Here is a 60,948-nt window from a genome sequence, read left to right on the forward strand (position 1 = left end):
TGCCTATTTATCTTTAACTTCTTTCAGTCAAAACTGCAGCCATGGTAGGGGCACCACCTTGAATTACCCCAGTAGTTTTTTTTTTCTTTTTTTTTTTCACCCTCTTAATCCTGGTACTTATTCGGTTGGTCTCTTGTCAAGCTGCTAATTTATGGAGACTTAAACACACCAACACCAGTTTCAAGCAGTGGTCGGAGATAGATACAAAGATACACACAGATATACATATATGTGATAGGCTTCTTTCAGTTTTCATCTCCCAAATCCACTTGCAAGGCTGCAGTAGAAGACATTTGCCCAATGTTTCAAGCAGTAGGACTGAACCTAGAACATGTAGTTGGGAAGCAAACTTACCAACCAACTGTGCTTAGTAATATTCTGAGATCAAATCTTGCAAACATCCACTTAGTCTTTTCATCGTTTTTGAAATCGTTGAGGAAAGAAATGATGGAACAGTACATAAAATGCCTTCTGCCATAGTGTTAGATCCTTTTCTATTCTGAGTTCAAATTCTTCTAGGATGAAAAGGATAACTACCAAAAATCAATCTAATCAACTGTAACTCTTCTGCCTCTCCTAATTGTGTTTGTGTGTTACAAATTTTTAAAAGGCTAGGGGATTGGCAGAATTGTAAGACTTAAATTGGTCATTGTTGATCACACATCTGTGCTAGCCGGACAGTTTTTCTTTTCTTTCTTGTGCATGCCAGTCTCTCCTTTCCACTGTATCAATGTTTGAACAAGGGAAAGACTACTGACTTGGACCAATTTAGGTTGGCATCAGTGCTATCGCAAGAATTTTCAGAGCACAAAGAGTTTGAACTTATACTGCAAAGCATCTTGCTTGATTCTAATAGTTCTGTTTTATTTACCACATTGCATCGGTACTTTACTGTTCCAAGCCTAAATGGATGAATGGCAAGATTTGAATTCAAATAGTTGGAACAAGTAACATGGGGCATTCTATCCAGTCTTCTATCAACTCTACTAATTCATTACCTTACCAGAATTGTTGCAGCATCAAACAAAATATATTTGTGGTATTTAGTTTAAGCTTTTAATGTTCGTAGTTTAAATTCAGTCAGTCAACTTGGCCTTTCATCTTTCTGTAATAGATAAAAATAAACTAGCAGTCAAGTACTGTGATTTAATTGGTTAATCCTTCCCTGCAAATCCATGGCTTTGTGCCTTTACCCTAACTATAATAATCATTTTCAAAGAACAAAGGATCTCATCTGGGGAAGTGGGGTAGGGAGAACCTAGAAAGGCTTGTAAGAGTTGCCCTTGTCAATTAAGGCCCAACTACTGCCTAGATGCATTGGGCCATGTCTTTACCAAGAACACAGTGACTATCCCCTTCTCTACACACTGGTTATACATATCCTATTATAAATAGTTACATCCTTGTTTCAAGACGGTATGATTTTTATCTCTCTCTTACAAGAAACAGTTGCCATTAATGTTTTAGGGTTCGAATCAGTTGACTGCATTCTCTTTATTCTAATAGTGTGGTGGGTATTTATTGATACCACTGACCCCTGAAAGATGAAATGCTAAGTTCACTTCAGTGAGATTTGAAGTCAGAATGTAAAAAGTTGGAAGCAAATACCACAATGTGTTTTGTCTAACAATTCTGCCAGTCTACTGTCCTGTGTGACAATATTGGTTTCAGATTTTGGCACAAGGCCAACAAGTTCTGGGAAGGGGCCCAATGCTTAACTGGTACTTTATTTTTTCAACCCTGAAAGGCAGTCAACCTCAGAATTTGAATACAGAATAGATTAAATGCCACTAAGCATTTTGCCGGGCATGCTAATGGTTCTGCCAGCTTGCCCTCTTCTATGTGACCCAATAGAATTCATTATTGTTGCAAGCTGGTAGTGCAGTGGATAAAATACCCTATTTAGTTAATTTCTGTTTACGTTCTGGGTTTAAATCCTGTCAGTTGACTTAGTTTTTATGTCAGGCTCTTACTTGAATACCAGTCATTAACTCTAACCCCTTAATTAAAGAGTTCTACTTATTTACACCTCTCTATATTCATTGAGGTCAATATAATTGTATCGTTAAGGTGGTGAGCTGGTGGAAACGTTGGCATGTCAGGTGAAATGCTTAGCAGTATTTCGTCTGTCTTTACGTTCTGGGTTCAAATTCTGCCGAGTTTGACTTTGCCTTTCATCCTTTCAGGGTCAATAAATTAAGTACCAGTTACATACTGAGGTCAATGTAATCGACTGGCCCCCTACCCCAAAATTTCAGGCCTTGTGTCAAGAGTAGAAAAAATATATAATTGTATCATCTAAAATCTTGTGCCTAAATTAGAAATTATTACTGGTGGAAGGTAGCTGACATGTTAGAACATTAGACAAAATACTTTTCATTCTTTAATTTCTCTGGGATTAATATATAATGGCAAGTTATACATTTAATGCTCAAGATACAAAGTTAGCTCATTAGTGCTGGTGCCACAAAGAAAGCACCAAGTACATTGTAAAGTGGTTGGTGTTAGGAAAAGTATCCAGCTATTGAAACCAAACACATGAAGTAAGACATCTTCCAAACCGTTGGATCTTGTTGAACCCATTCCAGTACAAAATGGAGATATATGACCTGAATACTAATCTTGGAAAGAAAACTCCTTCTGAACATATTGTATATTAATATTTTAGATATTAAATTACACTGCATCTACAGACACAGAATGGGAGGATTGAGAAAGACTCTTTTATGTTAAGATTTTAAAAATGAATTGTATATTTGTAATTTACATACTTTGGATTAATTACTGTTGTGAGCATCGAATTAAAATATGATGCTTTGTCTGTTAGGTTATCCCACTACATGTACTGGAATAAAATGACTGCAAAATTATCCGATATATGAGATAGTACTATTGTTTCTACCACTAACCCTTTTATATGGACATATGATTTAAGTGGTGGTAGCCTATCATAGTCTGAGAAAAATGGTTTTACAATTTTTTGCTGAACAACCTACAAAAATGATTTTATAGTAATCAAAATGTTTGTGCTATTTATGAGCTCACTCCCTCCATCAAATCAACATTACCTGAACAGATGCATGGTGTACCACATATCAGTGGTGAAGTGATCACGGAGCAACATGAAATGAAGTGTTCAAGAACAATGCAACACTCTAACCACTAAGCCATATGCCATCACATATAATAAGTACCATTTTATATAATCGACTGTATATCATCGTTTAACGTCCACTTTCCATGCTAGCATGGGTTGGACGATTTGACTGAGGACTGGTGAAACCAGATGGCTACACCAGGCTCCAATCTAATTTGGCAGAGTTTCTACAGCTGGATGCCCTTCCTAATGCCAACCACTCCGAGAGTGTAGTGGGTGCTTTTACGTGCCACCGGCATGAAGGCCAGTCAGACAATACTGGCAACAGCCACGCTCAAAATGGTGTATTTTTACGTGCCACCTGCACAGGAGCCAGTCCAGTGGCACTGGCAACAATCTTGCTCGAACGGTGGTGCCATCACGATTTTGCTTTCACTTGCCCAAATGTGTATTATTGCAATCATCTAACATGGTGTGCCGCAGAATCAGTTATAGTGCCTGATAAAAATACTTCTCAATATTCAATTACATCAAGGTGGTGAACTGGCAGAATTGTTAGCAGGGAGCATTTTGTCCATTTTTACATTCCAAGTTCAAATTCTGGTGAGGCTGACTTTGCCTTTCATCCCTTTCGGGGTCAATAAAATAAGTACCAGTTGAACTCAGTGGTTGATGTAATCAACTTAATCGTTACCCTGAAATTTCTGGCCTTGTACCATTATTTAATTGCATCCCTGTATATTGTAAGTTCAAATGAGGACAATGAAGCCAGTCAAGTAGAGAGATCAAATGACAATCACTCCCTTAAAATGTGGTCTTGTGCCAAAGTTAGTTGTTAAAAATAGCCCATTTTGTGTGATAAACGGTTATCCAAAAAAAGAAAAAACAATTTCCAGGAAATATGGGAGACAACTTTGGACGTGTTTTAAATCAACTTCCATCTTTCTGGAGCAGTGTTTCTCAGTATTTTTGACTTCTGGTATACTGAAGATCAAATAAAAAATATGAAAGCATTCTTCACATAGGAAAGTTTAAAAACTAAAATTGTACAAAAGAATTAACTATAGCAGATGAGACATTTTTCCAGATTTCAGCATTTGAGAATCTGTTCTAGAATTTCATGCAACTAATTAGTCAGAATAGAGCATGTTTGATTTGGACTAGAAATAGTAACAAAACCTCATTCAAATTTCCCTTTAGGTAGGTCTGCTCATGAAAGGAAGTTGATCTGGGTTTACACAATACCTAAAATATACAATTGCTTAGAAAGAAATTTGCAAAACATCATGAAAATATATTTATTGAACGGAAGTAGAATGTGAAATAAAAAGTTGTCATACATTTTATTGATGAATTACTGGAAATATCTCGACCAATTATGTTTATTTCACTAATCGTGCATACAGGAATCAGCAATTATAAACAGTTTCTCCTTGGTTTACTGAGCACTATAATATGGAATATTACAGAATTATGTTGATTCATCTGAGGAAAAATAAGTTGAAGGACCAGAAAAACAACAGACAGTTGACCACATATGAAGCAAAGAATTAAAATCTCCCTCATTTGCTCCCTTTTAGTTCTAGGTCTAAACAGGCAACCATTGTTTAGTTCCAAGGCAATTCTGATCTAAGGTATCACAGATATGACTGGTAGTTTTAGGGCTACGTAGGTCTATGTTATCCAGTGTATTTAAGATAGCAGGGTGTGAGTGAGAACTATCTGCTATTTCTAATAGGTTCAGGGTCACATAGTAACTCCCTTATTGGACCACAGAAACTAGTAGAAACTAGTCACATTTTGACACCATTTGGAAATGAGGGCAGGTAGAAAATCAGGTTCTTGTAAAATACAGCAGCTTGTAACTGCTAGCATCCAAAAAGTGATATTAGATCAGGTAACATTTACCAAAAAATTTGCTTTTATATGCCTTTGACCTAGATATCAACAATATGTATCAGATCATTTAGGAATATTATCTGCAAGCCAACAAGGGAGTTTATGTATGTTCACTCAATCTGCTAGAAATAGTAGCCAAATCATGCTATACTACTCAAGGAGAGAAAGGACACACTGAATAATGTAATCATTGATGCATTAATACCTGAATAAAAGATGGTTTTGGTGAGAACACCCTTTATCATTAGCAACTGGATCAGGGCTGACCTTGGAATTGAACAACAAGGAAATACACATTGAATAATTTAGCCCTAGATATACTATGTCTAAATAAAAGATGTACTGGTCGTGACCGGAACACCTTTGATCATAAATCAAATGGATTGGGGACCTGAGACTAAATAACAACCTACAACAGACTAGCACCCTATATAGGAAAGATTTTATTTTATATTTAATGAAAGGGTTAACATCATGAAATAAAAAGAAAAAGTGCTAAGTCCTGGCCCTTTATGGATCTTCAAAGAACTAATTAAAGCATTTTTATCTACACATAATGTAAACATTATGATACCCTGAAATGCTCTACTACCATGAATCAAAAAGGAACTTCACTCCATTTTGTCATTAAACTTTATTTCAAGTCATAGCAGAATACCTGACAGATAGAAATGAAGGAACCTCTATGTCCTTATTCTACCTGCTAAAAATAGCAACAAAAATACTTCAAATGAGATCCTACTCATGTCAATTAAGGATTCATTTCATGACGAAATCCCTGATAGACAGAAAGGCGAGATGCTCACAACAGATTTCACTGAGCAGAGCTGATATATGACTAAACAAGAAACAACACTGTAAACTATATATATTATATTATATACATCACTGAAGAGATATGACCTGAAACTTTGAGTGACAACTGTATGAAATCTAAGGTCTGAACTTCAAATTTTAGTTAATTTAAGAGCTGAGAATCTGTATCAAATTTTGCCAAAAGCTTGGTGAAATCTGCTCCGAGGCCTATACAAAGTTTTCAATAAGTTTTCATCGTTCTTGACACAATCAAGATCTTGTGCAATTGAAACCCGAGTATCTTTTTGGTAACTGAAAGCGGTTTTGGCACAAATTTGGCAGACACGTGTCTCATATCCAAATCTTCAATGATAATGGACTGAACTGAACCGTAACTAATCTGCACATCCTCTGATAACTTACGGACAGTGATTCGACGATTTCCCCTCACAGCTACACGCACATCTGCGATATTTTTCTCAGTTCTGCTGGTTGCAGGTCTCCCAGAACGTTTGTCAATATCGACATTTTTTCGTCCATCTTGTAAACGTCTGAATCACTCGTACACTTGTGTGCAACTCATACACTCATCTCCATATACTCTCTGCAATTCTGCGTAGGCTTCTGAGAAGGTGTAGCCATGACAACTTTCTCTGTTATGGTCAATACGACGATTGCACGCTACACATCTTCCTTCCTGTAAACAGCAGAAGTGAGCAAGAACGTTAACATTTAATGTGCATGCACATCAATGTTTAAGGTCAATCTGTGTCAAGTGGCTTCACTCTGCGTGCTTTAGCTTCGTTACTATAGCAACAGTCTGGCTACTTAGTGGTGTGTATATACACATGCATGCCTCTGACAAGTTGCAGGAACTGCTAGGTAAAACTTGAAGTCCCACACAACACTTGATTTTCTCAATAAATTTTACTCAAGGCATAGAGTTATCAGATCAGTAAATGTTTCGTTGTTATTTCAACACACACACATATTGGTAAAGGTTAACAATGACTTCAAAAATTCTCTCATGACGACTAGTAAACTGAAACTTCAGTGTCACTGTGAACCTTTTCTTCGGAAAATTAATGTCTTCTACTGAAAAGTACTGAGTGTGTCCTTTAATTCAATGTTGATTTTTTCGTCACACACACACCTAATTACCTGAAAGTACAACGACGGTAAACAACAAATCTCCTGCCCCTACTACGCCCTTAAACTATTCTGAATATTTGATGTACACTATTTGTGGCAAGAATATAAGAGATATATAGCTATTTGGTCCTTTTTCCTCCCAGGAAATCCAAACACAATCATCACCAACATATTTACTCTATTTTACGCGGTGCTTTATAATTTAATTTATCGATGAATCAATCAATCTCATTTTAGTGTTCGTCTGCTTAGTCATCTGAGTGATTAATTGTTTGTTATCATCACGACTGTTATTTTTAATATCATGGTCGTAGAGATAACAATTAATCATGTAACAGTAATGAACAAATAATTATAGTTTAAGGTTTAAAATGTTAAGGTGAAGAGTATAGCCTAATTGATTACAGTATTTGACTTATCGTTTTATTTTATGAAGCCCGGAAGGAGGAAAACAAACCCTACTTTGTAAACATTTTCGACAAAGCAGAGTTTCATAAAGGTTAAGTTGTTCATTATTTACATAAACCTAGAAACGACATGCTACATTCATCTAATTTACAAATAAATCTTCATTTTTACATAAATGACGACTTAAGATTCATTAAACTGAGTTATTTATCAGACTAAAAACAACACACCCTTGAACTTATGTGGATATTTGATGATTCCACATGTGTAGAGTAAATACTTCATGAGCAATGGAGGTGGTTGTGATCACTAAGACTAATTAAACTGACTCAATTACTGTTATATAGTATATTTTATAAACAATGAAACATCATGCTTAAGAATTTTTTGAGACTCAGGGATTCTAGTACGTAGTTTCTATGTGGGAATTCCTATTTTTGTACTGGGGGTCGTTGTTTACATATCATATTCGACAACTCCCCTAACGAAAATACCAGTCAAGTACTGCGATCAATTATGCTATACTCATTGTGACCGGGAAAGAAGTTACAGTAATAAAGTCACAATTTTGGCTAGGAAAAAAAAAAGTCACAATTAATTTATGGTGGCCGGCAATGAAGTCACAGGAAAAAAAGTCACACTTAATTTATGGGATCCGGACAACCACCCTAGGACAAAACCCTTTCGAACAATCCCCCGCCCCCAACAAAACCCCTGTGACTTTTTTTTTAATACCTGGATTCATACTCCTTACCCAAACATTTTTTCAAAGCCTTAAATTACTATTATTTCTACTGAATGCGGTATATTGCAGAATCGGACATACACTCGTGGTATTCAGTTATGTCCCACCTTTATATTCTGAGTTGAAATTCCGCCGACGTCACGTTTCCACCTTCCTTGAGTCAATTAAATAGTACTCGTCGATTTAATTTCCTTATAAAATCATCCGAGATTTTCTTTTTTTATATATTTATATTGCAATTGGCAAACCGCGACGCTGGTTACACGTTTCCAATAGGACAATCACTGGGTTACTGTATTTCTGATGACGTGAGAAGTAAACGTAACTTAGTGCAGAAAAACTAGCCCCAGGACTTCGTTAGTAAAACACAGTTTTCGGTTTTCACGTTGATATTCATATCCTTCGCCGACACAAACACACACACGTGACAGGCTTCTGCACAGTTGCCACTTATAAGGTGCAGTGTTTTGCTATCAAAATATGGCGAAAGTAAAGAATACGTACCCCCGGTGTTTAGGGTTAGGGTTAGGATTAGTGTTTTTGTTACGCCAAAAATGGGTGGTGTACGTATTTTTTACCTCTGCTCAAAATCTTAACCATGTGGTCGCGAAACGAACTTCAAACTACACAGCCATCATGTGAATGGAATTATCATAAAAGTCTAGACAATGTTTCTATGAGGCAGTGTCTCTTGGCACTGAAATACGTTTCATTTTTGCCACTGTACTGCCGAAGATCACTCAGCAGTTTCAGATTAGATGTCCCTTCCTCATGGGGAAAGAAAAGAGTTAAACTGAGGTCGTAGAAATATAGAAAAAAAATTTGAAATTTTTGAAAAAGAATTCCATGAAATAAAGAAATTCCATCCCACTGCATTTCATTAATTGATTTTAAATTCGATGAGTTCTTCTTCCTCTCACCTTTCTTTATTGGATATAGTCAATAGAATGGTAGAGATGGACTATATGTAATCTGAACCATTCCCCCACTTACTTATTAATTTTTTTACGGAATCCCACGTTTTAGGCTATGGAGATTCCGATTCTGAAAAAAAAATTTTTGAAAAATTTCAATTACCCCCCCCCCCCCACCAAGCAGGCTATTTACATGCTAGAAATAACAGCCAAATTTCACAAAACTAGTGTTAGGGTTAGGTTTAGGGTTAGGGTCAGGGTTAGGGTTTGAGTTAGGGTTAGGTTTACCCTGTGGATCTATATAAAAACCGGGGGGGGGGATCGAAATTTTGAAATTGAGATTTTTGAAAAAAATTTTCCAGAATCGGATTCTCCATGGTTTGAAACATAGGATTCCGTAAAAAAAAAAAACAAAATTTAAAAGTGGGGGTATACCCAGATTACATATACTCCATCTGCACCAGAATAGAATTATCATTATCTCTTACTCTGGGTATAATTTTAAATTAGTTGATTCTTACTCCCCACTTAGCGCCCACTTTACAGCAGACTTTTTTTTTTCCTTTTTATTAAAGATACTTTCTCTTTCATCTTTCCAGATCCCTAAAATCGAGTACTCGACCTAGTATTTATGTCAGAAAAAAATTAATACAAATTAATGTCAATAGATAGGGGCAGCGAGCTGTCAGAAACGTCAGATCGAGTAAAAAAAAATTGCCTTGCAGCATGTTACGACACATTTACGGTCCACGACCACAGCCTGTCCCCACCAAAATTATAACATATCCAGGAATACACTTCCTATTTGTTCTTTGTTTCTTAAAACAGTAGAATGTGATTTCGTTACTATTTCTTTTAAGTTGAGCCACCACGTGGAGGCTCCACTGGTTGTAGTGCAGTTTTTCAATGCTGCCTTATATTGATAGACGTACCAACCAGCGATGGAGGTTCTACCATTCTTCCACAAACTTAATCCTGTTTAACTTTCTGCCAGACGAAAGGACAGTGAGTGCTTTGTACTTTGGTACTTATTAGTCAGGTAGATAAGCGAATAAATACGGAAATCAACACCTAAGTTATACACGAGTTCGAACCGGAAAGATATAGGCGCTCAACGACCATACAAATAGAATCAATGATTAATCACTCCACACCGACAAAAATAAATTCTTGACAGGAAACGAATAAATAATAAATATATCGTTTACTGGAGTGACATAATACGTATAAGAGGAGAGCGATGTCGCTGTAGATTAAACTACACCCAGACTTCGTTGCCATTAGCCACATGGTCATCTGTCTTAACTGCGGAGCTCTGATATTCTGGTTCCTTTTTTTTTTTTTAATATTATAATCGGTAATTTTTTTGATAAATAAACATATTATATTTAAATATATATATATATATATAAATATACCACCTACAAAAAAAGTTATCTTGAGTTAATATATCTGAATTCCGAAGTCTGAACATCCTGGTTCCATGTGTTTTATCTGACCAGATGGCATTATCTGCTGTAAAGTTGCTGAATCCACGGGTCGTTGCCCAAACAGGTCCTGCTTGTACGGCATCAATTATCTTCCTCCACGGTTCAGGTAAGCGGATGTTACTTTTTTTTGGCGAAGTTCATAAATTTGAAATTAATTTAATTACTTATCCTCCACAAATGCCTAAATATAACGTGCAGAGTCGTCCTTAAATTTTGAACACAAGTCCTCAAGGATAGCTTCAACTCATCTGAATGATTGTAAAATGTTATTTATTGCCGCTGTTTTAATACCATTGTTTGACAAAATAATTTTGAACGTTAAGCCAAAGTCTGTAGCTCTTAGTATTGAACTTTGAAACTTACAAATTTTTACAAACTATAGTTGTGTAATGTTGGACTGCTTTATCCCATCTGTACTTTTCATTCATTACTGGAATATGTTTGTTTTTAAATTACGGAGATGTACTTGCATACCAAGTGACCTGATCTGAGATCGTGTGCTGGAAAGAAAACCTTTCACTCAGCATGATGCAGAATCTCTCCATCATCATTGGAAAAGAAGTGACAAATATCGTAAGCTAGCAACGTGCAGGTATGCAATTATATACTTCCAGCTGGTCGAGTCCGTATGTTCTACCACTCCTCCTTGTTGCATGACTTTATCTATCCATAGCGTGTTTTCCAAATTCCTCTGCATGAAATTAATTGGTGAGTGAAGCGTGCACAGATCTGCACTCATTTTTAGATAATACTGTTTTTCTCTCCGTGACCTAACACTGGCTTGGATGACCAGAAGCTGAAAGACTTTCAATTTATGTGTGTGTGCAAGCGTGCAGTTAACTGACCAACTTCTATACAATTTCCCTCATATTGTTTCAGTATTCCCAAGGCTGTAGTAAGTGGATGAGTATTCTACAAAGACATGCACTTTTAACGTAGCATTCAGACAGAATCAGCATGGCATGGTGTGTGGAACTTTGAATTGCAAGTACAGCCCATCTGACGGTTTTCCAGTTTCTGTCAAGCCAATTCCAGTCATAAAGCTACGTGTCAACCAAGGGCTAGAGCAAAAAGATACTTGCCTAAGACGAGTGCAGATCTGTGCACGCTTCACTCACCAATTAATTTCATGCACAGGAATTTGGAAAACACACTATGGATAGATAAAGTCATGCAACAAGGAGGGGTAGTAAAACATACGGACTCGATCAGCTGGAAGTATATAATTGCATACCTGCACGTTGCTAGCTTACGATATTTGTCACTTCTTTTCCAATGATGATGGAGAGATTCTGCATCATGCTGAGTGAAAGCGTAGTCCTTTGTAGTGTTAACATTGCATACCTGTTAATCAGGAAGAACCTGGCCTAAGCAAAACTTGCTTTATGGAACTGGCCAGCAAACCTGTATCTGGCTGTTGTCCTCTTTTTGTAAGCTTCCATGGTAACATCAGATTATTGGTCATACTTGAATACAAATTGACGCTCACCATGTTTATTGATGCCTTCTTTGAAGTGAGACATCTACAGGAGTTCTTTGCCAAGAACAAAACACTGTACATTATGAATTAACTTGGGAATGGCTTTTTACTAGGTATCTTGTTCCATAGTCTGATGGTAGCTAAGAAACATTGAGATGAGGAAAGGTTTATGAGGGCCATGTAGATTTGCTATTAACAAAGTGAGAATGAACAACCAGTTCTGTATAAACTTTATACTATATATCTGATTCAATGGTGCCATGAGATTTCAGATGGGCTGACAGAAGATGCATAGGAATAGCTGGCAGCAGACACAACCAAGAAAGAAAGAATCAATTGATCAGAAGGCTTCTTAGTAGTAATTGAAAGCTTCTGTTAACAATATGAAAAATCATGATGAGAAAAGTTCTGTTGACAACAAAGGGCTTATTTCCTAGTGAAGGGCAGATTATATGATGCTTGAGTACAAAGTGTGATATTGCTGCAAGAATGTAGAGGATATGCAATGGCTGGGGGGTGGTGGAGATGAATTGAGCACGCTCTGTTGATATTAAATGTGCGTAAATGACAGAGCATGAATGTGAGGAGAAAAAAATTGGGCATCAGAGTGTAGACTAATGGTATAGACCTATGATGTGACTGAAAAATGACAATTTGGGTAAAACATCTCAATAATGCAAATAGAAGAAATCTGTGGAAGAGAAAGACTAAGGAAAATGTGCACAGAAGTGGTGAGGAATGATCTCAGCATGCTGAACTTCACAAAGGTGATGAAGAGTCATGACAAATAGAGAGATGTTGTTTTGAAATTGAGCAATCTAACACATACCATCAGACAAAAGCAACCATGAAAATGTTGAGAAATATGTTTTCACACATAGATGGCAATACAATGGTAGTTATACAGGGTGATCAGGCGAAGTTTCACTATTTTATGTCCCCTTTTTCATAAACAGCTTGATGTGAATAGTCAACAACATTGGAGAGGATAAAGATTAAAGTTGTAGTTGAGAAAAAGTTAGCTGACATGGAGGACCAAAAGCCACCTGAGTACTGGAAAAGAGTTACCTGCATCATAATGATTTTTTGCCAGGTGTCAAAATGCTAACAACATGACTACTGTAAACAGTGTACAGGCTGTAAGATGACGTGGACATCATGAAAATCAAGTTTCCCCAAACTGTGATGCTCTTCGGGTGTGTCTCCAGTGAGGGTGACATCATGTCACACCACATCTTTGTACAAAGTCTTAAGCTCAATTCAAATGGCTATATGAAGCTGTTGGTGACTGTGGTCAAACCATGGCTGGAGAGGGTTGCTGCTGGAAGGCTCTATGTGTGGAAGCAGGGTTCAGCTCCTTGCCGTACCTCCAGAAAGAAGTGGTTGTCAGAGAATTTCTATGATTTCAGTAGCCCCAATTTCTGGCCCCACCTAATTCCCCTGATTGTAATCCCACAGGCATCAACTGCTCTGTTTCCAACACCAAACCTGGGAGCTGTTTGAAGATCTTCCTATGGACACAGTAAGGAATGCATGCACCAGAGTCCAGAGCTGTCTTGAGGCAGTGGTGGAAGCTGAGGATGGCTACTTTGAGTAAACTATTATCCCACCAGCCATCATCTAGTTGATATTTGTTTATTTTTTAAAATACTTTTATTTTGAGATATTGTTTTCTTTTCCTTTCATGCAAACTATCAAATTTAGCTGGAACACCCTGTAGTAGTCAGTGGTACAGAATATTCATCTACTGATACATTTGGGTAGAAAAAAACTATTCTTTCCAATCATTCATTAACACTTCAGTTAATGTTAGGTCACATGTTTATTCTGATTATGTAACATAGTACAAGTGTCCTAAACTTGGGTCTACATGTATTATTTGATTTTTGTGTAGGAGAAGGGGTTGCATATTTAAATTCATTTTGTTTTCTTTTGTGCATTGATGATGCTGATGGTATTTTATAGGTGATACTGGTCAAGGTATAAGAGAATGGCTCCAAATGGTTTTAGGACACGAGTTGGCATTTCCTCATATTCGAGTTGTGTATCCTACAGCCCCTGCCAGGTAAGTGTTGGAACACTGATCAACAGCCTTTCTCCAGTCCCATGCTGTACTTATCTTCTTTTTTTGTTTCTCTGGTTGTTGTTTAACCTGATGTCATCCCTGAACAAGAAACTTATAATCAAATCTGTCTTGTCTTTTTAAAAGTATATAAGATTATATTATTGAGTGTTCTTTATTTATTTAAGATGGTAGAGCTTGATTTGAAGGAGACTTGTCTAAAATTACTAGGAAGTTAAGCAATCACACATGTTCTCTCATTGTTTCTCTAGGCTTGCAAATGTAATCAATTAAGTCCCTTCTCTATAATCGTCACTTTAATTACAAGTTAATGAGGGAGCCTCTATGTAGTCTAGGAGAACAGTAACTGCGAATAAGAATTGACTCTGTGGTTGCCAACCTGTGCCATCATAGAAAGCAGGCATGATGATGATGATGATTGTGTGATTGTCCTGGGATTGAATTAATAATATGCAGTTAGGTGGGAGGTAGATATCGAGCAACTTATTTTTTCACCAGAAGTTCTACTTTGGGATATGTGGAGCAGTTATGTGCATTATTTTGGTCCAGGTGAACAAGGTCTCGACAAGTTCTTACTCAGGAACAAAATATTTTTCAGACCATCCCAGTGTAATGTTAATTGTCATCTACCCTTTCCTATTGACACAGAAAATCACTAGAAACTGTCATAACTCTGATGGTCCTGGGGTGTAAACTCTAGCTGATGCCCAGCAGCTCACACTTGGGGATTCAGGCAGGTTGAATGCAGCCTAGCCTTGTGATGCAATCTTGCAATGCTTTATGATCTCTTGGCGACTCTGTATCTTCAGTTGTCGTCAGTGCTTTTCTTGGAGTACATCTTCAGTGCAGGGCAGTCTCATCAGTATTTGTAGACCTGTTCAGGATTTCGTTTTTTGCAGAAACTAACTTGGCAAGCTTATCAATAAATGCAGCAGCTGCTTCATTATCCTCTGTAGCATTAAACTTTTGTCTGTGTTAATTATGTAGCTTGGGATTTGGTTCCATTGCACTACCCTGGCTAAGTGTTTTCTTCTACAGCCCTGGGCCAGCCAGTGCTATGTGAGGAAATTTGGTAGATGGAAATTGCAGGAAACCCATTGCATACATGTGTGTGTGTGTGTGTGTTGCTATTCCTTGTTGACATAACAATCAGTTGCTCTGCACTTCTGTAGATCTCTGGAATAAAGATATCCCTTACTTGAATAATATGTAAAGGTTGGCAACAAGAAGAGTAGTCAGTCATAGAAACCTGCTGTAAATCATGCAAATCCATGTTTGCATTGAAAAACTGACATTAAACGAACAAAAACATAGGTACACAGACACACTTCAAATCACACCAAAATTGACTTTTTATTATATAGTAATATACAATACTGGAGGCGCAATGGCCCAGTGGTTAGGGCAGCGGACTCGCGGTCATAGGATCGCGGTTTCGATTCTCAGACCGGGTGTTGTGAGTGTTTATTGAGCAAAAACACCTAAAGCTCCACGAGGCTCCAGCAGGGGATGGTGGCGAACCCTGCTGTACCCTTTCACCACAACTTTCTCTCACTCTTACTTCCTGTTACTGTTGTGTCTGTAATTCAAAGGGTCAACCTTGTCACACTGTGTCACGCTGAATATCCCCGAGAACTACGTTAAGGGTACACGTGTCTGTGGAGTGCTCAGCCACTTGCACGTTAATTTCACGAGCAGGCTGTTCTGTTGATCGGATCAACTGCAAACCTCGACGGAGTGCCAACAACAACAACAAGTCAATTTTCTCCCTCTTTTTTTTTTCCTGCATACTTTCTTTATTCTTTTGCTCTCTAACCATGGTGCCTATCACAGTAAAACTGATGTATCTCTACAGGCCCTACACCCCTATGATGGGACACCAGAGTACAGTATGGTTCAATCGTAAGAAGATCAGTCCATTTGTAGCAGAAGATGAATCTGTTATTCCAATGTGTGAAAAGATCTCTGAACTAATTGACCTTGAGATAAAAAATGGTATACCTTTCAACAGGATAATCATTGGTGAGTATCATTGAAATAGCACTTTATTACTCTTTGTTTTCTCTTCATTATCATCACCAGTATTATTAAAGGATACAGTATTCTGCCAAGGTCAACTTTGTCTTTCATCCTTTTAGGGTCAATGAGTAGGATTATTAAAGGATACATAAGATATGGTCCTAGATGGAGGGGTCAGGGCTGTTCATTTGGGTCAGGTATAGACTAAACATTTACCATAATCATCATCATTACTGTCATCACTATCACCTCTATCAACACTATTGTCATCATGATCAACAAAAGCATGAATTCCATTAAAGGCAATATAAGTAGTATTGTTGTTCAATGCCAGGTCAATCCCGATTAAGCAGAGCTACTTTGGCCATGATCATCTAGTCTTTTCAAGAGTATCTATGACTATATTTCCTTATTTGAAAGGGTGTGATTTGATGCTGCTATTTATAGCAAGTTGGGTAATCACGAAGAGGTACACTTGTTGGTTTTATGATGATGATGATAGGCCTACCAACCAATGTTTGTGGTCTTGTTATATTTCAAAAGCTCGTGAATTTATTCAAGTGTAGTAAATTCTATAATGAACTTCTTGGTACCATTTCATATTGCTCTAAGAATATTCATCTTTGTTGTAGGTATAATATACGTGTGTTGGCACTCCGTCGCTTACGACGTCGAGGGTTCCAGTTGATCCAATCAATGGCACAGCCTGCTCGTGAAATTAACGTGCAAGTGGCTGAGCAATCCACAGACACGTGTACCCTTAACGTAGTTCTCGGGGATATTCAGCGTGACACAGTGTGACAAGGCTGGCCCTTTGAATTACAGGCACAACAGAAACAGGAAATAAGAGTGAGAGAAAGTTGTGGTGAAAGAGTACAGCAGGGTTCACCACCATCCCCTGCCGGAGCCTCGTGGAGTTTTAGGTGTTTTCGCTCAATAAACACTCACAACGCCCAGTCTGGGAATCGAAACCGCGATCCTATGACCGCGAGTCCACTGCCCTAATCACTGGGTCATTGCGCCTCCACAGGTATAATATGCACATACCCAGCAACAGCACCTGGTCTTGCCCAGGTTCATACATAACATAAACATAACATCATAAATTTGCTATGTTTTGGATGTATTGTTTTAAAAAATGCTAAGAAGCTTCAGTTAATCTGGGATTATTAATTCATTAAGAATTGTTGCATCTAAGCTATCCAGAAAATGATCTATGTTGAGCTTCATAAAATTTTGCAGAAATTCTAATATAGAATTTAATTAAAAAGTCTGCTTTAACATTTTTATCAAAATACTGTATAGATATTCATAATTACTAAGGCAGTGGGCAAAATGCTTAGTGGCATTTTGTCCATTTTTATGTTGTGAGTTCAAATTCCACTGAGGTTGACTTTGCCTTTTGATCGTTTGGGGTTGATAAAATAAGAGTTGAACACTAGGGTTAATGTAATCAACTTAGCCCCACCCCCAGAATTGCTGGCCTTGTGCCGAAATTTGAAATCAGTATTTATAATTACTCTAAACAAATTTTTTTCTCTCAATATCTTTTGCAATGCTTTGTGTATATGGTATTTAAAATTTTTCTATCTGAAGCGAAAAATATAATTTTTATAACAGTTATGTAGCCTGCAAAATGATGTACTGTTACACAAAATTTCTACTTAGGTACATAACTGTATCATACAATTTGAAATATACATTATCATCATCATTTAACATCCAGTTTCCATGCTGGTATGGAGTGGACAGTTTAACAGGATTTGGTGAGAAAGAGAATTGCATCATATTGCAATGTCTACTTAGGAAGAGCATTCAACCGTAGAAAACCTACCTAACAATAATCAATTTACAAAGTGTACTGGATCCTTTTCTTCGTGGTGCCAGTGCTAGTGATGATTGTCTCATAACTTTCAAGACCTAAAGTGGTCTCTGTAACTGAAAAAAGAGAAGAGATACTGGGTTGTGTGTGACACTCTCGGAGTGGTTGGCGCTAGGAAAGGCATCCAGCTGTAGAAACTCTGCCAAATCAGATTGGAGCCTGGTGTAGCCACCTGGTCCACCAGTCCTCAGTCAAATCGTCCAACCCATGCTAGCATGGAAAGCAGACGTTAAACGATGATAATGATATATATATATATATATATCATCATCATCATCATCATCGTTTAACGTCCGCTTTCCATGCTAGCATGGGTTGGACGATTTGACTGAGGACTGGTGAAACCGGATGGCAACACCAGGCTCCAGTCTGATTTGGCAGAGTTTCTACAGCTGGATGCCCTTCCTAACGCCAACCACTCAGAGAGTGTAGTGGGTGCTTTTACGTGTCACCCGCACGAAAACGGCCACGCTCGAAATGGTGTCTTTTATGTGCCACCCGCACAAGCCAGTCCAGGGGCACTGGCAACGATCTCGCTCGAAAATCCTACAGGAGCCAGTCAGGCGGTACTGGCAACGGCCACGCTCAAAATGGTGCATCTCATGTGCCACCCGCACAAGAACCAGTCCAGGGGCACTGGCAACGATCTTACTTGGCTTGCCGGGTCTTCTCACGCAGCTATCCTCCTCCATTCTCACTACATGTCCATACCAGCGCAATCGTCTCTCTTGCACGCCACAACTGATGCTTCTAATGTTCAGCTTTTCTCTCAAGATACTTACACTCTGACGGGTATTCACATTGACATTACACATCCAACGGAGCATAATATATATATATATATATATATAATATATTATTTTTTTCTTTCTCAAGGTGGATTTTCCATGGGTGGCTGTGCCGCATTGCATGTAGGTTACCGGTTTCGACCATCTGTGGCTGGAGTTTTTGGCATGTCCTGTTTTCTCAATGAAAAATCATCTGTTTACGAGGTAAGCTACCATCAACAACTGTCTCATCATTAAAATCTGATATATTATTTATTCTCTCTAATACATATATCTCTACTCTCATCATCATAGTTCTTCTGGCTCCACTCTTCATTAATTACCTGGGCCAATCCTATCGCCACAAAAGTGCTTCCTCTCTGATACTCCATTCCTAACCCTGTCTCTCCTACAGAAATTCAAAGTGACCGAGTGTAATCAATGACAGTGTTGATCTGTGAAAGTTATAGGGCAATGACTCCTCTTCCTCTGGTCATAGAAACAAATAATGCACCCTTTTTTTTTTTATCTTTCTACGTCTACCTCTTCCCCTGTAACCATTACCACCACCTTGACATCATTGCCACTGTCCATTACCATAGGTCTCACCACCACTTCTGTAACTCAAAAATTTCATTGAAAAATTGTATTTTAAATCTTTTCTTTTCATATAAAACAAAACAATCTGTTCACCAGACTCTCGACACTAGCTCCAACTTGACACAGTGGCCACCATTGTTCATGAGCCATGGAAAGGATGATAGCCTTGTCTTGCCTGAATGGGGTCGTGTTACGTACAACGAACTGAAGAGCCGAGGAGTTGACTCCGAACTTCACATGTTTGATAATCTCTACCATGAATTCAACAAGAAAACTTTACACTTACTAAAAAGCTGGATCTTGAAGCATCTACCTGAAGAAAGCTAGAAATTATGGTGTTCTTGTTGACAGTAAATTTGTGTAAGAGAAGTTTGTATACTGTGGAAGAAACAAGAAATTTTTCTTTATGAACTTGAAATACTGCCATTTCACTTCAGTGTGACGGTGCAGTAGTCATAGCAGATCCTCTCAAACTGGTAACGTAAACCTTTTTGTAGCCACACTCATTACTTAGAATATCAAACTGATATTATTCTTACATAAAATTCTGATAAAACGTTCTAATTTAAATATGGACAGGCAGTGCTAAAGCATGGCCTTTGCTATGATCACTAAAACACTAAAAATCTTCATAATTAATTTTGTACCACAACTAGAAGCAATCTTGGGCAGGTAAATGCAGTTACATTTAACTTGAATATGTATATTTAAAAGGTTTCAGAATTCTGGTCAGATGTGTCAGCATGAGGAATATTTTAGAATGAAGAGAATGTGGTTATGTTTAATTTGAACTATCTTATGTGTGTCCTTGTAAACTGTCTGTGATGTAGGTTGTATTCTCAGCAACAATTTTGTCATAGCAAGTTTTTATGATACACATGTAATCTTTATACATTCAAATATATTTACTTTTTTGTATATAGTATTTTAAAATGGTATAAACATATTTTTCTTGTATGACTTTGTTGTTATTGTTATTAAGGTGGTAAGCTGGCAGAATCATTCTTGCACTGGACAAAATGCATAGTAGCATTTTTTTTCTGGCTCTTTACTTTCTGAGTTCAAGTTCCACTGAATTAATTTTTACATTCTTTCAAGGTTGATATAATAAGCACCGGTTGAAAACTAGGGTTGATGTAACTGACTAACCCCATCTAAAATTATCATTGTAATAGGCAGAAGTTCACTTCAGAACCCTATGGTTAAGGATCCATTCCCACTGCATGATGCTTTTAGCTGGTGTCCTGTACTATAGCTGTTTGTCAACAAATCCCTTGAGTGAAATTGGTGCACAGAAATTGAAGTCTGTGTGTGTGTGTGTGTGTGTGTGTATATATATATATATATACATGCACACGGGTGAGCACATAAGTGCAAAACAAGGTGGGGGAAAATAGTACTCAAATACTGAAGGTAGAGTAATATACTTTTAAGTTGCAAAATTATCAAGACTGTTACTCAGTTTCATGTTCCCATCTGTTGGACAGTTATATATATCACTCACGCATGTGCATGAGTGAATATATTTTCCCTCATCTTTGTGTATTTGCTGACTGTAAATAAAAGGCCCACTCAATGTTGTTTGTTTGCAGTTCTCCATGTAACCATTCTCAGGCTGTTATTTGATAAACTGGACTATTATTACCTTGCTTGAAGACAAGTGAAAGTTGATGTTAAGGAGGACATTTGGCCATAGAAAGTTCTGACCCAATATGGTCCTGTCTGGCCCGTACAAGTATGGGAAAGTTAATGTTAAAATAATGATTGTAATGGGTAAGTACTGGCATTGATTTAACTGAACTCCTCAGAAACATCTGGTCTTGTACCTAAATTAGAAATTATCATCAGGGCAGTGAAGTAGTGCAATCGTTAGAGCACCAAGTTAAAAAAAATGCCTTGTAATATCTCTTCTGGCTCTTTATATTCTGAGTTGAAACCAACATGGTCAACATTGCCTTTCCTTTGTCTGAAGTTAATAAAATTGTCAAACTCCTCCCTAACTTAGAAACTATTATTATTGTATTGACAAAACAGATAGAGGTGGATTCTTTGTAGTCCAAACAAACAATGTTATGACTGGCATGATAAAATGCACTCAGCCCATGCTGTAAAGTGCTTGGCAGTAGGAAAGGCATTCAGTTATAAAAGACATGTTACAACAAAAATGCTGTGCTTGAACAGTCCTATGCAATCCACACCAGCCACATGTGTAGAACAACAGTCACAGTATATGTAATGTTAATGGCTGTGTCACATGTGTTTATAATTTAGTGATGTCTTTATTTTTTTAATAGTGTGCATGTATGTCATCATTGATTTAACATCTACTTTTCCATAGTTGCATGGATCTTGTGGAATTTGAGATGGGGGTTTTTTTTATGCTGGATGCTTTCCTGTCATCTTTTTCTGAGCATAGTAATATTTCCTCATGGCTGGATATATTTTTATGGAAGATTGGAAGTGAAAGATACTGCTTGTATGATGGTGGTGCCTATTTACAACTCTTGCACAATGCCAAGGAGACCCACATGGGTAGGATGGTGTGTATGTGTGTCTATATATATACATACATACACAAATGCATGATGATTTTCTTTCAGTTTCCATCAACCAAATCCACTCACAAGGTTTTGGTTTTTCTAGAGGTATAGTAGAAGATACTCTCGGTGCCACACAATGGGACTGAACTTAACTGCACAGCAATATTTGCATCTATGTATGTATATGTAAGACAAGGCAAGTTAGTCAAGTATGAAACAGTCATTAGGTGTATGATGCTACAGTTTCCTTTAGATGTGAGCTTCAAGGCTGGGCCATTTGCCAGTTAAAGGGTCTTAGCTACAGTGCCAAAATGACATGCTGACAGAAGTTTTGGCATTCCAGCAGTGACCATCTGGTCTTTTTCCTATGTGTAGGACTCCAGAAGCATGTTATTCAATGTGTCTTTTCTAAGATGATGGGGTGTGGTGTGACATTTGGCTGACTTTCCAAGGCTCCTTTTTTGGCCTGACTTGGTCAGACGCAAACAACACCATAAGGATGGAGTGCTATGACATGAAATCTTACAGGACCCTGAAGGAGATTCTAGAAATAGGTCATAGTGAACTAGGTGTAGCAAATATACTCATATTATTCATCATAGTGTGTGGGTATGCATTGGAAAAACAGATTTAAAATTATACACATATTAATATCTAACATAAGAGCCAATGAGGAACACTCTACTTGATCAGTTGACTTGCTAGGAATAGTAGTCAGATTCCTACAAATAACACCTTACTATCTTAATAAGGATGATTGAAGCTGGAATGCTTGCAGATCATAGGTGTACTCAATCAGAATTGACCTGGAGCTAAACAGTAACACATCTAATGTTCATTTTGCTGTTTAGAAAGGAAAACAATCTGCAGAGTTTATTGTATAAATTCCATATTTATTTAATCTCTTCACCATCCATTAACTCTAGCCATACCAAATTAAATGGTAACATCTTATCACGTTAGTGTTTTGTAGCCACAGGTAGATCATAGGTGTTTATTAGGAGATAAAATTGCTGCTGGCAGAGTCTTTGTTGGTAATCCTGATCATATTTAGTAGGATATGGTACATACATGACATGTCCATCAATATTATTACTGCAAGCTGTACAAATGAGTCTGTGTTGGTCATTGCTGTGTGTACCTGAAGTGGGTTTTTGCACCTGAGATGGGGGTGGTGTTATTGACTTTGGTATTCTCAGAATTTCAGCTAAATCTGTATGAATTGGGAGTTGATTGCTTTATAAGTGTAAAACCACAAGATGATCAGTGAGGCTTATTTAGCCATTGTAGATAGATGAACTAATCTATCATATGAGAATGAGAGAAAAGATAAGTAGAGGGTGAAATAAGAGGAAGAGGTATACTATATACAGTACTGCAAAACGTCAAACCATTCTCTTTTGACAACCTACTACAGAGTCAGACATCTTTCCTCCTCTGAATAAATACATTTTTCAACACTGCACCCCACATATCCTGACTGCTGTACTCCAACTATCTGCAAAACATTATACAGCAGTGTAGTTCCAGACCATATACAGTACATTTACTCCTGAAATGTTGACTCGCTTGTCACTGCACTTTATGTCTGAGAAACAGAATTATTCCGTTACTTGTTTCAGTCTTTGGATGGCAGTCATGCTGGAGCACTGGCTTAAAGGGTTTTAGTTGAATGAATCGACCCCTTATTTTCTTTTAAGCCTGGTACTTGCCAAACAAACCAGCATTGGTTGTCAGTGGGGACAAATATACACACACACACACACATATATATATATATAAGGGCATCCAGCTGTAGAAACTCTGCCAAATTAGATTGGAGCCTGGTGTTGCCATCCGGTTTCACCAGTCCTCAGTCAAATCGTCCAACCCATGCTAGCATGGAAAGCGGACGTTAAACGATGATGATGATGATATATATATATGATGGGCTTTTTTCAGTTTCCACCAACTAAATCCACTCACAAGGCTTTGGTTAGCCTAGGGCTATAGTCGAAGACACTTGCTTAAGGTGCAATGCAGTGGGACGAAACAAGGAACTCTGTGGTTGGGAAGTGAACTTCTTGCCACACCTGCACAGTACAAAACAATAACACCACCAGCTCATAAGTAAGCTGAATACTGTCTTCAATCTAACTGGTTCAAACCCAGTCATTGAGAAAGACAGCTGCAATATTCTAATTATTTCACAACCTGTTTCATCTCATACTTTCAGGTTTGAAAATATCTTGAGAATAAAGTAGTAATTTGATGAACTTAAGTAGCCAGAGGGCCAAAAAGTGATGCATTCTCAAGCACACAAGAAATCAAAGTATACTTGTATAATTAACTGTATGAATCCAAGGCTAAACAATAATATGTCTCAAGCTCTTACATTTTTGTACCCTCCACAAGGAGATCTCTCATTGTTTTACGTATCCACTGTCATCCTCCAGGAAATCAAAGCACATCCACATTTAGCTATAGTAATCAAAGGTCAAACAGAAGTTTGTATCCTTTGGTTTCTATAATCACAGCCCTCAATGAATTAAAAATACATTAGATTTTATTTTGGACTGTTCCACTATCAGGATAGCAAAGGATTTTCAAATAGAAGTTCAATGTTTTTGGAATATTCGTTCTTCTCATTTTTGGTCTTGAACTGAAAGAAGAAAAAGTATGTTAAACATTCTGGAATGTTATTGTCACATCAAACATTTATGGCCAAAGACATTCAACTCATGACAATCTTGTCACATTTCCAAACAATGTATCTTGGATTAAAATTTGGAACTTGGGAAAACTAGGATGGTCTGTTTTGGCAACCAGTTAGTTAAAATATAGAAGTTAATATTCCAGCCCTTTGCCTATGAAAGAGGAAAAGAGAAAGTATAGTGTTGCCTGTACTGTAGGCATTACTTAATGTGTTTTTTTTTCATCCATCTCTGAGATCAGTGCTTCCTGTCAGACTAACCCACAACCTTTATTAATTCTGGTGTTCAATACTATCCACTGCACACATCAATGACTTTACTGTTATAAATAATGGTCACTCTTATACAGATGATACTTCTCTCATTCCTACAAACTCTTCCACAATTTAGACATGATCTGCATATATCCTTAACAATCCAGAAAACATCCTCTGATGGGAGCTTCACAATCTGATGATCGCTCTTTATGACTGGCCTTCCTCTTCAGGGTCAGAAAATAATTCGTCCTCAAACAACTGAGACACGGTGAAATACTGCTCCTACATCTGTGTGTTACACACTCAGACATTTTAGACCTCATTCAAAAAAAAATAAGGCCATTCAGCTGTTTCGCATGCAGTTTCACACCACTACAACCTCTGTTCCACAGGCATGCTGTCTGTTTTGCATATTTTACCACTGCAATAATGGCTTCTGTTCCTCAGAGCTAACATGACTTGTATAACTACCTCTAAAGCATTCCTGACATGCTCTCCTTTTCATTTTCTATATCATGTTCACCACCCCCATAGGCCTTGCACTAACCAATATGGCCAATCCCTTTTCCTTGCAGTTGTTATGGAACTGTTCAAAGGAAACATTAACAACACCTTGGGGATGACTCCTTCCTCCAAACCAAATTTGAGGGTTTCTTTCACAGATTAATGCAGTCATGTGGCACAAAGATGATTCAACTCCCATTTAAGAATTTGGTCACTTTTGCTGTTTTAAGATTACATAGTTTATACTTAACCTTTTAAATTACATTATAGCTTGGCATGTGTGAGTGTATTTATATATCATTCAGAATTTGACAATGCCCTTGGTGCTGGTGACATGAAATACAAGGGAAACCAAGTAGAGAAAGTGCCGAGTTGTGAGGTGCCTTGAGCAAATGTATTCAGCACAATCTGTAAAGTGGTTGGTGATAGGAAGTGTATCAGCTATAGAAACCAAGCCAAATAGCATACGTGTATGAGCACCAGTTGATGAAAGCAGTTGCTTCCAATAAGCAAGGACCCATTCAATTCATGCTAGATGTAAAATTAAGATGATATATACACATATGCACATGCTACTGAGTAGCAACTTGAACAAATATTTCCTACAATAGCTCTAGGTTAACCCAAAGCCTTGAGATGAAGCTGGGTGGACAGACCTACTACATCATCATTTCCCCTCCTCTTTCATCAGTTTGACAGGCTCGGCAAAAATGGTCAAAGGCATTTCCTTTCTTCCTCCTCTAACCCATTAAAGAAAAAATTTAGATTGTAACAAAGCTATATGCAGGGGGGGGGGGGTAACTGATTAGCAACTCCCTGGAGGATATATCCACTCGACTAGGAATCAATAAAATAAGCACCAATCATGTTAATGAAAGACAATTGAATCATCTATGCCACACACATACCTACAAAGGCGGTGAGCTGGCAGAAACGTTAGCACGCCGGGCGAAATACTTAACGGTATTTCGTCTGCCGCTACATTCTGAGTTCAAATTCCGCCGAGGTAGACTTTGCCTTTCATCCTTTCGGGGTCGATTAAATAAGTACCAGTTACGCACTGGGGTCGGTACTATCGACTTAATCCGTTTGTCCCTTCTGTGTGTAGCCCCTTGTGGGTAGTAAAGAAATAACACATACCTACAAATTTCTGACAGTGTTCTATTGCATGCATATGTATCATCATCTCCCATCATTACTGTAAACACAGTCCCATGTTTCTTTGTTATTATCCTGTCGTCATTAAATCTTTCTCTTGTAGATTTTTCTTTAAATCACCAGTCGTGCTGAAGCACAGTCTCATTGTTAATATGCTGAAACAATGAGACTTCAGTCAACCAGTGATGAGGAGATTTATATATGTCTGTGAAAGTGTGCATCCTTCCTTGTTTTCCTTGTCCTATTCATTTGCTTTCCACATGTTTAATTTTCCTCTATTTTGATTCTAATGCTACACAGATTTCATTAACATAATTGCCTATCAACACACACACATCTATATATATTGAATAAGATGCAGATTGGAAGTAAAACCTAAATGGTTAGAAAGGAGATAAACTCCTTTATCTACTCACCTGAATATTTTCCAAGAGGGGTGATTTTGCTGTGTAAACTATGGGGCACCACACAGAGCATAGTTTAAACCACATTATATCCGGATCAATCTCAACCAAAATCCCAAATGTTGTGAGGGCAGCCTGAAACAGAAAATATTTTACTAGTACTTTACTGGACTTTATTTTACTTACAAGGAAAATAATACAGAAGGATCAAGATTTCAAAGGGCCTGGATTAGAATGAAATGGTCAAGTATGAAACAGAGACATTCATAGGTCATGAGTTCAAATCCATTATATATTTCTGATGTGTTATAAAACATCTGTGTAAAAGTTTCAGTTCATAGGAGTTGTGTCATGATTGCATGACCTGCTAGAAACAGCAGCCAAATCTTAAATTGCACCCTACTGTCTTAAAAGAAGACACATTGGGCAATGTAATCGCAGTTTATACTGTTAAAAAAATGTAAGGGTCATGGGTTATAAGACTGTTTAATCAATCTGACCTCAGGCATAACAAGTGCTTTCTTGCTCCAACAAGGAAGCCTCTATGTGGCCACTTAATTTGCCAGAAAAAGCAGTGCAACAATACAGTTGATGATGTAGTCTTACAAATAACAAACACAAGGTAGTCACGGTTGGGTTGCCTTTGATCTAAGCGTATCTGAATTAGAAACTGGGTCCAATGAAGAACATTTTATGCCCATTTTTTTCTAGTGATGGTTAACGTAATGGACCTGACAAATACCCTTCCTTCTGTTAATTAGTCATCCAAGAAATATGAAATGGAGCTGGATATTTGTTCTCTTTGTCAAACTGGAATAATTTGAATTATATTGCTTTAGTTTAACAGACGCATAGCACAATATATGTAGTAGTGTGTGAGACAATGGAAAAGAGAAGTACCATACCTTTTGTAGAGTCTCATGTTGATATTCACTGAGGTAGAATAGACAGGAAGATGCTACAGATTCAATCTCTTTACTACTGACTCCGAGCTGGAATAGGAAAAAATGATATAGATAGAAGGGTGCAGCAAATCATGTTTAAAGATGTGTGTAGGTAAAAAAAAAAATGAGCTGAGGGCAGAGAACTGGGTAAAAGAATCTGCTGTCAGACATGTGATGCATATGAAGGATAATCATCATCATCGTTTAACGTCCGCTTTCCATGCTAGCATGGGTTGGATGATTTGACTGAGGACTGGCAAGCCAGAAGGCTGCACCAGGCTCCAATCTGATCTGGCAGAGTTTCTACAGCTGGATGCCCTTCCTAACACCAACCACTCCGAGAGTGTAGTGGGTGTTTTTACGTGCCACCGGCACGAGGGCCAGTCACACGGTACTGGCAACGGCCATGCTCAAAAGGTGTTTTTTACATGCCACCTGCACGGGAGCCAGTCCAGTGGCACTGGCAACGACCTCGCTTGAATGATTTTCTAACGTGCCACCAGCAGAAGTGCTGGAAGGCAACGCTGGTAATGATTATGTTCAAATGGTGCTATTTACGGGCCAGTTTCAAAAAGAATTGCCAAAGAATCCAAGTGGTAGAAGTGAAGCTACTCTTAGAATTCTAGATCTTATGATGGGGATGATAAGAAGCAAGACTTTGTGCTGGATCATTCAACCTAAGCAAGTATTGAAAAAAACGGACATGTATGTGCATAGTGTATGCATGTGCATATTTTGAGCATTTCATTTGTGTAACTAAATACAATAAAGTGTTCCTTGAAGTGTTGTGGTTTGGCATTCAATTGCACTTGGAACATCCATAGCAGAGGATGCAAACAACCACAGTGACGACGTACAAAGGGAACAAGTGATACAAACAGCATCTTGTGTTTATCATACTTCTTACTATATATACACACACACATACGTGTATGTGTAAAGGTATTTTTATATATAAATAGGCATGTATATCTGGAGGTATAAAAATACATGCATCTGATTATATAGATGTGTGTTTGTATATATAATCAGTATAAACAGATGTGTATAAGATGTTTATCTATGTAAACACAGGTGAAAGAATTAACGATTACTAGGCATGAACCTAACAAATATATGATAATATATCAGACAAGAACATAAGGAATAATAAAAAATATATATAGAAATAGTAAAATGAAGTTCATTGAATATACTTACATTTTGACAGAGTTTGCCAAAGTATTGCAATGTAAGTAATTGGAGCTTGTACTCTTGGGTAAAGGTGTAGGCTATAGAGCAGTTGCTACTACAGTAGAAAGAGAGAGACAGACAGTTGTATACAGGAGATATCAGGTACATACCATGAATAGATATTCAAGGATAGGATTGGGTATTAATAACGTAAATTATCTGAAAAATGCTTTATCACTATAAGACAATGTGATAATTTTCTAACAACAAAAATTATCTACTTCATGTGAAACGCTTTTTAGTGTGCTTATAAAGAGCTCCTATGCTATTTATTCCAACATCACACAAACTTATATCTGAGTAACACATTACACAATTAAGTAAGATGTACAAACTTGAACTCAGTAAAGTGACACTTGACACGAACATGTTCTCAGCTGAGTGACACATCACACAAGCTATATTTAGCTGAGTTAAGCTATGTGTTACATAAGCCCTACTAAATAATGTGATATAGAACTTAAGTCTCCCTTGGACAACTTGTGATAGGGTATAACACTACAACGCATCTACAAGTTACATATGATAAACATATGTTTAGTATTATTTATGATAAAGTCATACATACCTGAGTGGAGCCTGGTGACTTAGGTATCGGCAGAGTGTGGGATAAACCTCGGCAACTGTGCGTTTCCTGATGAATGAACCACACACCTGTGAGATATCCATTAAGGTGTGAAGGGCCTGAAACAGTGCAAATATTGAATATAAAACTGTCAATGCTTAAATGTTAAAACTTTCAATTATAATTTTACATATAAGAACAAAAAGAAAAAACCTTTTATAAGCAATAATCCAAACAACAGATAAATAATGACAAAAATGAGTTATTTTACTAAATCCATTTAAATTCTTTCTTTCAAATTTAAAAAAAAAACACAGGCAGGGTATTTTACTAGTAAATTGTTTAAGAAAGAATCATATTTTTAATAAAATATTAAAATGAAATCTTTGGAAAACAAATATTGGTTGCAGAGTACATTTTTAGGAGGCCAAATGGCAAAATCGATGGAGCATCAGATAGACTGTTTTGTGGTAATTGTTCCATCTCTCTACACCAACGTTTCTCAACTGAGGTTCCCTGGAACACTGGGTTTTCGCGAAAAAGAGTGAGATAAGCTAATGCTAATTGCATGGTCATAATAGTACTATACATGCACAACATATTATTGGGTATTGTAATATAGACATCATCCTATCTAACCTATATGCTTTCAAAAAATATAACCTGATATATATATATATATATATGATATTTACCACATGAACTACGATGAAAAAAATATGAGATAGATATGGTATATAATTTTTTTGTGCAGGGGTTCTTTGAGACACGTAATTTATTTTAAGGGCTACGCAAGCATAAAAATTTTGAGAAACACTGCTCTACACTTTGAGTTCAAATCCTACCATGGCCAGCTTTGCCTTTCATCCTTTCAGGGTCAATAAATAAAGTATCAGTCCTGTAGTAGAGTCAAATTTTTTCTCACTTTCTACAGGTCTCTCTTCCAGAAGGATTCTTTGGTCAGATCTGGAAAGGGATAGGCTGCCATATCTACAAATACCCCAAAACACAATGACACCCTCCTATGATTCCATTAAAAAGTTTAGAGTCCAAAGCAATATTTTTTGTGAGCTCTGTGTGTAGGAATATTCATTGGAAGCAAACAGCTCATTCTGTCATTACAATAAGATTAGAAACTGATATCACTATTTATTGCTGGCACAGAGCATCATTATTTTCATTGAATTCTATTGTTTTGCAATTTTGATGTCGTTCTCTAGTCTATCACTGCTACTGTTGGATTTAACTATTAACACATACAGTATGATGTGTTAACTCTTATTCAAGATGACATGAAAATGAAGACAGTGGTGCAAAGGCAAGTTGTAAATGGATAATATTGAACAATTGATGTTTTACAAAGATTTGATCTGGGAGGAAAACAGTAATATTGCATAAACATTAAAGATTGAAATGCCTACAGTAGGAACAATATATGACAATAAACACAAAAATATGTGCTCAAGCAGCTGCTCTATTAACTACCCATTGTGTTTTTTTTTTAATTCATCCATCTAATGTGATATTTAATATAGAATGGTTCCTGAATATGTAGATCAAGATCGGGTATCGTGTGCCAATAAACATGAAAGTCATTCAGGTAAAGGCTAAAAGCTTGCGTGACGATATACATGTTCAACAGAGCATTGGTGTATTGAGAGAAAAGTTAGGCATAAGAGGGATTATATGCAGTGTGCAAGAGAAGAGACACTTACTGGTTTGGTCATATGACGCATATGGATGAGGACAGTTGCATAAAGTGGAGAGAAGTTGTGGAAGAGGGAGATCGAGGAAGATATGGGACAAAGTACTGAAGGCTGATCTCAAAATGCTGAACCTTATGAAGGAGATGACAGAGGAGGACCAAGGTATGTGGTGCATTGTTGTACTCAAGAAGACCCACCCACCACAACAGAATTGAGATCCTAAACCCAAGGTACCATGTAAAAACCATTGGTGTAGGTACTGGTGCCATGTAAAAAGCACTGGTGATGGTACTCTGTAAAGTGGTTAGTTTTAGGAAGGGCATCAGCTGTAGAAATCAAGCCAAACCAGACAATGGAACCTGATGTGATTACTGGCCTTGTCAGTTCCTGTCAAACTGTCCAATCCATGCCAACATGGAAAACAGATGACGATGTGGCAAATGTTGGAAACTGGGCTTTTCAGGTGTAATTTTCTCACTGAAACTACATTAGTAGATAATGAAAACAGAAGATAGATGATACAGGAAGAAGAATGAGAGCGAAAACAGTCGAAAGAGAAATGTAAGCAAATATAATAACCCCAATTTTAATTTTACTCTTTACCTTTGTTCTAACAAGTATTTTCTTATCAGAAAATCTCTGAGATAATGGAGACCACAGCTGGTGTACTTGAGGTAAAAGTTCATCTGAAAAAGTAGATGTGGAGAATGTGAGCCAAGTGATGGTATAAAAGCACATACACACACATTATTACTATATCACATAAATACTGTCTCATACAACTATCATCGTTATTACTGTTATAATCGTCATTATTAACATTGTAGTATTTCCTTCTTGTTTAGCCTCAAATCAGCCCTGAATGAACAGACAGACCTACAGTCAAAGATATTGTATTGAATCAAGTATTTTTAAATGGTCAAAAAGCTTGCCTTACGATCATTAGGTCCAAGTTTCAATCCCAATATGTGGCATCTTGGGCAAGTGTCTTTTCCTAGGAACCTCAGGTTGACCCAAACCTTACATGTGAAATTAGGTACACAAAAACTGCAGATGCTTATCCGATGGACTGAAGCGGTAATTCAGAGGTCTGACCATATCACATTGCATTACACTGATTGTCTGAGGACTATATTAAAGATAAATGTAACTGTGAAATACTCAGCCATATATATGCCAATTCAATAAGCAGATAGTCCAGTTGATCAAACTGAATAATCATCAACAAAACTGATGGAGATTTATTTACTTACTAAATATACCATGTGATCAGTATATCTGATATGTTTACTAAATCAATGTTTCAGATTTAATCATTAAAAGATTTTAGTATATGACTTTGTCTTGTCTTACAACTATCTAAATTTTCTTTTCAGGAATAGTGTAGACCAACCCCTTTAACCTCCCAAACTATCACATCCCAGGTATTGAGTTGACCATCCCCTTAACCTCTCAGACACTCAGCTCCATCTGCAAGCAGACCATCTCCTTAATCTCTCAGACAGCCAGTAGATGACCAACCCTTCAACCTCTCATAATCAGCCCCTGTCACTAGTAACTAAACACCTTACCTCATACAGCCCTAGTTGCCAGTAAACCTTCGAGTCACACACAACCCAACTTACCTTCATGTGGTTGGAGAGACTGAATTGCTGCACATACTGTGTCCAAAGCCAAAAGCTGAATATGGACATCTGTGGATGACATGAGATGTTTCACCCGGGCTAGGACCTGCAATATAAGGGAGTAGCACGATAGAGTTAAATAGCTGGTTGTGTTTGTGTTGATGGTATAGTGGTGGAGACAGTGGTAATGGAAGTAGAAATTCTGTTGCTGTTTAGCCCCAAGAAGAACCCGAATGAGCTGACATGGCTAAAGGTGTTCTTACCATAAACATCTCTTATTTTTCTCAGCAACTATAAAAGCATCAAACTGTTGGATCATGTTATGAGTGTTACAACTGATTAGGAAGAGAGTCTGCTTAGATAAGATACAGCTCAGTGATGTGCAAGGAAGAAGTACTACTGATGCCATCTTCCTAGTGAAATAAACTCAGAGGTACTCAAAGATAAGCTACTGTCTCTAGCATATGTCAACCTGGAGAAGGCTTTAGACAGGTTTCCATGTGCTGTAATTTGGTGATTGCTAAATAAACTAGATGTGGATGAAAGGCTTGTGAAAGTGGCGCATACCATGTACAGAGGAGTTAGGTGAAAGTAATGAAATCAGTAACTAATTTAGCATGAATATGGGAGTCCATCAAGATCATGATAGGATGTGATTTGAGGTAAATTTTTTGCTACTGTCAACAGAATGAATGACCATACGTACTCCCTCATTGACTTGATTGTTGATGGTGGTGAGTCACATTACTAATCAAGCGAGCTTACTGGAGTTATCTCCCTTGCTTATAGTTTTGTTTCTTTTTTAAATGATTCTAAAATGAGATTTTTTTTTAAATCTCCAATTGATTGGATTGTCTCAATTAACTGAAATTCGTCAACTTACATGTGTGAAACCTTACCATATATACATTCAGTTTAAAGAATACTTCCTTGAGATAGTTTCCTTTAGCCATATTGGTGATATTACAACATGTACACAAACACACCCAACTACAAATACACACTGAAACAAATGCATACATATATATCATCATCATCATCATCGTTTAACGTCCGCTTTCTATGCTAGCATGGGTTGGACGATTTGACTGAGGACTGGTGAAACCGGATGGCAACACCAGGCTCCAATCTAATTTGGCAGTGTTTCTACAGCTGGATGCCCTTCCTAACGCCAACCACTTAGAGAGTGTAGTGGGTGCTTTTATGTGTCACCCGCACGAAAGCCAGTCAGGCAGTACTGGCAACGGCCATGCTCAAAATGGTGTCTTTTATGTGCCACCCGCACAAGAGCCAGTCCAGGGGCACTGGCAATGATCTCGCTCGGAAATCCTACGAAGGCCAATCAGGCGGTACTGGCAACGGTCATGCTCAAAATGGTGCATCTTATGTGCCACCCGCACAAGAGCCAGTCCAGGGGCACTGGCAATGATCTCACTTGGCTTGCCGGGTCTTCTCACGCACAGCACATTTCCAAAGGTCTCGGTCAGTAGTCATCGCCTCGGTGAGGCCCAATGTTCGAAGGTCTTCCTGGGCCTACCTCTTCCACGGGTTCCCTCAACTGTTAGAGTGTGGCACTTTTTCACGCAGCTATCCTCATCCATTCTCACATGTCCAAACCAGCGCAATCGTCTCTCTTGCACACTACAACTGATGCTTCTTATGTTCAGCTTTTCTCTCAAGATACTTACACTCTGACGGGTATGCACACTGACATTACACATCCAACGGAGCATACTGGCTTCATTCCTTGGGAGCTTACGCATATCCTCAGCAGTTACAGCCCATGTTTCACTGCCATGTAGCATGGCTGTTCGTACACATGCGTCATACAGTCTGCCTTTTACTCTGAGTGAGAGTCCCTTTGTCGCCAGCAGAGGTAAGAGCTCTCTAAACTTTGCCCAGGCTATTCTTATTCTAGCAGCTACACTTTCAGCGCACCCACCCCCACTACTAACTTGGTCACCCAGATAGCGGAAGCTATCGACTACCTCCAGTTTTTCTCTCTGGAATGAGATAGAAGTTGTTTTCTGTTTGTTTACAGTGTTTATTGCACCTGAACATCTGCCACATACAAAAACTAACGTCCTAGTTAACCTGCCTTTGATATTGCTGCACCTCTTATGTGTCCATAGCTTGCACCGGGTACATCTTATAGAGTTACTACCTACTCCTTTTCTACATACTGAGCAGGGCCATCTACCTTCCTACTTATTAGGATTTTGGTTTTAGCTAGGTTGACTCTAAGGCCCTTTGATTCTAGTCCTTGCTTCCACACCTGAAACTTCTCCTCTAGTTCTGAAAGTGACTCCGCAATTAGTGCAAGGTCATCAGCATAGAGGAGCTCCCAGGGGCAACCTGTCTTGAATTCCTCTGTGATCGCCTGGAGGACTATGATAAATAGGAGGGGGCTGAGGACGGAACCTTGGTGGACCCCTACCTCTACCCGGAATTCATTACTGTACTCATTTCCAACCCTCACCTTACTGGCAGCATCACTGTACATGGCTCGCACAGCTCTCAGACACATATCATGCACACATACTTTTTTTTATACCCACTTCAACACATATAAACACAGACACCTAGTATACTACATGCACACACAAACAATTATAGGCACACATGCACCTATGAAGACACAGACACTTAACTGGGGACACACACACTAGGATATACATGCATACGTTACACCTGCACACACCTAGACATACACAAACATGCGCACCTATACAGACACACAATCATAGAGATAAAAAGCCATGAAAAGTGACTGACATCTTTCACAATAGTGACATGTAAAGGTGATACAGGTTTCTCATCAATGGTCTCTGAGCTGTCTTCTATTTCCATATTGTTTTCTGATGCTGGATTCTCATTGACATCCTCATCTTCAGCCTTCATCTCTGATTCATCAACATCTCCAGCAGACATTTTTTTGTCTCTGTCATACTGAGTCAGGTAGTCCACTAACCACTGTACACCCTGGGTTGAGTTGGCAGTGACTTCAGGTTCCTGCTTGTTGTTTGTCTCCGCCAATGAGTGTGTAGACTGAAGTAAGCAAAACAGTTCATTATTGTACATATATCCATACATACACATATGTATGCATGAATCATCATATATGAACATTAATGTATAGATATAAATTAACATATGTATACATAAAAATCACTCACAGGAAGATGAAGATAACAAGAGACATAAATAAATATATAACACAAATGAAGCATTACCTTGCTCTGTAGGAACCAGCGTCCGATTGCTGAACAGAGTTCATGGAGAACTTGTAGGAAAGTGGTTACGTGAGTAGTTTGATAGTCATCTAAACATTCCAACACCTATAATAGAGGGAATGTGAGGGGATTAAAGGAACTATGAAGAGTCACAGACAGACAGAAGGAAAGGAATATGTGACGAGGGATACCTGTGTAGCCATGGAGAACAGAGGAAAGGGATGGTTAAAAGTGAGCAGTAAATTTATGTGTGTAAAGTATGTATTCAGACAAGATGATTAATAAAAGAAGAGGTTGGATAAGACAGAACGTGTTGCAAAGAGAAATAAAACAAGGAATAAAAAGACATTAAAGAAGAAATCAGGAAGAGAGAAGGGGAGAAAATAAGAGAAATAGAGAGGCAGATGATGTGATTGAGAAATGTAAAGTAGAAATAAGAATAGTTTTATTCATTAACACACACACATACATACATATATATATACATGCATTTCTATTGTATGGCACTAGGAGCAAGTATCTTCTACTATAGCCTCAGGTTGCTTAATGCCTTGTGAGTTAAATTTGGTAGATGGAAACTATATGGAAGCCTGTTGTATCATCATCATCATTTTTAGGTCAGCTTTCTATACTTGCATGGGCTGAACAGCTTGCTATAGGTCCAGGTACTTATTTCGGGTTACTGTCCTAGACAAGGTGAAGGGCCACATCTTGGTGTGAACCATTTTTGGCTTCTGTAGAAAGCAGCTGGATGCTCTTCCTAATGCAATCCACTTTACAGAGTGTACTGAATATATTTTATTTAGCACTAGCACTAGAGTTGTCCTATCCATGACATGACTGAAGAGTCCACCCCAAAGAGAACCTTGTGTGTGTGAATAATGTATATGTTTATATATATATATATATATATATATATATATATATATTGTTCATTTGATATATGAGTGTGCATGTAGTGTTTATATCCATTTGTTTATATGCTGCAATTTAACAGGTCAACAAATAGACGTTGATAAAAAAAAATTATTAGACTTACAAATAAATACTGGGGCTGATAGGATCAATTAAACCCTTGAAGGTGAAGCCCCAACACTTTGGGCTACAACCCAGGCTTTGTGAATGGAATTTGTAAATGGTAAATGAAACAAAGCCATGTATGTGTGTATCTTTGTCTAAACATCACATAATAGCTATAAGCAAGTGTCACTGTCACAACAAGTAGTGTTGTTTGTTTTCTTTCTTCAATGAAAACATGTCTAGTCATGGGGAAATATTACCTTTCTTTGAGACAGATATAGGTTTATCATAGGAACGTCATCCAGCCATAGAATATCCGCCTCAATGAATTCCATTTGACCCATGCAAGCATGGAAAAGTGCACATTATGATGACGATGATGATGACAAAAGAAAGTGAGTAAATTTTAGTAATTACCTCAGTAATAGTATCTGTCACTAAAGGCAGGAGTTCCTCATTACCAAACTGAAGCATGACCTTTAAGACAAGTGGACACCTTGAGTTGAGAGAGAGATGGCGCAGACGTAAAGTAATTGCATTGACAAGATAATCAGCATTTTGTTGGATCAAATCCATGATGTTTCTAAGCAGGAAAGAGAAAAACAACAAAAATACAATGTAAATTTTTGTAAGTTATGAGGATGAATTTTGAAAATTGTTTCAATAATAAATATTCCAGTTGTTTCATTGACAAAATAATATTAGTGTAAGTGGCAGAGTATTCCATAGCCATTTGTACACTTCCAGTAATCCTCTGGCAGAATGAAACTAACACAGAGTGTAATAAGGCTTAGACCAACCCAAAACTATAAGCCAACTTCTTAATCCCCACCCCACACACGTATACATCTACTGTTCCCTCACTGTTGTGACTACCATACTGTACACCGCATAACATACCCTAACTAGCATACTGTATCATACATAACATACTCTAACTCCCTTACTATACCCTTAACAGCATATTCTGACTTCTTCACTTGGCATAGGCATAGCTATGTGGGTAAGAAGCTTGCTTGGCAACCACATAGTTTTGGGTTCAGTCCCACTACATGTAACCTTGGGCAAACGTTTTCTACTATAGCCTCCAAGCCAACCAAAGCCTTGTGATGGATTTGGTAGATGGAAACTATGTGAAAGCCTGTTTTGTGTGTGTGTGTGCCTTTGTATATACATCTCTTGCCACTGCTTGACAACTATTGCTGCTTTGTTTACATCCCCATAGCTGAGCACTTTTGGCCAATAGAATAAATACCAAACTCCAAAAAATGTTTGGGAGTCAATGACTGAAACAAGTAAATGATAGAGATACCCCATGCCCTATCCCCTATCTGCCAGTCTACACCCTGCACAACATACTCTGACGACTACACTATACCTCCCATTTAACATACTTTGGCTACTACACTGCACCCTACACAACATACCCTGATTACTTCACTCTAATAATACATCCTGACTGCCACATTAAAGTCCATACTCTATCTCTGACTACACTCCACACAACACACACCGACAACCACATGGATTTTTCAAAAGCAGAGTCTTACCTGTATTCACAATAAGTACATATATCTGTCAGAGACAAGTAGGCTGTGCTGCTCAGGTAGGCTGACCGATCTCCCAGCTTCTCCAAAAGTGGGTAGAGTGTTTTCAATAAAAATGGTGTGAAGTCTTTGTTAAGGACCTTTAACAACAACAAAATCAAACAATAATGTAAACAAAAAACAAATCCAAGCAATCAAAGCCTCCTTCCACACTTTACAACTTTCCAGAACATTCCTAGCTGCTCTCACCTTCCATGTAATATAAGTGTGATGTCTTGATTCTTTTGTTGGTCAATATTGTTACTAAGAACTACTGGATGGGGCGGGGTTTATATAATCTCTAGTTTTGGGAATCACATAGACTCTTCCTCTCTCTCTCTCTCACTCACACACACAATAAGCTTCTTTCAGTTTCTGGTTACCAAATCCACTCAGAAGACTTTAATCAGCTCAAGGTGCTATGCAGTGGGATTAAACCTGATATCATGTAAATGCAAACCTAAATGAAATTGTGTTCAGGAGTATACTGAGTTGGATAAATGTTTGCTAAGTGTTCTGCTTTGAAGCTGAATAAACATAGTTACAAACATTTAAAATGGTAGAAGACAAAGTATTACTAACTTTAGCAAACACAGCAAACCCTTCGAGAAAGAGACATATCTGAAGTATGTTAGCATTGTAGTCATAAATTGTTGGTCGTTTCACGTTGTTGTAGAGCAAGAGAGAGAACTGGCCCTCAACAGGATCGTTTTCTTGGTGGAGGTGGGAGGTAACCAAGTTGAAGTTTTGAGGGGCCAGGTACTCATCAATCAGCAAACTGTAAAATAAAAGATAAGAAGATAGAATACACAGATGGTTGTGTGCATAAGGAATTGGACAACCACCTGAGAGGTGAGAGATTCATATGGTTTGTATAGTTACTAACACTAACCAATAAATTAAATATTCACAAAACTTCTCCACTTCTATTACAAAGGATTTTCAACAAAGTACAGGTGGAATGTCTTGCCTAAAAAGACACAGCATGATGACTGTAGTAAGAAGTGATGGTACCTATTGTACAGCTAAGTAGACTGCTAAGTAGGGAGTCTTATCTGAGGAGTACAACTGTTAAGTGATTATCAGATCTAATTCTTCAACTTACCTTACAATGCTATGTAGTGTTTCTTTGTCCTGGATAGTTCCACTTGGTCTGTCAGTATTGCCTGGATAAAAAAAAAACAAATACAAACAAAAGATAATACTAGGTGACTAACAATGAAACAGAAGCAGTGGTTTCATCCTGGTTTCTTAGGATCAGCTACATTGTCCTTTATATGAATGAATCTATTTTCTTATGTTAAATTGCACTTACATTAGCATGACAGAGAAACCAGGTGGTACCCACAATAAAGCCAATTAGATATTGAAAGCCATTCCACTCTACACAAGGCATTGGAAACAACACACATGGATTTAGACTATCCACAATGTGTTGTTTCCAAGGTCTCGTGCACAGTCAAATAGCATTATCAATATCTAAGAATTGGTTGATGGCTGTGATTAGTTCAACAAGTTTAAATATTTGTGTATGAATTGCCAAGGAAAGGCTTTTCCAAGTTAGATCTCTGTCACTTCTGAACATTAACAGATCAGTTGTTGATGGGACTTGTAAGGAATTAAATTGTCGCGTTTAAGGAGACATAACACTAGTTATAGCATTATATTCCCTAGATAGTTATGGGAGAGATGTGTTGTAGGAGTACTTTTTTAAAGGTGAGTGGACTGGCAGAATCATTAGTAAGCTGGACAAAATGCTGCTAAGCATTTCTTCTGGCTTTAGGTTTCTGAGTTCAAATTCAACCAAGGTTGACTTTGCCTTTCATGGTTGATAAAATAACTACCAGTTGAGCACTGGGGTCAATGTAATTGGCTGGCCTCCTCCTCCAAAATTCGAAGTTTTGTGCTTATAACAGAAAGGAAGATTATTATTATTATTTGAAATTTTACATCATCAAAGATTAAATCTTTGAATTTGTTGATACCAAATCCTTGTCAAATTAATTCAATTAGTTATCTCAGAGCCTTTCCAAATTATAGTTGAAACTACCTCTGTCTGAATATGAAGACATTGTCAACAAAAGGTGTCAACTGTCTCAACTAACCACATATAAATAGATAAAATTGCAAACCTTGAGTCAAGTGGAGAGTTCCATCAAGTATTTGGTTAATGATGTATGTTGCCTGCAGTCTATGCAGAGACGTCTCATGAAACATGTCCAAGAAATGATCAATTAAAAGGTTCAGATCTCCTAAAATTGTTGAGAAGAGAGAGTAAAGTTTGTAATTGGGAGTTTGACATTTGATTTTAATAATTCTTACATACACACACACAAACTACTACAATAGCTTCTGCTCTTCTGAATTAGCTATCTGCATATGTGTACACCTAGATCCACCTGACATTCAACCTCACCTCTCATCATCTACATAGTGTCTCACATTTCATATACCAACATCCAGATCTACTTGATGAACTGATTCCATGTTTCACATTCCATATCCTACTCCAAGCACTTTGCTCAATGCTTCCTCACCAGAATTGCAAATCTCTGCAATTTCCACCTAGGCCACAATTTTCCTGAAGACACTGTCCTACAAAGGTTCAAACTGGACATCAACAACATGTGACCTTAATCTGCAATGGTCAATCTCTCTCTTTCTCCAAAACTATTATGACTATCAATAAGACATTGAATGAAACAAAGACATAACATGCAAAATCCTTTTTATCCTGCAAGGATCAACAAATTAAATACCAATCAGGTATTGGTGTCAGTAAAATTTACTGTAACATCTAAAAACAGAAGTGAACTTCTCCAAAGAATAAAATGTGTGAACTTGTAGCAATATATAAATGCCTTATTGATTAGAGAATATAAAAAATTCATCTTTAAAAAAACCCACTTAATATGAAAACAGAGACCTTGTTTATTCATGTATGCACTGGACACGAAACTCAGCTTGCAAAGACTTATTGGGGCAAGCAAAAGCGAAATCGGGATGGCACCTGTGCCCAGCGTCGCCTTTCTGGCACTTGTGCCCGCAACATGTGTAAGGACTTTCGAGTGAGATCATTGCCAGTGCCCCTGGACTGGCTCTTGTGCGGGTGGCACATAAAATACACCATTTTGAGTGTGGTTGTTGCCAGTATCGCCTGACTGGCCTTCGTGCGGGTGACACGTAAAAGCACCTACTACACTCTCGGAGTGGTTGGCGTTAGGAAGGGCATCCAGCTGTAGAAACTCTGCCAAATCAGATTGGAGCCTAGTGTAGCCTTCAGGCTCCACCAGTCCTCAGTCAAATCGTCCAACCCATGCTGGCATGGAAAGCGGACGTTAAAAGATGATGATGATGATACACACACACACACACACAGATACTTGTGTATGTGTGTGTTATCATCATCATCATCATCATCATTAACGTCCGTTGTCCATGCTGGCATGGGTTGGACGGTTTGTCTGGGCTGGCATGCTGGGAGGCTGTGCGAGGATCCAGTTTGATTTGGCATGGTTTTCTATGGCTGGATGCCCTTCCTAACGCCAACCACTCCAAGAGTGTAATGGGTGCTTTTACGTGCCACATATATATATATATTTATATATATAAAACATACTAATATGTACATAAATATACACATACATATATATATACACATATAAACCCTCAGTTTACTAATATATAATCGATTTCTGATTTAACAGGTTGAATAATAACAATACAGTACAACCACTATAACTATGGTAAAATACTCTTCGACTATATTGTCAAAGAAGGAATTAAATATTACATATTTTTATTACAAAGATAGTTTTCTCCCTATTAGCCTGTTAAATTGAAGGGTTACTATATATATATGTATATTTGTTCACTATCACAGTTTTTATCCAGGACAGAGTGGAAAATGTGGATGTTCCAGCACGTAACTTACCATACATACCAAGGTACCGCAATACTAACTTTAGCTCTTCCAGGATCAAATCACTGTGGAAATGTTTGTAGGTCTTGCGGGGTTGTTGAACACTGGTTATCATACGAGAGTCTATAGCACTGGCACCTTTATTAAACAAGAACATAAAAACCACTATCATCATCATTATTCATCACAATTAAAATCTCCATTCTTCCTATGATTCACCAACAATACACTCAATGCTCTCCATGCCCTGTTTTTCTTTTTTTTTTTTGTACACTTATTCACTGTTCACTTCCTGTGCATATTCTATGTACTGTTCACACAATTTTGGTTACTTTTTCTAATGAGTTATAGTACACCTGAGCACTGCATAGAATAAGTTCATCATTAACATTGTTTAACGTCTGTTTTCCATGCTGGCATGGGATGGACGGTTTGAATGAGGACTGGCAAGCCAGTAGGCTGTACCAGGCTCCAATCAGATCTGGTTTCTACAGCTGGATGCCCTTCCTAATGCCAACCACTCTGAGAGTGTAGGGGTGCGTTTTGTGTGCCACCAGCGCGAGAGCAAGTCAGTTGACACTGGCATCGACCACATTTAGATTGTGTTTTTTATACATGCCACCGGCACAGGAGCCAGTCTGGGGGCACTGACATCGACTACATTCGGAAGGTGCTTTTTACGTGTCACCGACATGGGGAGCCAGTCAAGCATCGACCCATGCTCGAATGGTACTTATGTGCCACCAGCATAGGTGCCAGTCAGGCGGCACTGGCATCGGCTACAACTATGATTTCCAATTTGATTTCGATTTTGATTTTACTTTACTCAATAAGTCTTCTCAAGTACAGCCTGACGATTCAAGGGCACTTTTAATGGGCTGGTTATGCAACACTGGTATCGCCCACGGGTCTTCATCATTATTATCACTACTGTCACTCACCCATGTCATCATCATCATCATCACCACCACCACCCTTGCCACTGTCACTATTTCCCTCCTCCTCATTACCACTATTGTATCATTTTTATCAACACTAAGATGACAAGCTGGCAGAATCATTAGCACATCAGACAAAACACTTAGCAGCAGTTCATCCATCTTTATGTTCATGGAGGTTGGCTTTGACTTTCATTCTTTGGAGTCAATAAAATAAATACCAGTCAAGCACTGGGATTCATATAATCGACTAGCTTCATCTCCCACAAACTTTGGGCCTTGTACCTATAGTGGAAAAAATTATTTCTATCAACATTGTTACCACGATGGTTATCATTAGCCTGCCACCTGTCACCACCACCACTTTTGTCCAACATCTCCAGATAATCTCTATTATTAACTATTTACGTCCCTACATCTGATCAACATTCTCAATACAGCTTGATTTAATTCACATCTAGATCATCTAACTCTTGACTTGCCAGTTCCTGAGCAACTAACTCTAGGTTATCTAGTCACTGATTACCTCATTACGAAGTTTCTAATCAGCCAATCTTTGATTAGTTAGATTCTTATCAGCCAGACTCTAGCTTTCATACATCTTATCAAACTAACTGCTATCAATCAAATTTAGTAATTTAAATTCATTTCAAGGATTAATTTAGAATTGAACTGAGAACTTATAGTTTTAAAACAATGTGTTCGTAAAAGGAAGGAAACGGTAATTAAAAAGTTTTAAAGTTACTGATTTATCATGTGTAACAGTTCATGCACAGAGCTGCATTTAATTACATATCAAACTGAAATGAGCAAATAAAAGTAAAGATAATCAGTACACTCACATATATGTATGCATGTGCATACATGTGTGCGCATGCACACACAATTTCTGAAATTTTATAAACTCACCTTCTCCTAACATATGACTTGTTTCTTCTACAATCTTGATGTTGGAACAGTCAAATTCTAAAACTTGGACAAGTGCCAGAGAAAACCTCTTTAGATGTGGATAGCTGTTCAACATGTTGTTGATGTTTTTACCTGGAATATAATAAACACTACATGTTGGGAGGTGAAGAGGCCAGGTGTGACAGCATATAAAGAATGTTGTTATCTAAAATACAACACACACACACACACACATGCCACATTGTAGGGCAAAGAGGACAGGTGTTGTAACATGTTGATAATACAGTGAGAGCTGTGACATGTGGCAATGCCATAAATGTGACATGTTTTAATATGGCTGTAGCTAACAGATATGTTGTGATTAAATGCTGTTCTTTAGCTCCAAGCTGGCAAAAGTTGAGCATTCTTTGCGTAACCATTATGGGATAACTAGGACTACATTATCTTATGTATCCATCCATTTTCTCTGCTCACTATTCCTGGGAGGGTTGTGAGGGTAGAATCATAAGGCACCCATTCCATAGGATCCTATCAGAAGCAATTATCATTACACTTTCCAGTTGAATTTCCAAGTGAGACCAACTGAGATTACGGATATTATCCAACCATTTCATTCTTGGTCTACTCCCAAGTCTCCTGCTGGTTGGTTCAGCTTGAAGAATCTGTCATGTGATTCTTTTCTATAGTGATTTGAGTTGTATCATCAGCAACAATATACTTATTTGGAGTTATTGCCCTCTTGGATGGATCAATGATTACATCTTGCTCAAGTGAGCTGTAAATGTCATGGGTTTTTTTTATAGCAGGATGCTCTTCCTAATACCAACAACTTTAAAGAGTAAAGTGACAATAATTCAAATATATCCATTTTATTACACAGAACTATGGTTATGATTGACTGCCACAAATCTACTTATAATTCTTAATATTATTATAATCATTCATATGTGCAAATGAGTAAAAAACAATAATTAAGTTAATGCTAACAATGTGGAGAGATTCAAAAAGTTAACAAGAAATTAAGATCCAGTGTATTAAAACAGAATACTAATAGCATTTTCAGGATTTCCGTAAGTATGAGATGTAACTCTGGACATGTTTTAGTATTATTCTGACTTCATCAGTGAAGCATAACATTCATCATACTTGTTGCAGTAGTGATGGCAGAACTAGTAAGTAAATTAGGTTTATAGTATAGATCACTTTTATTCTATTGAAAATGAACACTAAAACTGTTGATATCAGGACTACACTCTTACCTGATCTTTTATTTGTTTCAGTTATTAGACTGTGGCCATGCTGGGGCACCACCCTGAAGAATCTTCAGTCAAATGAATTGATCCTAGTGCTTTTTTTCTAAAGCCTGGTACTTATTCTATCACTTTTGCCTAACTGCTAATTTATAGGGATGTAAACACACCAACACCAGTTGTCAAGTGGTGGCGGGGAATAAACACAGACACAAATAAACACACACATATTCTTTTACATGTTTCAGCCATTTGAGTACAGCCATGCTGGAGCACTGCCTTAAAGCGTTTTAGAGGAAGAAATTGACCCCAGGATTTATTCTTTGTAAGCCTAATACTTATTGTATCAGTTTCTTTTACCAAAGTGTTAAGTTACAAGGACATAAACACACTAACATCGGTTATCAAGCAATGGTGGGAGGACAAACACAAAGGCATATATGTGTGTGTGACGGGCTTCTTTCAGTTTCTGTCTACCAAATCCACTCACAAGGCTTTGGTCAGTGCAAGGCTACAGTAGAAGACACTTGCCCAAAGTGCCACGCAGTGAAACTGAACCCAAAATATATATATAAAAAACCACACTGCTGCACACAACAAACCACAGTATATCAGCAACCACTGTATGTCATCAACCACTACACATTACCAAACCCTGTACAACAGAGTGTGATGCAGAATGTCTAAAGTGCAACACCATTCTCAAACATACTTCTATGCCATAGGTTTGATCAGGAAGAACAATCAAGGACTAAGGCATACAACTTTTACTATTTCCAAGACAGCCCCTATGCAATTGCTCAATTTACTAGAAATAGTAGCTAAATGTCTTTCAAATTACACCTTACAGACTTAAAAAAATAAAGAACCATTAGATAATATTTTCCTAGATACATTATGCTTTAAAAAAAAGAAGAAAAGAAAGGAAAGGTCACATTTGCAATGAGTTTGAATATTGACCTGTTGGATCAGGGCTGACCACGTGCTAAATAAAAACAACAGCCAATAAAGAAATAAAGCATAAGAGGAACTTAAAATTGAAAAACTCACCTAAAATTTTCAGATATCCAGACAAAATCTTGATCAAATCTAATTTTTGGGCATCATCTGAAACAAGGTTAAAAAAAGGTATGTAAACAGTGATACAAAATTGCACACCTGTCCAACTAATGGTATATGGGTGTGGCCAACCGAAGCTTTGTGATTGAATTTGGTAGGCGGAAGTTACTGCCGCGTGTGGCGTGTGTATATGTCTGTGTATGTGCTTGTGCCTCTCCGAAACAGAGAGAGGGAGATATATATATATATATATATATATATATATATATATATATATATATATGTATATATATATATATATATATATATATATATATATATACATACATATACACAATTTCAGCATGGATGGATACACATACACATGCACAATTTAAGAATGGAAAAGTAGACACAATGAGGATGATGAAGACATAGTCTCATAGTATTTCACCCCAGTAACAGCCATTCAGCTGCAGTCATGCTCAGGTAACATCATAACGAAGGGAATATATGAGCTGCGATAATAATATTTGATATTCATTGAAGAAATATTTCTTCAAAATACAAAATATCAAACCAGTGTATCTTGAATATAAATATCCCTATAAGAGGTTTAAATATCCTCATTGTGTCTATATATATATATATACACACACACACACACACACACACACAAATAGTTCAGAAGCAGACAGTATTGGTACAAGGTATTAAGTACACCAAGCAATCATTTAAGGCACTAAAATCTGTAGATACCACACAAATTCTGAATATCTTCGATAAAATTCCTTAATCAAACTAAAAGCAAAGATATTCAAAAAAACATGAAAGGCAAAAAGAATAATGGAGTGAGTATCAGCTTGGAATGAATATATATATATATATATATATATATATATATATATATATATATTCATTCCAAGCTGATACTCAGTAATAATAAGGTGGCCAGCAAGTTCACACAATTACAGGCACAATATAAGGCAAATTTCGATACAGTAGGGTATAAATGCCATTTGCTAAAATCAGAGCCAAGGCTCAAAAACCAACAGAAACTCACAATAAAGATGCACACAAGCAACGCAATGAAAATATGAGAAATAGGCTATTTCTCATATTTCATTGCATTGCTTGCTTGCATCTTTGGGAGTTTCTGGTGGTTTTTGAGCCTTGGCTCTGATTTTAGCAAGTGGTTTTTATACCTTACTGTATCTAAATTTGTCGTGTGTGTGTGTGTCTATGTGTATATATATATATATATATATATATATATATATTGGTAGACTCTTAATCCAAGAGTAATTTACTGCTGAACAACCTGCACTGATGATTTATTTATAGTGATCAAATTTTTGTGTTGCTTATAAGCCCAGTCATTCCCTCCATCAAATCGACATTGCCTGTACAGGTGCATGGTGTGGAACACATCAGATGTTAAAGTGATTGCAGAGTAATGCACTGCCTGATCTGAGAACCAAACCCCTCAATCTCCCGATCATAACTGCAACACCCTAACTACTAGGCCATGCACCCTCACATATACATATACGTGTATATATATGTGTGTGTGTATATATATATATATATATATATATATATATAAAACATTAGGGTAAAAAATTAGATATTTATTAATATCGATTTATTACCAGGAAGCAAGCACATTAAAAGTATCAGAGAGATTCAGAAAAAATATCTGAGATCTCAAGGGATTATTGTATATGTATATATAAAGAAGTGGTCTTCTCGCTCTACTCTCTCTCTCTCTCATATATATATATATGATCTCACCTGATGTTCTTATTTGTCTTGGAAGGGTTGTAACCAGACCCAGTAAGTTTTCTTCTAGAATCTCCACTAAGGTGCGTGATTGTTCCTTCTCTTGTCTCTGTTGAAATATTTTCAATGCCTTCTCTCCCCTTGATGCGACATTAGAGTATTTGTCACAGGAGAGTATCACTAGAATTTCCAATAGAACAGGGACACTGTTGGACATACTCCTGAAAAATAGAAATATCTATATACATATATACATATGTTTGTATGTGTACACACAAAGTTATATGCAGAATGACTGAATAAACTGTTAAAGAGAAATCTCGAAGTTCCAGTCAACCCAATATGTGTAATAAATTTGACTCCACTACCATATATCCTAGCATATAGGTCACACTTTTTTTACAAAAAATTTCGATAAAAGCCAGGAGTGCGACCTAACCACTCAACATCAAAGAGATCTGAAGTGTACAGCAGTGTATCTAGTCCAGGCATGTGGTCTGGGCTTTTCAATTTTCAAGTTGTTATGGAAGGAAACATTTTTGCAGCGTCTGTTTACTAAAAAGCAAAAACCGGAAGTTTGCATATTGATCTTTTTGACAACATCGAGTCAACTGCAAATACCTATTTTGACAACCCCAAACTAAGGGTGCGACCTATCCGCAAGTATATATAGTAAATGTATTGAATATTTACATCGCTAAATGTTGGTTATTGCTTTACAATTTAACATTCCCTAACACTTCCTAATGCCAATCACTTTACAGAGTGTACTGGGTATTTTGCTTTCTTTGGCACTAGCACCAGTGAAGTTGCTGTATAGCTCACAAAACGAAGATACCCTTCAGCTGAGTGAGGCTACAGTAGAGAGGAGGTGGCTTTATGCTTGGAGATGAGGGGTTAGAATATGAAAGAAAAGGCCAGAACAGATTTGTTGCTGTAGAGAAGCTACACATTTATTCACTTTATAGAAGAATGAGGTGTGAGCAACAAGGGTGGAGATGAAAAAAGAAATGAAATAGTGGTAATAAGGTGTTATAGTTGACCTAGGTATAAGAAAGTGAATAGGAGTGGAAAAAGAGGAAATAGGGTGTGTGGGTGGGTATAGGTTGCAAGAGTGTGAGATGGTTAGAATTGGGAATGGGTGAAGGATGGTGAATATAGCGAATGAGGAACAAAGATTGAAGGGTGATAATACATAAGAGTTGGGAGTGAGCTAAGGAAGAGTTAGTGATGACTGACAATACAGAAAAGAGTGAAGAGTATTAGAATAATAATACAATAGACAGGGAAAGGATGAGAGAAAGGGAGATGATGTGTAGGTGGATAAGTTACAAGAGTGTAAAGAGAGAGAGGGTGAGAGGAGAATAGAGAATTCTATAGCACAGAAAGGTGATTAATATAAATTGGGAGTAGAGAAAGACAATATTAAGAATGAAAGATGAATGTCAAGGGAAATATTTCCTGGTAGTGAGAAAGAACTCTGGCATCAAAGATAAAGATAATGAAATATGCTGTTCTCTCATTTAAATACAGCAGCAGAATACTGCACTTAGGCAGGTAATAGAGGGGCCAGTGATAGAGAGATGACAGGTGGTGGGAAGGCCTGGGGAGGAAATTGGGCAAGGGGCCTTAGAGCTTCCAGAATCTCAGTTTTGCAAAGATGAGCAGGTTTTCTTGAGCATTTCCCCAGGTATCCCATTGCCATCTCCTCTATGAGACTCAAAGTCACAAGATCAGCCTTCACTACTTCATGCGTGCATGTGTGAGTGCATACATAGGTGAGCACACACACATACACGTGCATAAATGGATAACTGTATAGGCATGTAAGTGTGTAAATGTATAGGTGTGTATGTATGTGTGATTGTAAATGAATATATGCATATGTGTATAAATGGATATTTGTGTATGTCTGTAAACAGCATGTGATGCATGAATGAATGCATGTGCAGATGTGTAAACGGATGTGTGTGTGTATATATATATATATATATATATATATATATATATCCTGTGCAAGTAGCACGTAAAACACACCATTTGAGTGTGGCCGTTGCCAGTACTGTCTGACTGGCCCTCGTGCCAGTGGCACGTAATAGCACCCACTACACTCTCGGAGTGGTTGGCGTTAGGAAGGGCATCCAGCTGTAGAAACTCTGCCAGATCAGATTGGAGCCTGGTGCAGCCATCTGGTTCGCCAGTCCTCAATCAAATAGTCTAACCCATGCTAGCATGGAAAGCGGACGTTAAATGATGATGAGATATATAATATATATACATATATATTGTGTACATGTGTAGGAGTGTAAAGTGATACAATTATATGTGTGGCTGTCTAAATGAGTGCAAGTGTGTGTCAATTAACGTGTTAGCATTTAAGCTATGCAAATCAGGCCCAAATATTCTACCTGTTTTATGTTCAAACTAGCCAGATCTGGCCTCTCACACCTACCCTGCAATGTTGTTTTAAAAATAAACAATCACATTGTTGAAATCTTAAAGGTGTAAGATAATGAATGGTTAATTCAAAACAATGTAAATAAACAAACATTACACTTGACAGTAATCTGACTGCTTAAGAGTTAAGCATAACTGCATATAATCAATGTATATATTGCATGTATGTGTACACAAGTGTATGTGAATATATATGTATATGCATGTGAAAATGTAAATTAAACACATAAGAGTACAAGAAAAAATAGCATCTAAAAAAAATGGAAAAAAAGACGTTCAGAATATTAAGTTACCTTGTACAGTTGTTGAGTATAGCATGAGCCCACTCCACTAAACTGAGTCGTACTCCTGAATGATAGTGCTGTCGAATACTCCCAACTTGCTTGACTATTATGAGGAGTTTCTCAGCTGTCTTTTCACTCCATTTTTGATCTCTGTTGACAATTAGATTACGGAGTTTTTCGTTCTCAACATCTGAAATTTCAGTAAAAATATATGACTCCAACTCTACAAAAATTCTTTATAAATGTTTGAGTATACAAACAGGAGAAAAAGTAAACAATACATGTTGTAAAAGTCTCATTTCCTTAATTATTTAAATATCCGAGAAAGGAAGTTCCTTCTCATTCATTTTTGTTGTGAATTGGATCAATTCTTGAAAGCTATTAATTAATGGAAACTTGTAAGATCTTCTTTATTTCTATTCCAAACAATGAAACAGTCATCCAAGAACCCCTTCTAGTTATCTTTCGAGTGGGATCGAAAATGCCAATTATAAATAATGTTGGATCAGACATGGATTTTTCTTCTAGAAATCTCATCACTAGTGTTGCAAAAATCTGTCTGACATCTGTGCTCATTGCCATCTCTTTTATTTGAAGGTGATATAGGTAATCAGAAAAGTAGCTGTTGGGTGACCACTTGAGAAATCTAGGTGCTATAAACATCATCTTTTTAATGGTAGTATCCCAGTATGGTCACAGCCTCTAGCTGGAACCAAAAGAGGATTAAAAAAATATGAGCTAATGGTTCTTGTTTTCATTTATGAAGCAGAACTCTTAAGTTTCTCCTTCACAATGGATTAACTACAAAGGGTGAGTCTAGGTAAAAAATACATTGTTAAATGTTTTCTTTCCATCACCTAGTGACACTCTAGTAGATACATACACACGCACGCACACACATACAAGAGAGAAAGACAGACAATGCAAGATAGAAAAAAAGGAGAGTAAAAGGATGAGACAGAAATACAGAAAGATGGTTGTTACAGAAAGCTTAGATAAACCCATAAAAGTAAAAAGTATAAGATTGAGCACATACTCACCAGTGTTTAGATGATGTATGTGTTTCTGACTCTCCTCAATTAACTTGTCAGTCATTGTTAGCAGCACAATCTTCCTTAAGGTGTCAATAGCTGTCTAGAGAAACATATACTCTATTATTGTGTCATTAGTTTAAATCATTGGACTATAGTCATGTTGAACACTACTATAACATTATTTATTATATGGTGTGTGGACAAATATTTACTTTCTGAAATCTTATATTATCATTTAAATGAAAGTTCATTACTGATGACATTTCAATTAATATTTTTCTTTAAATAAGAACATTATAATAAAGGTCAGCTTCAATGGGTTGACATTAATCATGTTAATACCAAACTACCTTCCACTGTCTTTATTGCAAAAGTCAACAATACACATGATATAAACGACAGTGGATTAGAAATTAAACAACATCTTACTTTAATTACTTGGTGGCCCTGGATGTGGTCCCCAGTGACAACTGAACTTAAAACAATTGAGATCCTAGGTAAGAAGGAGGAAAACATGTTTCCACACTTCACACGGATTTTTGTGTTACCTACAAAAACAAAGCAGAAAACACTTGAATAAGAAGAGAGCCTTTATATGGTAGCAGAACCTACTAGAAACAGAAACTAAATCTCCTTCAAATTACATGCAGTCTTTAAAAAAGGAACAATACAATGATGTAGTTTTAGACAGATTTGGACTGTTTGGAAACAAAAAGAACAATAACAAGATGATCATTGTTGTAATACCATTGTTCATAGTTGTACTGGATCAGGGGTGACCTGGCACTAAACAACAATAAAAGCCATCATTTCTAATTATAATGTTTATTAATGCTAACACTTATAATGTAGAACCAAACTGAAGTTGATTTCTTACCATTATCATATAAACTCAAGGCAGCAAGGCAATCCATAGCTGACACCCGTAGTTTACGCATCTTCTCATGTTCAATGAGAGACAGCAATGATGAGACTGTGTGTCCCAGAAGTGTGATGTTCTTCACGGTGTAGAGATCAGTGAGGACACTGCTGCAATGACAGAAGCTACAGATATTAACAGATAACAGATGAAATATGTAATGTTCTTCACAACACAGAAAGAAGTTTGAATAGAGTTGTAATTAGAAGCTGCAGATATTAACAAATAACAGATGGAGTATGCTTGGGGAAATAAAGTATGTAGGCTACTTAGATAGATCCCTTTCTTAGGTTGAGCAAAAAGAGGTTCCTCAATAAATCTAAAAAAGATTGTGTTACACATTGTTGATAGTGCTTGTGCTGTTTTGTAACCCCTAGTGGTTCCCAACCCAGCAGACCCACTTCACACAGATGGTGGGTCAAACAGTTCAAAGTGATTCACACATACACTGTTCTAGATATACTTTCACAGTACATTATCACATATAGTGCAATAGTATAGCAGTTTTGACATGGTGCACCTATTCAAAGCGAGTTCTGATGATGGCTAGTGGAGTTTAGGCAAGATGAACCTTTGTCATAGCATGCTATTCCTCTGATATTACCATTGGTGGTGTACATCTCTGTACAATGTTTTGGACAGCATCATTGAGGTTGCTGGTATTTTTGTCTGCGTTTGATACATTTGTCTAGATCGAGTGGGAATGATAATTAAGGGTGGCATTGTAGATGTACCTATGATAGTTGGAGCTTGCAGCAGTAACAAACATGTCCAAATGATCATTAACTTTGAGTATTTTTATTTCATTATGCAAATTGTTAGGAGGCGAAATGGCCCAGTGGTTAGGGCAGCGGACTCGCGGTCATGGGATTGCAGTTTCAATTCCCAGACCGGGCGTTATGAGTGTTTATTGAGCAAAAACACCTAAAGCTCCACGAGGCTCTGGCAGGGGATGGTGGCGAACCCTGCTGTACTCTTCCACCACAACTTTCTCTCACTCTTACTTCCTGTTTCTGTTGTGCCTGTAATTCAAGGGGTCAGCCTTGTCACACTGTGTCACGCTGAATATCCCCGAGAACTACGTTAAGGGTACACGTGTCCGTGGAGTGCTCAGCCACTTGCATGTTAATTTCACAAGCAGGCTGTTCCATTGATTGGATCAACTGGAACCCTCGACGTCATAAGCGACGAAGTGCCAACAACAACAGTCTTCAACTAGACAGAGGTATGGCATATCTAAAGTTACAAATCATTTGACCAGCTAACTATAGATTCATTCAATCAGGGTTAACCAAGGGCTATTATTGAGGTGTAGGGAAAGTCTAACAACTTTCTCTCCACTCAATCTTTGGAAATTGTCCAGTGAAAATTCACAATGGATTGAAAGGTTTAAGATGCAGGATGAGTAAACCAAAGTTCACAAGTTCAAATAATGATACTAAAGCTGCTACATGTTTTTACATAAGGCATTTTATCCATCTCAAAATACCTGGTTGGGCAGAAGTAGATGAATGATTAGCTTAATGAGTGATGGTACCTGTTGTACAACTAGGTAAGTAGACTGAAGTAAATGTCTTGTCTAAAGAGACAACACAACGACTGTAGTAGGATTTGGTGGTACATATTATATAACAAGGGAGAATGAGGTAAGTAGAGTGTTTTGTCTAAGATGACCAATATCTCAACAACTGAACACCACACACTCATAGTAGAAAGAGTGATATTTACTCATAATTTGAATTCTTCAACAAGATGGACAGGACATCGACAATGGCCAACTTTAGTTCTTCACTTAAAGTACTGACTGAAATGTAGAAAGAAATGGTGTAGTGAGAAAGAGAGAGTGAAAGAAGAGAAGGGATAAAAGTAAAGGATAATGGGAATGGAGAGAGAGAGAGAGAAGGAAACTAACAGATGAGAGGGAAAGAGATTTAAAGAAAGAGTAAATGAAAAAAAAAATGGATAAAGTCGATAAAAAAAATGAGGAGAAAAAGAAAAAAATGCACAAGTGAAAGGAAGTGAAGCAGAGAGGGGAAACAGATAATAATAATTTTGCAGAGGTAATTATTTATAATACCACAATATGAGATATTACTCTCAATGTTTCAGTAATACACGGTGGTGCACCAGCATGACCGCAGCCACTTGGCTGAAACACATAAATAAATAAATACCTTTCATAATTACGTCCACTTAGCCTTCCAATCTTCTCTGAGGTCAATAAAATAAACATAAGACAAAGTAAGGAGATCAATATAATCAAGTAAAATCCTTTTGAGGGTAGTCTCCCAGCAAGACTGCAGTCCAATGATTAAAACCAGTGAAAGAATGAATATCTTGATACATACACTGACAGTAATTCAGTTTATGTGTAAATAGTAAAAAGGACTTTACTCACTTTTATTATTAGACTCTTCTGGGGACCCTAGTAGCACAGTGAATGTGACGAACAGGTCTTTGAATGTGTCCCACTTTTCAATAGTGGCAGCAGACAATACATCAGCAGTACACTGGGCAAGGAGTGTCAGAAACGTGTCTTTTCTAAAAATAGAATTAATTAAAAATGTAGAATAATTTAACAATTTAACAAAGATTCAAAATTTATCAGTACATCCAGGGTAATAACTCTCACTGTTACATTTATCATGAATTATAAAATCTAGTTTCACTACTACTTCAGCATTGAGTAATCTGTAAGGTGGAAGTGCATTACTCTAAAAAAGACACCATCTCACTCATGCAAGTGGATATAAACAGCAATATATGTGTGTTTACTTGCTGAGGCTGGAGGAAGGAGTAGTGCCCATGGCCTTGGCAAGCCTCCCAAAATCAGTGAGCTTGATGTAAATTATGTTTAAACTGTTGAAGGGAGAAGGCTCCAGTGCATTATGATAAACAACCAGTCACCTCTCCTTCTCTCCTAAGTTACTTTACTTGTCTTGATAAAAACCCCTTTTAATAAATAACTAACATACTATATAACAAATACTACTTCAGGTTACTCCCTCCATCCTACCCTAGATACATACTCAGGAAAGACATGGTTTCTCTGCCATAGTGAAGACAACCTACCTAGGAAGAAGTATGCTTCAAATAAATTACTCTAACATGAGATCTGTATTAAAGGGGCCCTCTGTACTATCAAGTGATCTAATACTGGTGCCATAATAAATATACCCACATAACGCTAATAGAGGTTCATGATAGTAATAGCATTTAGTTGGGAAAAGTTCAACCAATTTATCATACATTGATGACAAAGATGGTGATGGAGGTGATGAAAGTGACAATGATGATAGTGATGGTGACAACAATGGTGATTATAATGATGTTGACAATGGTGGTAATTACAATGGCTATAACACTGATGATAGTAACAGTAATGATGATTGATGATGGTGGTAATAATGATTGATTATGATGGTGATTGATGGTAATAATGATGATGATGTAGCAAAAAAAGATTAAATTACTTGCAAGTGTTCTGCTTCAAGATCAAACGAAGAGGAAACAATACATATTCATAAAGCTCTCCTAGAATCTCTCTGTCAACAGCCTTCAGTTGGTTCTTTAATAATTCCAGCTTCTGGACAGTTGGTTCCTTCACCAAACCTACACAGAGGGGTTGAAGGTTCTGGAAGGCCAAACTCCTTTGGAGTTTCTCACCTCTGTATTTAAAATAAATAAAAGAAAACATATTATTATTATTATGTTATTGCTGTTCCTCAACCCCAGGTCAGTCCTGATCAAGAGACCTTATAACCAAAAGAGTTCCAACCATGACCATCCTGTCATTTTTTCCAGACAGTGTACCCCAGACTACATTATCCAATGTGTTCATTTTTAAATTGATAGAGTAACTTTATGAGAAATTTCTAGTAGGGTGAGCAAAAGACATGTCTTAGTTGTTATATAAGGTGGTCAGATGACAGAACTGTTAGCACACTGGACACAATTCTTAGCGTTATTTCGTTCATGTTTATGTTCTGAGTTCAAATTCTGCCAAGGTTGACTTTGCCTTTTGTCCTTTCAGCATTGATCAAATGAGTACCAGTTGAGCACTGGGATTGATGTAATCAACTGACCCCACTACCCAAAATTTGTTGTGCCTATAGCAGAAAGGATTATTATTATTATAGAAGCGACAGAGTAGATGAATCAGTAAAGTGGTGAACCAGTGGCGAGCTGGAATAGAATAGTGAACTATCACATGCAGTATTTAGTTATCTCCCTTTATGGTTCTTAATATGACACAAAAGGTTGACTTAGTCTTTCATTCATCAAAGTACCAGTCAATTTAGATATTTGCCTTATACCATTGCTGGAAATTATTATTATTATTAGGGACTGTTCAAACAGAAATATAAAATATAGTAACATACAATTATATCATAAACAAGACGAGCATGCTGTCTAGAAGCATTTCTAACATAGGTACAAATCACACTGTATTCCAATGGGTACAATTAAATTTAAGGTAGATTTGAAATCAGACCTTATGTATAATTGTTATCTGCACAGTAAGTGCACTGTTGTTTAGACCCACCCCTACCATTAGCACTGATTGAGCAGCCCTATGATCAAATATATACCAGTTGTGACTATCTTATCTTGTTAATACCTAACTCATTATTGTCTTTTTCTCTTCTTTTTTTAAACTATAGTGGGATGTTATTTGAAGGCAATTTGACTGCTACTTCTGAAAGGTCAAATGATATCCTTCACTGGCTCGTTGTTTTTGTTGTAGTGTAACCCCAGATCAATCCTGATCCAGCAGACTTATACTTAAAGACATTTCAATTGTGATCCATCCCATCTTATTTTACAGGCATTGAGTATTGAGGACAGTGTTCTCAAATGAAACACCGCTTTTTCTATTTAAAGATGGTAGGGTAAAAATCTGAGAGATTTGGTTGCTTTTTCTAGCAGCTTGAGTGACTGTCATTTGTAAAGATGAGAAAGTCAAGTGAAAGACTATAGGCTGCTCTACAGTATTTAAGTTTCATCTCTCAATATACTGTGTTCAAGCCACAGCTATTTCACCTTCTGGGATTGATAAAATAAGTACCAGTAATATACTGCTATTAAAAGAATTGACAATACGCCCTACCACTCCTAGAAAATTGCACGAGTGTACGCAGTTTGCAGTATTTTTAGTAGGTCCTCACTTAAAAGTTTTGTTGTTGATGAGGAATAAAATAAACCCAAATAAAGTGTATGATAATCATATAAATGTACAATGTGGTACGAAAGTGTTCAGTATGAGTTGCAAGCCCAGGATCATTATTTGGCAAGCTTTTGGCTGGAGTTGATGAAAATTTTTCGATTTACTTATCATTTAAAATACATATAAACGAATGCAAACATATATAATGATGAATAAAGATACTAATTATTTCATTTCTTTAATTCCATGATGGTCTATGTTTACTTCATAACAGTGTAGTAATTACTTTAAGGTATGATAACACTTACACTATAAAATAAACTAAGAGAAGTAAAGGAAACTACAATACACATCTAAAGCAGGTTACGTTTCACTCATGGGTAATTTGCGGTTCACGGGATTTTCTAACGAAAAATTACCTTGAAAGTTTTAGTAGTGCGGCCCGCAAGATGATGAACTATGTTTCATTGCGACCGCCTTCTCGAAAAAACGATGCCTATACCTACTCAATTTCATCTTTATCACCTGAAATACTCCTAAGTAACTCTATGAGCTCAAAAGATTGCTTTCCAGTGATCGCCTTTTCAGACATGGTATTAAATGAAATTAATCTGAAGTACGCACAAATTCCAATGATTCATATAAGAACTCTGCTGAATTGTTATTTAGAAGTTCGGTAATGTTTTGTGACTAGGAATATACCGTTAAGAACTTAACTTTAGTTGATATCACTATACCCATGTTAAAATTCATTACACTTTATGTCGTTTCACTTGATGTTACACTTTCCAAAAACCCATTAATAACGTTTAGCAACAACCTGCTATATTGACGAATCGATTGTGTTCAAACTTTAAATTCTCGTTTTACTACCACTGTTATTCCCTTAAGAAAAGCATGAACATGACAACATTCTGTATCCTCTTTCTTATCTTTTCTCCGTCTAAAAAATTAGTTAATTTAATTTTCATTATATCGGGGCAGTTTTAGCCCGACAGAACTGACGCCTTTTCAAGTGTCCCAGTCTTGATCATGCAGTCTTTTATTCAGATGGTGTATCTTCCGATAACATAATTTGGCGATCCTTCAATTTAATGTATCTTTTCTTTCTTTCATGACGTGACGACAGGGTTTAATTCGAGGGTGCTTTAGCTGCTATTTCTAGTAGGTCGAACGACGTATAGAACTTTCGACGATTTTTCGTTAGTTCTGAGGAAGTATATCGAACTTCCTTCAAGTTACATCACAGTTAACCAATAATGCAGTGTTAATTGAAGGCTTTTTTGTGTTTTATTTTTTAAAAGAAAACCTCTTTAAAACCTAACCAAGGTATCTTGTCAAATTACAACAATTCAGGAAGCAGAAAGCGAAAGAAAATAATATTCGTTATTTTTATACTTCACAAGTTATAGCGGCAACTTCGTTGTTTCAGTGCTTGAGAAGAAGTGGTATTTGAAAGAAACCGTAAATATTGCTATAACAATTGTGGAAATCACAGTGAGAGATGTGAATATAGCACATAACAAAGTTAAATGGAAAAACAATAAATTATAAAAACATTTCTTACTCCGTAAAACCATCCATTCGAAGCAGTGTTGAAAATACACCGATATTATACTGCGGTGTAATGAAAAATTATTCCCGTTTTAATAATCATCCACCTGACTGGATCCATGACCACAGGACAGAGCAGCGTGTAAATGTTCTTTGTTCTTTTTGGGATTTAAGTTTTACCTTTACAGAATTCAAGCTGGTCGTTGATAAAGAAGTAACGTACTTTTGTTTCACTCATTCAGCTCTTGGGATGCATGGTTACCTGAATTGCTTGGTGTGTGCACATGTGCTTGTGTAGTAGGGGAATATGTTGCTTTAGTGCGTGTGCATGTGTGCATATTCCATATGTATGTGTCGCTGTATGCGTTCAGCCCAGGAACCTCAAGTAGAGAATCTTTGGAGAATTTACAAATTTTCACTGTACACTTAATTGACTGTTTTTGGAAAATAGAAAAACAGATTGCTCTTTCTTCCTTGGAGAACCCCAGCAATTCTAGGTTTTATGCAGCCCAATGTACCCAGGTGTAAATGAAAATCTATAACCTGGATATAAAAGCTGTAGGTTTTCCATTAGTCCTCCATAGATGTTCTCAATTTTTGACAAGATAGTCACATGAACTAGGCAGCTAATTTCTATAACAGTGAATGACTATTACTTCTTGTCCTATAAAACAATATCTGACCCTTTGTGCTTACATCAAATTCCCATTTTTATTGGAATGTTTCACCAGTATTCTTTATTTTTAAAAGTGTGGGTACATTCTCTTTACGATGTGCCTTTGATATGGTCATCAAGATAATTCTCCCGGTATAAATCATTGAAGATAGCTTTAGCGGCAATGTCATGTCTAATGGGATGGTAGAATTTTGCAGGCACTTTTTGGGCAGCTGCTAC

General features: G+C 37.3%; 2 protein-coding genes across 5 annotated transcripts; one reads left to right on the forward strand and one right to left on the reverse strand.

Moving 5' to 3' along the window:
* Positions 1–10,409: 10,409 nt before the first annotated feature.
* LOC106871482 (lysophospholipase-like protein 1) lies at positions 10,410–20,288 on the forward strand. 2 transcript variants are annotated; one of them, XM_014917961.3, is made up of 5 exons: positions 10,410–10,606; positions 13,946–14,045; positions 15,919–16,085; positions 18,841–18,956; positions 19,428–20,288. In XM_014917961.3, exons 1-5 carry the CDS (start codon positions 10,513–10,515, stop codon positions 19,656–19,658), a joined length of 708 nt encoding a protein of 235 aa, XP_014773447.1. In that variant the 5' UTR covers positions 10,410–10,512; the 3' UTR covers positions 19,659–20,288. The 2 variants fall into 2 exon arrangements, with proteins under 2 accessions (XP_014773447.1, XP_014773448.1); XM_014917962.3 differs by having other exon boundaries at positions 10,515–11,092.
* Positions 20,289–22,743: 2,455 nt separating this feature from the next.
* LOC106871480 (TELO2-interacting protein 1 homolog) lies at positions 22,744–60,128 on the reverse strand. Of its 3 annotated transcripts, none has more exons than XM_052968992.2 (26): positions 60,067–60,128; positions 56,806–57,000; positions 55,731–55,873; positions 55,061–55,136; positions 53,291–53,442; positions 52,843–52,961; positions 52,420–52,513; positions 51,389–51,569; positions 48,651–48,859; positions 46,869–46,925; positions 44,569–44,700; positions 42,734–42,859; positions 40,932–41,051; positions 39,905–39,965; positions 39,382–39,577; positions 38,764–38,900; positions 37,631–37,796; positions 36,194–36,298; positions 35,736–36,008; positions 32,961–33,066; positions 31,939–32,021; positions 29,633–29,748; positions 29,032–29,116; positions 27,793–27,879; positions 26,900–27,022; positions 22,744–24,512 (listed from the first exon to the last, which is right to left on the reverse strand). In XM_052968992.2, exons 1-26 carry the CDS (start codon positions 60,081–60,083, stop codon positions 24,438–24,440), a joined length of 3,234 nt encoding a protein of 1,077 aa, XP_052824952.2. In that variant the 5' UTR covers positions 60,084–60,128; the 3' UTR covers positions 22,744–24,437. The 3 variants fall into 3 exon arrangements, with proteins under 3 accessions (XP_052824952.2, XP_014773444.2, XP_052824953.2); XM_014917958.3 differs by having other exon boundaries at positions 29,032–29,119; XM_052968993.2 differs by lacking the exon at positions 35,736–36,008 and having other exon boundaries at positions 29,032–29,119.
* Between the last annotated feature and the right edge of the window lie 820 nt (positions 60,129–60,948).

Source organism: Octopus bimaculoides, chromosome 6, assembly GCF_046866305.1.
Source record: "Octopus bimaculoides isolate indiv1 chromosome 6, ASM4686630v1, whole genome shotgun sequence".
In the NCBI taxonomy this organism is placed as follows: domain Eukaryota; kingdom Metazoa; phylum Mollusca; class Cephalopoda; order Octopoda; family Octopodidae; genus Octopus; species Octopus bimaculoides.

What these genes read in the sequence shown, in the direction of transcription:
- LOC106871480 (XM_014917958.3), bottom strand. An exon ending in TTGAAGAATTCAAATTATGA is followed by an intron (nt 53,443 to 55,060) that starts GTAAATATCACT and finishes CTGTCATTGCAG; the next exon opens with CAGTGTCCTCACTGATCTCT. An exon ending in AGGGCCACCAAGTAATTAAA is followed by an intron (nt 52,514 to 52,842) that starts GTAAGATGTTGT and finishes ATGTTTCTCTAG; the next exon opens with ACAGCTATTGACACCTTAAG.
- LOC106871482 (XM_014917961.3), top strand. Translation starts at nt 10,513, where the DNA reads ATGGCATTATCTGCTGTAAAGTTGCTGAATCCACGGGTCGTTGCCCAA. An exon ending in TATCTTCCTCCACGGTTCAG is followed by an intron (nt 10,607 to 13,945) that starts GTAAGCGGATGT and finishes GGTATTTTATAG; the next exon opens with GTGATACTGGTCAAGGTATA. An exon ending in AAAAATCATCTGTTTACGAG is followed by an intron (nt 18,957 to 19,427) that starts GTAAGCTACCAT and finishes TCTGTTCACCAG; the next exon opens with ACTCTCGACACTAGCTCCAA.